Below are 72,089 nucleotides of genomic sequence, written 5' to 3' on the forward strand. Positions count from 1 at the left end.
CTGTTGGTAAAGCACTATATAAATCCGTGTTGTACAGTATTTTGTACAGCCGCCCCCATTACAAGCTCACATAACTCCAGATCCAAATAATTTAGGAATTAACTTTTTTTTTCTGGTGAAAAAAAGAGCGTCCAAGGTTTCTAACGCTGTATTAAATGTTTATGTAATCAGGAAACTCAATATTCTGTGGGCCCTGGAATTCAAGTGACAATGACAAAAACCCTGGCACTGGAGTGGACACATTTGTGTGGCAGTGAATGAGTTAACTTGCAATGGCAGTATTGTTTGAAAATGAGGTTTGTAAACGCGAATAGAAGCCACAACTGCCGTACTTGGCATATGAATACCCGAAAAGGGCAGTAGAGCACTCCTTTCGTCAAAATGAAACGCCTCAACTCACTTCCTCGACACCACAAGCGCTACTTTCGTCAAAACCGAAAGCTACTCAATTCAATTCAACGTAGTTCCAGTCAAGGTGACTGGACGCAAAAACTTTGAACAACCGGTCGTACGTGGCCGGGAAGTCTTCCACTTTGACCTCTCCACTGTGAGTGTTTGTGATAAACCCTTTCGAAGTCAAATGTAAAACGGCATATAGGACAACCTGTGTGTGGAAATCCGTAAGCAACATGTGTTTGCAAGCTATGTGTATATTATGTGTATTTATTGTAATAAAACATTATACTTTGGATATGTCATTTATTTAATCCATAATTGCTTTTGAACCATTACGCCGAGTGCCCGAAGACGACTGGGATAAGGTTCAGAACTCCTCCGCGAGGATACAATGGTCTGGAAAATGGATGGATAAAATTTTAATTGATAATATTTTTTAATAAATATTTTTTTAAATACACATATTTATTATGTTTATTTTTTTTTTTTTACATTTGAATGCATTTGTTCTGACTTCTATAAAACAAAAGCGGTTCTGAATAATAATAATAATAATAATAATAATAATAATAAGAAGAAGAAGAAGAATACATTTTAGTTTTAGTGCCTCGAGCAGTGGTTCTTAATAATAACAATAATAATAATAATAATAATAATAATAATACATTTTATTTCTAAGTGCCTGTATCAGTGATTCTTAATAATAATAATAATAATACATTTTATTTCTAAGTGCCTATATCACGGGTACCTAATAATTATTATAATAGTTATAATAATAATAATAATAATAATAATAATAATAATAATAATAATACATTTTATTTCTAAGTGCCTGTATCAGTGATTCTTAATAATAATAATAATAATAATAATAATAATAATAATAATACATTTTATTTCTAAGTGCCTATATCACGGGTACCTAATAATTATTATGTTATAATAATAATAATAATAATAATAATAATAATACATTTTATTTCTAAGTGCCTAGATCACGGGTACCTAATAATTATTATAATAGTTATAATAATAATAATAATACATTTTATTTCTAAGTGCCTATATCAGTGATTCTTAATAATAATAATAATAATAATAATAAATAAGACATTTTATTTCTAAACGCCTTTCAAAACTCTCATGGATAGTTTACTATTTTATTCATTTGTGAAAAATAATACAGATTTTTTTACAATTACAAGACATAAAAAGCATTTGTCAAAAACAAACATTCAATACAGTGTCGGGAACCTTAGACTTTTTGACTCTTATCAGAAAAAAAATAGTTAATTCCCAAGTTATATGGGTGTGGGGTTATCTGAGCTTGAAATGGGGATGGCTGTAAAAAATGCAATACATGTAGATTTATATAGCACTTTAACAACAGCTAAAGCTGTAACAAAGCGCTAACATGGACGAAAGGCAAATTATGCCCCCTGATGTAAGTGAAAAAAAAAAACATTGCCAGAGGTCTGACCAGCGCTTTATCAGCACCACCAATGGCAGCGAATGAGTCAATCACATGACAGTCACACGTTGACTACCGAGCGAACTAAATTTTCCACGGTCCCGATTGGACAAGCAATATAACACAATCATTATTATCCAGTGAAAGCCAAGTGGGCGTGTCATAACTGACGTGATGATGCTTCGTCGAACCCACTGCTTTTTTAAAGTGCTTTTTTTTAGCTTTTTGCATCAAGTGTACAGATGGCTGGTGCGGGTTATTTGTGGAGCCTGATTGATGGGATATTTTAACCTTGCAGTCTACACTCTGCCTTTGAACAATCAAAGTTGAAACAAGTCCGAATTTCACTGTTTTCTATCCATTTTGTCACCCTCTCTCTGTCGTCTGCCTGTCTCTTTAATGTTTAACCCCCCCCCCCGCCCCACTGCTGCGTTCTTGACCAATCACGTGGCTTTAACCGAAGACTGGGGGCGAAGAATAGAGGACAAAAAAAAATGTTGGCTGCCATTTTCTTTTTTGGAAAATGGCTTCACTCTCTCTGTCTCTGTCTGTAACCCCCACTCCCTCACTGCTGCGTTCTTGACCAATCACGTGGCTTTAACCGACGACTGGGGGCGGGGAATAGAGGACCAAAACAAGCCGGCTGCCATTTTCTTGTTAGAAAAACGGGCACGTTCGCGAACGACACATCAATCATTGTGGCAGCTCCGTGTGTATATCGAAAAATAGTTTGTATGCCAAGGTAACATTTTCATAAATTTAACGTTCGGAAACCGAAAAGTTCGTAAACCAAGGGGTATCACTGTAAACAAGTATTTGTTTTAATGTCTAAGCCTTTTGCATAGCGCCCATGAGAAATTTCAATATACACGGTATAATTCCAAATAATGGAGCTCACAAATGATTGAGTTATAAAAGGCCCCTTTTTAAAAAAACAAAACAAAAAAAAAAGCTTCCCCCCCCCCCCCAATCCTGTCTGCGATTCTGAAAAAGCAAGTTTAATTGCGTTTGGGGGTCCCACGTCGCTTGATTGTATCTTGCCATTTGGGCTAGCGCAACCGAAGGACAGGATATATAGAAGTGGCCAAAGGATTTGACAGGTTAGATTGTCCCGAGGGGGAGACCCCCTGATGCGGGGGGGACTGCGTGCTCACACCGCTTTTGAGGGTGGGAGGGGGGGTTCGGGCGGGGGGGGGTGGGTTGAGGATATCGACAGGGTTCCAACACAGAGACCCACACAAGGCGAGTTTTAGTCACTGTTTCATTAAGGTCCATTTGAACCTTTCAACTTGGGGGTAACGAATGGGAAGAGGATTAGGGGAAGGTGTGGGGCGGAGTGGTGGGGGGGTTGCGGTGGTGGCCTTGAGGGGGTGCTTAAAAATTAGCTGCCGCCTAATTTAACTCGTTTCTCTCAGAGATTGGGATACATTCCTAATGGGGAAGGGGAAGCAGGTGAACTTTTTGGGGTTGCCATTCAGTGAGGGAGTAAATTGCCCCCCCCCCCCCCTCAAATTCCCCCTTTCACATTCTGCATACGGTCATATATTATTATTGGGTGATAAGAGGAGGGGCACCTAATGAATATATACTAAAGTTCCCATTAAGTGAATTAGTGTTGCCTTGCAGGTGCTGGAGCAAGAGTGGGGGGGGGGCTACTTTATGGCTGTACATATGTAGCTAAAACCATCTGATTTTTAACCGCTTTCTCTCCATCTCCAACCAGTTCTACGAACAAACTCACCGCTGTTAGCATGATGTTGTTGGACTAAGGCCTTTTTAATGCAAGGGTGTCAGTCATTTTTTGCCGCGGGCCACATTGTGGTTATGGTTTCCTCTCGAGGGCCGTTATGAATTTGGGGAACCCATTAGAATGTTTAAATCCCTTCAAATATTACATATAGAGCACACAGCAAATTAATGAATAACTCGTTTTCAAATCTCAAGTCAAGAATAATGACTTTTATTGTGGTTGACATCCAAAAATATGAAATTTTGGCTTAGATTTTAGCAATCATCATGGAATTTAACACGTTTGATTTGCTTTCGCGGGCCGAAAAAAAATGGTGTGGCGGGCCGGATTTGGCCCGCGGGCCTTGACTTTGACACCTGTGCTTTAATGGCTTTTTAATGCTTTAATGTTGCTGTCGTGCTACAAAACTAGTTTTGTATCGACCGCTGTAAAATCTATTGGCTAGCTAGCTAGCTAGCTTTCTAGCTATTTGAGTTACTTCCTGGTTGAGTGAACGCTATCCAGTCATCTCGTCGGAAGTCGAATAAATCAGGAGGACGATGGTATGAAATCAGCATTAAGTGTGAATATTTCTTGATTTATTTATTGCGCTATCCAGCTATTAAGCTAGCTATCCAGCTATTTAGCTAGCTATCAAGCTGGCTAGCTATTTGCTATCTAGCTCCCTGGCCGGCTATCTAGCCAGGTATCTATTAGGTATATAGCTTTCTAGCTGAATCTGGCTATCAATTAGCTATCTATTGGCGAGCTAGCTAGCTTTCTATCTATTTGAGTAACTTCCGGGTTGAGTGAACGCTGGCGCGTGTGGCTGCCGCTGCTCACCCACAGAAAAACGTATCATATGACTGTAAAGTGACCTTGAGAGTTTTGAAAGGCGCTGATAAATGAAATGTATATTATTATTATTAGCATTATTATTATTTATTAAAATACATGTGTATTAATTTGTTATTTACTTAGGTATTTATTTATTTATTCATTTATTTTAATGTACTTTAATTTATTTCGTCATGTTATTTTATTTATTTACCTGTGGATGTAAGTATTTATTTATTCATCATGTATTTGTTTATTTTAATGTATTATTATTATTATATTATTATGATTACAGTATTATTATTGCATTATTATTATTATTGCATTATTATTATTATTATTATTATTATTATTATTATTATTATTAACGTACATGTGTATTAATTTGTTGATTCACCTAGGTATTTATTTATTTATTCATTTTATTTTATTTAGTCATCTATTATTTTATTTATTTACCTATTGATGTAAGTATTTATTTATTCATCTATTTATTTGTTTATTTCAATTTATTATTATTATTACATTATCATGATTTACATTATTATTATTATTATTATTTTTATTGTTTATTCACTTAGGTATTTATTTATTTATTTTAATGTACTTTAATTTATTTAGTCATCTATTATTTTATTTATTTACCTATTGATGTATTTATTTATTCATCTATTTATTTGTTTAGTTCAATTTATTATTATTATTATTACATTATCATGATTTACAGTATTATTATTATTATTATTATTATTATTATTATTATTATTATTATTATTAAAACACATATTTTTTTATATTTACTATCTTCATCATCATCAACATGACAAGCATCTTCATTCGAGCATTTATTTCCCCACCCAGGAGAAAATATTTACATATCCAAAAAGAAATCAAATTTGAGGTGCTCTACTGTAGCCCCTCCCCCACCCTTACAACCCCCCACCCCCCACTCCCTGGGCGCCATTGAAAAAGTGGCCAATTAAACATGACAAAAGACAATTAATACGAGGGTCCATTGAATCGTGAGTGCAGCTGCCGTTTGACGAGGACGGAAGGGGTCGGATGGGTGAGGGGGGGGGGACGCAAACGTGCTTCAATTGATCGCCGGGTGACGTTTAATCAGAACGAGTGCTACGCGTGACGAACTCCATTGGGAAATTGGTGCCATTTCAAGTTCTAAGGGGTTATGCAAGGGGAAAAAAAATGTAATTTGGAGCAAATTTGCCATTGGGTGATACAGACGCTCCCCTACTTACGACCGACATATACTCCGAACAGTCGTTCGTAAGCTGAATTTGTTCGTAAATTGTTTCAGTGCTATATTTGGTATGGAATGTATATTTAAAGGGCAACTGACAACATTTTTTTTGTTTCCTAACAGACATCAGAAATACGTTTTATAGCATCTCAAATACCCAAAACATGCAGGCTGATATTTTTAGTCAAATGCAAAACACCAATAAAAATGAGTTAAAGTGTCCCAAAACTACATCAAAATGACCTCGGAGATGCCGAGTTTCAGAAGGTCCCGCCCCCTTGTTCGTGACGTCACGCCAGGACGTCTTGCCTTGCTCTAGAATCAAAACAATGGCTTCATATTCGGAGAAGATGCTTTCTTGTTACTCATCCAGTCATGAATATGATTCAAATAGTTCTGAAGAGGAAAGCATACATGTTTGCAATCGATTAAAGAATTTCTTCCGTATCAATTCTTCCGTATGAATTCGAGCCCTCTAATTTTGACATCAACGGATCAACACGATGTTTTCAGACCAAACAAAGTACCCAAAATGCATTGTATGTCGCTTTCTCGGTCAGGGGCGTTCCTTCAGTGACGTCACGTGGGGATCGTCACCAACTTAAAAACATATATTCAGCGCGAGTCTTAAAACGTAAAATATAGCTATATGCCGTGGAATATTTGTAAAATACGCTCAGTAGAAGTCATTTGAAGTGATTTTACAAATTATTGACACAAGTTGTCCGGAGGCGTCGTTTGTCCTTTAAGGCATATACAGTAAAGTCTCGTTATATCGATATTCAAGGGAGTCCGAAAAAATATCGATATAACCGGGACTATCGATATATCCGACCCTGTTTGCATGTAATTTTCTCCGTGCATGCATAGAAATAGTATCGATATAACCGGGACTATCGATATATCCGATATCGATATAACGAGACTTTACTGTATAAGTATGTTTAATATTTATATAAATATGTTTAAGACTTGTATAAGTAACATATATTGGTTTGAACTGAAAAATAAAGATTTAATAAAATATATGCTCTATAAAGATATATACGTGTACAACTGGAAAGAATATGACATATGTTACTACAAAAATGTTCGTATGTACCGTTGTCCGTAACTTGAATGTTTGTAAGTAGGGGAGTGTCTGTATTCTCTCCAGTTATACATGTACGTATCTTTATAGAGCATATATTTTATTAAATGTTTATTTTTCAGTAGAAACCAATACAGGTTACTGATATAAGCCTTAAACAAAATCGATATAAACCTTAAACATACATTCCATACAAAATATAGCACTGAAGCAACTTACGAACAAATCCACTTTTTGAACGACGGTTCGGAATGTATCTCGTTCGTAAGTTGGGGAGCGTCTGTAGTTTGTTAGTGCTTTCAAGCTATCAGCGTTAATTATTTTCAATCAATATTTGTTTTGTTACGAGGCAGAAAGCTGCTTTTGGTTTTTGATGGAATCTGACGTGGACAAATGTAGCTTCTTATCTCCTATAAGTGGATACTCCTGAGTTTTTCTTGTGGGGGTGCCGATAAAGCATTGGTCAGACCTCTGGCAATGTTTTTCCTTTCCACAAGGGGGCAACATTTGCCTTTTGTCCATGTTAGCGCTTTGTTATAGCTTCAGCTGTTTTTAAAGCACTATATAAATCAATGAGTTGCATTGTATTTTGTTCAGCTGACCCCATTTCAAACTAAGATAACTCCAGACCCATATAATTTAGTAATTAACTCTTTTTTTTCTGATGATTTATAAGATTAAATAAGAGAAGAAATAAGATTTATTACGCGGCATTGAATGTTTATGTAGTCCTAAAACTCAATATTTTGTGGGTCCTATAATTTGACTGAAAATGACAAAAACCCTGGCACTGGAGTGGACACATTTTTGCACAACGTCTGGCAGTGAATGAGTTAAATTGTGCGCAAATGGGCGAGTGGCTGACTCGATGTACCCCGCCTGTGACTCAAAAACATGATACGAAAGGATAATAATAATAATAATAATAATAATAATCCATTTCATTTATAAGCGCCTTTCAAAGTCAGCTTTATTGTCAAATATGCTAATATGCATGACAAGGCACTTTTAAACTCTCAAGGTCACTTTACAGTCATATGATACGTTTTTCTGTGGGTGAGCAGCGGCAGCCACACGCGCCAGCGTTCACTCAACCTAGAATAACTCAAAAAGATAGAGATTTATAAGCGCCTTTCAAAAACTCTCAAGGTCACTTTACAGTCACAGGAAATTTTTTTCTGCGGGTGAGCAGTGGCAGCCACACTGTAGCCTACCGGTGACCCGAAAGAAGACAATGGTTGGCACAGACGGTGCAGGTGTACCTAATAAAGTAACTTTCAACATGTCGTCAATCCTTTTTTTTTCCTGCACTCAAATCTCGGTAAAAAAAAAAAAGGTTCCAAACTGACTTGACAATTTTTATGGAGTTTTTTTTTAAAGTGCAAAAAAAAAAGAAGAAAAAAAAGTTACATAAATACACCACTTGGTGTAAAATTCCCACATTCACTATACGCGACTTTCAACCATTTTTGTGGCGGTGAGCTTTTGTTTAGAGAACAAGGACAGTGTTCTTTTCAGCCCAACATGTGGAAGTCATTGCGTGCAGCCAACGTCTGCAAGTTGAAGAAGGGGGTGTTGGTGAGCCTTCGGGGACCAAAGGGGGCCTGTGCGAGGATGCCTATTTTTTTTTCACCTCGAGGCCCACTACGACAGCCTCAGGTCGGTGGTGGTTGAGGAGATAGCCCCCCCCCCCCCCCCCCCCCCCCACATTTCTAGACGGTAAACAGTTGAAGCGTGTTTGCCACTTGGTTGCACTTTGCCAGGCTGGAGGTTCGGCAGTCCGAATTTGGCTGCGGATTTAGATTGTGTTCGAGCGCCCTCTATAAGGCCGGCGCGTCACTGCACTCTACATTCAAACTGCGAATTACTCGACCTCTCTCACTGTCACGTGACAAAAACAAAATCCAAGTTGATTTCATTCCCCAAAAATACGATAATAATAACACTAATAATAATAACAATTATTACTATTATTATTACTACACTATGACTACTACTAATAATAATAAGAATATTAATAATAATAATTATTATTAGTATTTTTATTATTATTATTATAAGTAGTAGTATGAACAGTCGTTCATAAAGTGAATTTGTTCGTAATAAGTAGTAGTATAAGTATTATTATTATAAGTAGTAGTAGTCATAGTAATAATAATAATAATTATTAATATTAATATTATAATCATTAATAACAATAATATATTATTAGTAGTAGTAATAATAACAACGATAATAAAATACAACTAATAATAATAATTATTGTTATTATATCTAATAATTATTGTTATTATTATTAGTAGTAGTAGTAGTCATATTATTATTATTATTATTATTAATTATTATTATTATAAAATAACACCTCTTATTATTAGTAGTACTAGTAGTTGTTGTAGGATAGTTGTTATTATTATAAAATAACACATTATTATTATTATTATTATTATTAGTAGTAGTAGTAGTAGTAGTAGTAGTAGTAGTAGTAATAATATGGTGGTTATTATTGTTATTATAATGAAATAACACTGATATAATAATCATAATTATGACTATGATGATAAAATAACACTTATTATTAGTAGTAGTAGTATTGATGTTATTATTGTTATTGTTATAAAATAACACATATATAATAATAATAATAATAATAATAACAATAATTACTATTATTATTATAAAATAACACGTATTATTATTAGTAGTAGTAGTGTTATTATTATTAGTGATATTATTTTAAAGGGGTGGGGTGGTGGGTTAGGGAGAGGGGGGGGGTTCGAGGCCATTTGCACGCTTCTGATTGTAAGTCTGATTCAGAAATACATACAATAATAATATTAATTCATGTTATTGCTTCAGATGAAGCTTTTCTGCAAGAGTCTGGAAGGTGCAAAAGTGAGGGAGGGGGCGCAGATCCAGAGTAGGGAGATGTGGAGGGGGCGGGGGGGGGTCATTTCCTGAGTGTGACTTACTTGGAGCCAGATGATGACTTTTCTGAGGGGAGGCAGGGGGGGGGGGGGGGGAGGTCGGAGGCAGGACTGTAACTTTGGATCCACTCACAGGTCGTCCTCGCTCAGTCACTCCGTGGACGTGGACACACACACACACACACACAACACATTAATACACACGCGCATTCTGTGGACTATTCAGCACCTTTTTGAAGTCAACTTGCTTTTTTTTGTCATCGCATGTGGATGTACTCGCTCTGAAGGATTGTAACGAGAGGATTACTCAAGGTAAATTCAAGCCAGGGATGAAAAAATGGAAGTACACGTTAGTCGATGTTTCACTCGTTAAAATAGCCAGTTGAATACAAAATACACATTCGTTGTGTGGTTGGGAGTTTGTGTATTGGCTATGCCCCCGTTGGGCGCCATATGGTTACCCCCGCCCCCCTTTCGCCCCCTACGCACCGCTGGAGGTGAGGCGGACCCGGCTGGAGAGAAGCTCGGCGCAGCTGGAGGTATCACGTCAAAAGTCCTGGAAGTCATCCACCGGTGGGATTCTTGTTTTTTTTTTTTTTTTTTTCTCCCTCCACAACTTTGGAATTTGACTTGGGCTTGTTTTGTTTCCTGTGGAATGCGTGGAATTAATTAAAAGATCGGGAAAAGGGAAGGGGGGGGGGGGTATCATTAAGAGAAGATTGGACTGTGGAGCAACGGGCTGTTCTACGTTGGTATTTTTGTGCATGTATTTTGGCTTTTTTTTTGGTGTGTGTGTGTGTGCGGGGGGGGGGGGGGGGGGGGGGTGTAAATTAATGCAGATGTCCAACTCTCAACATAGAATGGGCGCTGAAATAACAATCGGCATTTACGCATTTATTTTGTTACTGAAAGAAAAATGTGTTTCGGTGGCAACTTAGTCGCAATATGCACAATCTAAAAAAAAAAAAAACATTTTCAATGTACAAATGCAAAACAACGAAAGAAGCAACGAGGGAAAAAACATGCATTATTGCGCATTGAAACTCGTGCAGCGACGAAAAGAGCTTGAAAAAAAAAAACAACAACGCACATTTCAGCCCGAGATGGAAACATCAAATGCAACTTATTTAAGCGTTTAACTAGTGTCGCCTTGCAAACAATTACTTGACCCCGAAGAAGCCATAAAAAAACTTCAGAACACCCTCCCCCTCAAACACACAATTAATACATCGAACACGTCGAAAATAAGCAAGAAAATGAATCAGACCTTGAGAAAGACAAGCAGAAAAATCGGTGTTTTCAATTAGTTGACGTGTGAAAAAACAAAGGCTAAAAAAACAGTTACAATTACATTTTAAGTGGGGGGGAAAAGGGGAAGCAAAGAGTAAAAAAAGGCGAGAAAAGGAGGGAGGATTTCAAGTGGTGGACTGTGTCTCCCTCCAGTGGCAATTTGGTGAACTACAAGCATGGTGGACTTCAAACGGTTTTCAGTGGACGGCGTTAATTTGGTTCGTTAAAATCATTAATCATGACAACAAAAACAAAAAAAGGACTAAATTAAAAATTAAATCCGGCCATGGATGGGTAATATTTTGCGTCTTCAATCTGTTGCACCATTTTGTTCATCTTTTATTTTGTTATACGTACTTTAACTTTAAAAGTGATTTTTTTGCTAAACTATTTTGACACATTGGAAAGTACTGATGTATATTTTTCCCAAATAGTTAAAAATTCTAATGTTGCTCGTAAAATTCTGACTTTTAAGTGTCTTCTGTGTAGCTCTCTCTCTTGTTTCTATTTATAATTGTATTTTATTTATTGCATTGTATTTGTGATTATATTTTATTTATTATAGTACCTATGCGTGTCTGTGACTGTAAAGTGTCCTTGACAGCTTTGAAAGTCACTTAAAATGTATTATTATATAAAGTATACTTCTTCCTATAATAAACTTGTCGCCTCAATAGAGCACAAATAATGTGTTTTTAGGACGAAACAAGGTAGCACAACAAAACAATCATTTAACATCAAGAACATGTACAATATGTAAAATGGCTCTAGTCAAAAAAATTTGATTGCAGTGTCAAATTGGTTTTGAACAGAGTTTAAACGACAAATTGATGATTAGTATGATTGATATGCAAATGAGCCAGGGCGTTTGCTCAATTTTTGCAGTCCCTGTAAATTGAAAGTTGGAAACATATGTGCTGGAGGTGGAAAAGCATTTGAATCCATTTATCTATGTTTTTTTAAACTTTTCTTTTCAGATTGAGATATTCTAAATAATTGACCATTTTAATATCAAATACATTAAAACGTACCAAATTGTAGGATTAGATGCATTTAAAAAACGTTTTCGTCCTTGCTTTGAATGTATAATTTTGGTTGAATGATGACTATTTGTTTCATTCCTAAGTAAAAAAAAAAAACACTTCCTCTTTACCCTCTGCCAAATTTCCACGATCTATTTATATGTTCAATAAACAAAATAAGAATTTATTGCATAGGCTATGCTGCTTGTGGATGTAAAGTGCCCATTGCTGCTCCCCATTTCATGCCAGAGACGCCACTGGTTGTAAATCTTACTTGTGGAGGAGGTTTGGGGAGGACTTCAATTACCTTTTCTTATCTTGTCTTTATAGGCCAAGACGTCCATCAAACATGGATGGTTCAAGAACACTCCACGTGTTCTTTGGGTCCATCATAACCTTGGCAGTCACGGGTATGTTCCCGTTTACTTGTACACTTCAAATATGGAGTGCTTGGTGGTAAGTTCAAAAACTAAAGTAAACAACGTTCGTGTCACAGTCAAGTGCGGGTTGCCGCCTCCCACCATCAACTCCGACCAGACGGAATTCATCTTGAGGCCAGACTCCGTCTTTAACGTCAGCTGCAGCGGTACCGGCAGCGTTATGTGGGCCGAGCCTTTGCCCCGGAACACGTTCGTGTTGCCGGGTTACATGACGGCCACTTTGTTTATCTACAACGCCACCGCAGCCAACACCGGTTACTACGTTTGCTTGGACGAGCTTTTGGCGGCAAACTCCCCAGTAGGAGACCCGGAAGTGGAACATGAAGCCGAGATTTACGTTTTTGTTCCAGGTGTGGTTTAATTATTGGTTATTTATCTTATTAATTCCCATATACAGTATATTATACACTAATTTTATATATAGCTATATCTATATATCTATATATATATCTGTATCTATCCCATCTCAAAACCCACCTCTTTAAAATAGCATTTTCTCTGTAGCTCTTTCACTTGTTTCTATTTATAATTGTCTTTTATTTATTGTATTGTATTTTGTGATTGTATTTATTATAGTACCTATGCTTGTCTGTAACTGTAAAGTGTCCTTGAGAGCTTTGAAAGGTGCTTAAAATATAAGGTATCTATCTATCTATCTATCTATCTATCTATCTATCTATATCAGCTGACTATCTGTTTGCTGCCTATTAGCTATTTAGCTGGTAATCTAGCTGGCTACCCAGCTAGTTAGATATTTGTTATCTATTTGCTGTCTATTAGCTATCTGGCTAGCTAGTTGTCTATTGGCTAGCTATTAGCGAACTAGTTAGCTTTCTATCTATTTGAGTTATTCCGGCCCGGTTTGAGTGAACGCTGGCACATGTGGCAGCCGCTGCTCACCCATAGAAAAACGTACCCCGTGACTGTAAAGTGACCTTGAGAGTTGTGAAAGGCACTTATAAATTACATGTATAATAATAATAATAATATAATAATAATAATTATTATTATTATTATCATCATTTATAACGGCAGCTAGCTATTAGCCAAGGTTGACGGGTATGATGTGGAATTGCTTTTATGAAATGCCATAGTTATATATTACAATGCGTGGTAACATTTGTATAGCACATTTATATATAATATCTCAAAATATATCCCAAAATATGGGAGTATATATAAGTATAGGAAAAAAATGACTTAAAAAAAGTCACAAAATACTTTTAGGAACACATGATTACAATATGGTTTCGAGCATTAACTGATAGGCAGAGTATTGGAACTTATTTGATTGTGCATGTTTAATCAACAAATGAAAATATTAAATTATCCCTGTTTTGCACTGCCAGATGCCAAGGTCCCTTTCGTCCCGGAGAACCCCAGCAATCTGGTTGTCACCATGGATGCCATGGGAGCATCCATCCCCTGTCGTGTGTCCAATCCCAACTCCCACGTCACCCTGAGAAGCGTACCGAGTGGGGGAAAGATGTCCGTCTTCTATGACAACAAGCTAGGATTCTTTGGTAGCCTTTCTCCGGGCCAGTACCAGTGTGAGACCACCATTGAGGGCCGGGTGGTCACCAGTGCTATCTACACTGTCAAAGATAATGGTAGGGGCAATCTTTGAATAGAAAAAGGAGTTCAAAACATTCAGCCTTCAGAGAAAGATACTGCCGTTTGTAAAAAAAAATACTTTTTAAATTCTATGAACTGTTTAATTTATTGCTTGATAGTCAACCAATGTCCAGTTCTGAAACAATATACAGTGATACCTTGGCTTACGAACTGAATTGGTTCCCAGACAGAGTGTGTAAGGCGAAAAGTGTGTAAAAATTAATTTCCCATAGGAAACCATTAAAATGAGAATAATCTGTTGCCAGATCCCCATAAAACATAATTTTCTACTTTCTAAGCCTTAAAACTACACAAAATATACCTTATTTTATGTATAATAAATGTATTATGGTATCATAATTAAAGAAATAAACTGTACTATATAATAAAGTCGTTTTATTTACCTTTGTGATGGTCGTTGATGGCTTGATAGAATGGAGTGGCCGCTTTCATCAGCATTAAACACTTGATGAGGAACGTAACCTTCTTCTTTCACCATCTTGAGGAATGAGCCCTTGTCGGTGCTTTCTCTGCGATAATTTTACCTAGTTCCTCATCAATTGTGTGCTGTTTAGCTGGGTTGATAGCTTTTTTTGTACAGATGACTTGTACGTTGGCTGCCATTTTCTTTTGACCTCACTCTCTCCCTGTCTGTAACCCCCTCCCCCCCCCGCCACTGCTGCGTTCTTGACCAATCACGTGGCTTTAACCGAAGACTGGGGGCAGGGAATAGATGACAAAAACAATCGGTTGCCATTTTCTTGTTAGGAGAACAGACTCGTTGAATGACACATCACTCATTGTGGCGCTCCGTGCGTATCCCGAAAAATAGTTCGTATGCCAAGGTAAAATTTTCATAAATTTAACGTTCATAAACCGAAAAGTTCGTAAGCCAAGTGGTTCGTAAACCGAGGTATCACTGTATTGTAATATATGTGGAATGTGCATCCTGGATCAAATTTGGATTAAATCTAGCAAAAGCCCTGTTTCCACATTTAAACCAAATCAGCAAATTGTATGTGAATAAGCCGTGATATAAGGAAGTTCCTCTATTGACGGTAAATTGTATGCTTCAGCAGATGAATTATTATCATTTAAAACAAATGAACATTCACGTTAGTAGTTAAAAACAGTACACTTACCTCTGAACTGGACATCAAAAAATTTCATAGGCTCTGCTAGCCCACGGGTCGGGAACCTTTTTGACTAAAAGAACCATAAAATTAAAATATTTAGAAATGTTTTTTCACACATGCAAGAACGCAAACACATACACACACGCGCGGCCACTTTTCAATAAAATGTCAGAATGTATTATTTAAAATAACTTTGTGATAGTACTCACCGTTAACATGAATGGTTTTCCGTTCCTCATGATTGTTAAAAATCTAGCCAAACAATCGGAATGAAAGTCAACTTGCTGGGTCCATTGGCAAAGTTACTGCTAGCTAGCCTGCACACGGCTTATTAGCTTCCACACTTGCTTTCTGCTGTCTCTCACAGAAGTATATTGATGCTAACATTAGCATGGGGCTTGTTAAAATGCCACTGGCATTTGACTGTTTCATCGATGGTATTGTTTCATTGCAAATTAGAATCAGAACCTTTTCTCTCCACAAAGGCAAATCCTCCGGTGCATTCAAGCTGAAGTGTACTCGTCATTTCTTGTACTCGTCGGACTTATTTAAAAGGGCCGTTTACCTGTTTCAACATGACGGCCAGTATCATCCAATCAAACATGCGTTTTCCGCCAACTGCAGAGAGATTATGTATTTAGTGTTATCGGCGAGTCAGATGTAGGTTCCCAAACCCTGTGTTGGCCCAACTTTTCTTTAAATTAATTAATTTTATACAAACGTAATGTATAATTTCATTTCAACTGCCGCCGAATGTGTCTGGTTTGGCCAAATATTTGTTTCTTGAAATAAGACATGACTCAGGATAAATGCTAGTTTGAATCATTGATCTTTTTTTGTCATGACATCATCAGCGTACATCGTGTGTTGTGCGTTTGTGTGATCTTGGTCCGATGATGCTTTAACAGCGCTTGTCTTGTAACTCTTCTAGTCGAGGCGGAGACTGAGGACTTTAACGTGGATGTCAAAGTCAACACGGAGGCATTGCGGGTGGGGCAGCCCCTCAACATCACCTGCGTTGCCCCCGCTGGCTCGGCTTTCCGGCAGCAGTGGCTCCACCCGAAAACACAGGCGAGATGCGTCATATTCTTTTCCGTCTTCTTGAGCTTGAAAACCTTCCGGCTTTGCGCCGCGTCCATGTTGTGCTTCATTTCTCTTCAAACCGCCGGTCACGCCTCTGTGTTGTTGTCCTCCCCAGGAGTTCAGAGTCTCAAATTAGCCAAGCGCTGGTTTTGGCCTTGCCTTTAAGCGGCCTCTCAGCAAATGCCTTAAGAAAAACAGAGGCCGGGCCGACGGACGTTTCTTCGCGTGTTTACGATAAAGACGTCAGTCCAAACTGTTCACGCATAACAGTCACGGGAAAGTCCAAATATGGGACAAATGGCCCCGGAGTAGGAAGACTTTCAAAGTGTTGTAAATCCTTTGACCCCCCACCGGCCTTTCGACTTGTAGGGCAGATGTCTTGCACACGACAGCGAGGTACTTGGTGTTATTCTTGTGCAGATCTGATTTAATCTCAACAGCACATTGACGGATCATGAGCTTAGGGCTTCCCCTGAGCTGTTTTCCAGAAAGTTGGACTCTTTTGACTTCGGTTTTTGGACTTCGTCGTGATTCATCTCTTGCACTTTATCCTGTGTTTTAACCATTAAGTGCTACTGTATGTGTCAGCCGTCGGAATAATTCTTACAGATCCCCGGTTCTTCTGTTGCAGGCTGTCAATGCAGTTCAAATGAAGCAGAACTTTCCCGATAGGGTCGTCTACACCCTGGTGATACAACGAGCCGGCACTCAGGATGGCGGTACCTACGAGTGCTCCGTCACCCACCAAGTCAGCGGAAAGGTCCGTGTGAGCACCGTAGCTGTCACAGTCTTCGGTAAGACCCAAGCGTGGTGTGTAGATGTGGTTTTCTTGTGGGGGACTCTGTGGAGGTTTACCTCTGCTTTCAACATCAGTCTCACCGTTTGTGCAATGGCTTCGGCAGATGCCTGCCTGACCCTCTCCTCGGCGACACTTCCTGCCCAGCCACCTCTGAATTCTCCCTTTTTGAAGCATTTTTTCCCCTCCCCGCCGTTCTCTGCAGAGGAGAGTTCCTTCGTGGCCCTGGACCACAGCGGGATCCTCGCAACTGAGTTTGTCAGCCTTCTGGAGGAAACTGAGTTCACCATCCTCATCCATGCGTCTCCATCACCCAAAGTGACCTGGCAGCGAGATGGCAAGGACATACGGGACAGTTACTACATTCTCACCAAAACGATCCACCTTCATGGCAATAGGTAAGAAACGACTCAGAAAGAGAAACTAAGGCTACCCTGGCCAAAAGTTCTGTGTCGGACAATGTTAGCTTGCTATGCTATGATCCTGGAGGCTTTGGGCTTCTTTGGCTCCAGCCAAGCACTTAACCACCCGCAGAGCTACATTTTACGTTTTTTTTTCATGCAGATCAAATAAACCACCTGAGCGCAAAGAGCTCTGGCTGGTGCGTGATGTTATGTTTGGATGAAGCCAAGTTTTCTTTTATTTTATTAAAGGCACATCTGTTTTTAGGCTTTGTGTTGTGCTAAAATGACTACCACCTGGATCCACTATAACTATAAAGAGCTCAATATTTAAATGTAATTACACAAATACAGAAAGACGAGCATTCACTTCCTGAAAATGTTTTCCATTTCTTTGTAATATTCTCAATATACACAGGTGAAAAACACAAAGGCACAAAGTATATTTGTTTGTTGTCTGGGGATCGTGATGACATCGCTGACAAAGCCATGTGTCCGTTCTTGTGTCAGGTACCAGAGCATTCTGATATTTCGGCAACCTCTGGAAAGAGACAGTGGAATGTACACCATCACGGCCGTGAGTGGCTTTCGAACGGCCCAGTTCTCCTTCACCCTCAAAGTCAGATGTAAGAACTTTCAGGAAAACCATCAACTAAAAGTTACAACAATGACTTCAAAACATGGCATTGGGTTTGGATTTGGATCTCTATGTCAAGTGAGCCATATGGTGAGCTTGTGGTTAGAACATCTGGCTCATGGGGCTCAAAGGCAGGTCTTCCGGCGACCTCCCACATTCCCAACATTAGGTTTATCGAAGACTGTAAATTATCCATAGGTACAGTATGGTTGGAGTTTTGGGGTGGTTGCCAGCAGTCCTGCCAGGCTCTTTCCAAAAGTCAGCCATGATAGGTTCCAGTTTACTTGCTCTTGGGACAATGGAGAGAGAAAATGCATGAAAGTACAGAGCAAGGCGGGATAGGACAGGATAGGACAGGACAGGACATCACATGGTATGAGCCAGGCCTACCTGAGTGTGGGGAGAATGGCTGTGCATTGCTAAAAATACATTTAACCAATTAATGCACCAATAATTATAACCTGTAACCTAATCACATGATAATCTGTCCACTGTAGCAACTACTACAGGACAAAAGAATTTGACACTCCATGATGATTATTTTGCTTCCCGTTTTTTGCCCCTTCAGCTTCCACAGTTTTGACCTTCCCACCATCCTCGGGTCCAGTGCTGTTGCCACAGACAGAGGAAATGGTGGTGGCCCTCCACGCTCCCTTCACGTTGACCTGCCGAGGCGAAGCGAGACTGGCTTGGGACATGCCGGTTGACGCGCCTGAGCAGACGCAGGAGGACGATAGTGGTCTATTTGTCACAACCCTGACGGTGGACCAAGCCACGGCTATACACACTGGCTTCTACACTTGCTTCTACAGCCACAACAACACAGAGGAGGCGGAGGAGAGCAGTATCTACGTCTATGTGCCAGGTCCGCTGAACACGATATCATGTTAGCATTTTGGTCATTCCCGTTCCTTATCTGTGCTGAGAGACTTCATTTTTTTTGCTCAGATCCTGATGTTCCATTTGTGCCGTCACCGGTGCCCTTCGGGAATCATGTCCTGTCTGGTCACGAGGAGATGGAGATTCAGTGTCGGGTATCAGACCCCAGCGCTAACGTGACTTTACTTAACATGGACACCCAGCAGCCTGTGCCAAGTGTCTATGACAGCAAGCGAGGCGCCCTGGGAGTGTTCACCGCCGGAACTTACATCTGTAAGGCTGTCATAAACGGAGAAGTGCACTACAGCGAAGAGTACATCGTCCATGGCTGGATGGGTGTGTATTTACAAGACCCTCGGAGAAAATAAGTCCTTCAGCTTTGGCCTTTGACCTTCTGAAATGTTGCATGTCAGGCGGCGGTGCTCTTCACGTCGAACTGGCTGCCAAACGAACTGCTCTGTTGGTCGGAGACCCCATAACGGTCACCTGTTTGGCTCGCGGCTCGGAAATCCTGGAGGACCACTGGAAATACCCCGGAAAAATGGTGAGAGGTTGTGGTCATGTCATCAATTGGAACGGTAAATGTGAAATGCGTAATTTGTACCCGGCAGTCAAACCGTGGGAATAAGACCGTGCACGAGAATAAGCGGGATCAGGAGATTCTTTATACCCTGACCATCCAACATGCCTCGGCCAAAGACAGCGGCCTCTACGCCTGCTCCATCACTGATATCATGAGTAATGAGAGCCAGACCAAACAACTAGCTATCACAGTTTATGGTATAAAAACACTCAATGTTGAAATATGCCCAAGGCATTGTTAAACACTCATAAAAATGTCTCATAAACCATCTCTACTGTCGAACAGAACGCGAGTTTCTGTTCTTGCGGCCGGAGTTTGGCAGCCAGGAATCGGCAGAGCTGGATGAAGTTCATGAGTTCCGGGTCGAAATCGATTCGTTCCCCGGCGCTCGCGTCACCTGGCTCAAAGATGGACTTCTACTGAGCGACGTCACTGCCGAAATCTCCACCAGTCTCCGTCAGGTCAGCGAGACCAGGTGAGACTCTCAGTCCGACTCTACCGATTAGCATGGCGGCAGTTCTGAGTCACATTCCAGGTCAACCTCAAAGTACAATGTTGTTTTTCGGTGTAGGTATTCAGGCGTCCTCACCCTGATCCGCGCAAAAGAGGAAGACAATGGAAACTACACTATGAGGGTGGAGAATGGAAACCAAACCCACAGCGTCAGCTTTAACCTCAAAGTCAAAGGTCGGTGCATGGAATGCCCAAACCCCTTTCAGTGTGATTTTAATGTTATCACCTTCCTGCACTAGCAGCCTTTTAGCGACATTATCTCACATAGTTTTGCGACTGTGTGACTCTTCCAGTCCCTGCGGTCATTGTGGACCTGATGGACATCCACCACGGGTCAGCTTCGGGCCAATCCGTGGTGTGCATCGCGGGGGGGCAGCCCACTCCGGAGGTGGAATGGTTCATCTGTAAAAACATTAAACAGTAAGCCCCCGGTCGCTTTGGAAATCAACGTGGGAGAATTTTCGGATCCTTTCAGTATGTTGTCTCTTGTTTAGCTGTGCCAATGACTCAACATACTGGGTGGCACTCCCTGCCAACTCCACGGACGTCCAGGTGGAGTCGCATGTGGACGAGGACAACAACCTGGAGAGCCAGGTTTTATTTGGCCATCTGGAGAACACGTTAGCGGTGCGCTGCTTAGCCCGCAACGAAATGGCCGCTGACAGTCGGGAAGTGAAGCTGGTGTCCAGCGGTAAGAGGAAACACCATTCCCGCACACTCTGACTTCTGATGTTCTCAAGTCTCTTCCTGAGGTGGTGTGACCGGGATGGTCAAGTCAGTGTCAAAGCAGTTGTCTAGATGCTAGCTCTCTTTTGACAGCTAACACAGTTGTTAAACTATTTGGTCCTTCCGGAGCTTTACAACCTATCGTCACCTGTAATCTGCAAACTTCTCACGCCCCCCCCTCTTTGCTCCCAGAATCCCTCTGGCCTCTGTAATCGAAACAGCATTTAAGTGCCTTTTGCGTCGCGTGTCATCAAAGAAATCATACGTGCCACCCGGAAACACATTTTACCACCAATTGTCCTCCCGAACAGGCCCCCATCGCGAGCTGACCGTAGCTGCCGCTGTGCTGGTGCTGCTGGTCATTGTCATCATCTCACTCATTGTCTTGGTTGTTATCTGGAAACAGGTACTACGTTCATTCATCCATTCATACTCATGTGTTCACTCCAGCTCTCGCCATCAAATTCCATCTGTGGCGATAGTCTAACAAGCGGCGATGTGTTTTTAGAAACCCCGCTATGAGATCCGGTGGAGGGTGATCGAGTCCGTAAGCCCCGACGGCCACGAGTACATCTATGTGGATCCTATGCAGCTGCCGTATGATTCCAGATGGGAGTTCCCGCGCGACAGGCTGGTGCTGGGTGAGCCATGAGGCCAGAATAAGCAGATTGACATTATTTGAACAAACTAGTAGGACACTTTGCCAATACCAGTTACTCTGACGTACCGATGTAAAGGAAACATCTAGTCAATCTATCTTCTAAAAAGACTTTTAAGAGGTCTAAGGGTATCTGAATCTATTTTAGTCCATTCCTTCAGATGATTACAGATAAAGTGCTTTTGCAACCATTTACGCTAGAACAGAAAAGGTCCTTTCAACAAAGTCGGAAAGGTACTATAGCATATGGTGCAACTGGAAGCTTTGTGCCCAGTGATAAAGGACCATTGATAATAAAAAAGAGACATACAAAATGTGTGTGTATGAATGTTCCAGATTGATAGTTCCCCATGTAAATTTGCCCCCAGGTCGCATCTTGGGTTCCGGTGCCTTCGGAAAGGTTGTAGAGGGCACCGCCTATGGACTGAGTCGCTCCCAACCTGTCATGAAGGTGGCAGTGAAGATGCTAAAACGTGCGTCAACTTGGTTTCCTATTTCATTTCTTCATTACAATTGAAGAAATTGAAAAATATGAGTCGCCAATGTTATTTTTAGTAATAGCCAAATTTCCCTCTTGTAGCCACGGCCAGATCCAGTGAGAAACAAGCTCTGATGTCAGAACTGAAGATCATGACTCACCTTGGACCTCACCTCAACATTGTTAACCTCCTGGGAGCCTGCACCAAGTCAGGTAGAGATCTAAAGATGACCATTTCAATCAAACACTTTCAAAACAGAGAAATTTGAAGTTGGCTATCTTGACCATGCCTGTTTTTTTTAAATGACCCTCTGATAAGATTAGTCCACAGGCTGACTTTTTATCTGTCATTTCCTTCCCAGGCCCCATCTACATTATCACCGAATACTGCTTCTATGGTGATCTGGTCAATTATCTGCACAAGAACAGAGAGAACTTCCTGAGTCTTAACCCGGAGAAACAGAAGAAAGACTTGGACATTTTTGGAATCAACCCAGTGGACGAGAGCAGCAGAAGGTAGCGCATGTTCGGATTACTTGACTTGATTTCATTGAGTCAGAGGCTTGCAAAAAACCACGTCACATCGATTCGTACCATATTCTTACACACGTGCGAACACATTCCCCCAAAGCCGAGATCAGTAACTCGATCTTCATTGTCTCTCGTGGACTGAGAGGATTGTCTGGCGTCTTCGGCAAATCAAATCGCAGACCTGAAATGGTTTCGGCTTTCACGCTAACTTCATTGCGATTGAGGTACGGTATAACTGTCAATTGTAACACGGTCAATCGGCAACTATCCCTCCTATCTGATGGTCATCCGTGTTGACCGATGACTCACATCGACAGCTTCTCGCAGTGACCGCAGCACATTTTAAACGCGGCACCCGCGTTAGCCTCGACCGCAACATTTGCTACTCGCAGCCGCAGTCACATTCCGAGATCAAGGAATGGTTTTCCGCACAGGAAATGTCAAAAAAGTGCTCAATAATAGGGAAAATTGTTGAATACATTTTGAAGCGATTCAAAAATTACAACCTACAACTAGGAACCTTGTTAGCACCAATGCTAGCTTTAATGTAGCACAATTCTGAATGCTTAGCACGGACGCACGGAAATTGTACGGATTGCTTGTGCGGGTTATTTGCGGAGCCTGATTGAGGGGATATTTTAACCTTGTAGTCTACACTCTGCCTTTGAACTATCAAAGTTGAAACAAGTCCAAATTTCACTGTGTTTTCTATCCATTTTTTTCACTTTAGTTTTTTTGTTTCAAGCTCTGTCGTCTCCCTTTCGTGTGAGTGTGTGTGTTTCTGTTTCGGTAACCCCTCTCCCCGCTCACTGCTGCGTGTGTGCCCTCCCTCCTCTATGACGGATCTTGACCAATAGAGGAAAAGAAAGCCGGCTGCCATTTTTTTCAGCTCGGCTCTCTTTGTTCACTTCAGAGAACAGACTCGTACGCGAACGACACATCACGCATTGTGGCGCTCCGTGTGTTTCCCGAAAAATTGTTCATATGCCAAGATTATATTCTCACGAATTTAACGTTCGTAAGGCAAAAAGTTCGTTAGCTAAAGCGTTCGTAAGACGAGGTATTACTGTATTATAAATCAAATTATGGACACTATTCTACCTATTACACTCTTTGACTGTTCCAATCCGTGGAGTCGCCTATCTTTGCATTCAAAGTCAGCTAGGCTAGCAACCTCATACACAGATTTGCGTTAAATCTCCATCGTCTGAAATTCCCACCCCATTTTCTGGAATGCGGGAACTGCAGTAAATTCAGTCCGATCTTGGCTTTGACAATTTGGTCGCTGGCCTTTTCCCGCAGCTATGTGATCTTGTCCTTTGAGAGCAAAGGCGACTACATGGACATGAAGCAGGCGGACACCACTCAGCAATACGTCCCCATGCTAGAAATGCCCAACACCTCCAAATATTGTGACATCCAGCGCTCGGAATATGACCACCCACCTTCCCCAAAAGGTTCGAACGGTGAGTAAAAACTTTTTGTGTGGCTAATTCTGTTGTCGGTCTATGTTTGCTTGGTTTGTTGGTCCAGGGGTACACCCTTGTCGGAATTTAGGATGGGTACAGCCCTGTAATTACACGGAGGAAAGAGGATAATTGCAGCACTTGCATATTATTGCCCAGTTTCTCCCTGCCATTAACCAAAGTCAGGTCGAAACAGCCAACGCTATATTTAACAACAAGCTCGTTTTTGTTTTTGTGTTTGTTTATTATTTTTTTTTTCTATGTTTCTGTCTCAACCAGAAACGGAAGAGGACAACCTGCTGTCAGACAACATGGATGAGGGTCTCAGCACTACAGACCTTCTCAGTTTCACCTACCAGGTGGCCAAGGGAATGGAGTTCCTGGCTTCTAAAAACGTAAGCGTGAACTCTGGTTCACAGCAAAAAATAATATACAGTGATACCTCGGCTTACGAACACTTTAGCTAACAATTTTTTTACCTTACGAACGATAAATTCGCGAGAATATAATCTTGGCATACAAATTATTTTTCGGGAAACACACGGTTGAGTGAACGCTGGCTTGTGTTGCTGTCTATTAGCTATCTACCTAACTAGCTAGGTATTTGCTATCTATTAGCTATCTAGCTAGCTATCTATTAGTTATCTATCTAGTTATCTAGCTAGCTAACTTTCTATCTATTTGAGTTATTCCAGGTTGAGTCAACGCTGACTTGTGTTGCTATCTATTAGCTATCTATTAGTTATCTATTAGCCAGCTAACTTTCGATCTATTTGAGTTATTCCGGGGTGAGTCAACAATGGCTCATGTTTCTATCTATTAGCTAGCTATTTTCTATCTACCTAGCTATCTGTTTTCTATCTAGCTATTAGCTAGCAAGATAGCTTTCTATCTGAGTTACTTCCGGGTTGAGTGAACGCTGGCGCGTGTGGCTGCCACTGCTCACCCACAGGAAAACTGATCATGTGACTGTAAAGTGACCTTGAGAGTTTTGAAAGGCGCTTAGAAATGAAATTTATTATTATTATTATTATTATTATTATTATTATTAATGGCAGCCGCCTTTCTTCTGTATATTTTTCAGTTTTTCTTTTTTATTATACATAAAATAAAGTATATTGTGTGTAGTTTCAAGTTTTATTTAGGTGAAAATTATGTTTTATGGGGACCTGGGAACAGATTATTCTCATTTGTATGGTTTCCTATGGGAAATTAATGTTTGGAATACACACTTTTCGCCTTACACACTTTCTGGGAACCAATTAAGTTCGTAAGCCAAGGTATCACTGTAATAATAAATTCCAAAACAGCCATTATTTCACGGTGTATTGTCATCCCCCATTACTGCTACGGTTGCTGCGCGAACGACATCCAAAGCCATTCGATAAGCAGTCACAAGCAAACTGAGGCCAAGTCATCCAAATATAGCAGCAACACGGACAAGTCTAGAATTACCAAGTCAGCCTCCAAGCTTCATAGTTATTATCCCTAAATAAAATAAGTGGTCACGCATCCATTCATCCAATCCCGCTGGCATGTTTATACAAGTTTTCAAGCCTCGTGAAGTAATATGTATTATCATTAAAACACCAGCTAGGTTTTTTATGCTAAAATAGAAATCCTGGGAAGCCAAGGAAAACGAAGTGAATTGAAAAAAAATGTCTAATTTCATTGTTCGTTTTGACAGTGCGTGCACCGTGACCTCGCCGCCAGGAACGTTCTCCTCTCTCAGGGAAAGATTGTGAAGATCTGCGACTTTGGGCTAGCTAGAGATATCATGCACGATAACAACTATGTGTCCAAAGGCAGTGTAAGTCTGGGAGATGTATTTTTATTTTATGCTTGTTTTCTCGTAAGACCTTCCCTCGTGAGGCAGTTTTATTTATTCATTTATTTATTTATGTTGTTTTTTGGGGTGCAGACCTTCCTGCCCGTCAAGTGGATGGCACCAGAGAGCATTTTCGACAACATGTACACCACCCTGAGCGATGTCTGGTCTTACGGAATCCTCCTTTGGGAGATATTCTCTTTAGGTGGGTCACACCGTCGATGCTAAAGCTAAATATGCTATCAAACAAAAAATGGCTGTGCTTCGTCAAAATTAATGTGTTGACCCGAGCGAGCTGTGGTATTGAACCGGAATAGATAACATTTACTATCCGTAAGGACCAAAAGTTCTGAGAATTTTGTGGAATCGTAACTAAAGTACAGTGATACCTCGGTTTACGAACCCCTTGGCTTACAAACTTCGGTTTACGAATGTTAAATTTATGAAAATTTACTTTGGCATAAAAACTATTTTTCGGGATACACACGGAGCTGCCACAATGAGTGATGTGTCGTTCGCGAACGAGCCCGTTCTTCTAACAACAAAATGGCAGCCGACTGTTTATGTCCTCCCTCTATTCCCCGCCCCCAGTCTTCGGTTAAAGCCACGTGATTGGTCAAGAACGCAGCAGTGAGGGGCGGGTGGTTTAAACATTAAAGAGACAGGCAGACAACAGTGAGAGAGTTTCAACTTTGATAGTTCAAAGGCAGAGTGCAGACTGCAAGGTTAAAATTACCATCAATCAGGCTCCACAAATAACCCGCACAAAACATCTGTACACTTGATGCAAAAAGCTATAAACCCAGCTAAACAGAATACAATTGATGAGGAACTAGATAAAATTATCACAGAGAAAGCACCTACAAGGGATCATTCCTCAAAATGGTGAAAGAAGAAGGTTACGTTCCTAATGCTGATGAAACCGGCCACTCCATTCCATCAAGCCATCAACGACCATCACAAAGGTAAATAAAACGACTTTATTATATAGTACATTTATTTTCTTTAATTATAATACCATAGCACATTTATTATACATAAAATAAGGTATATCTTGTGTAGTTTTAAGGCTTAGAAAAGTAGAAATTTATGTTTTATGGGGACCTGGGAACGGATTATTCTCATTTTTATGGTTTCCTATGGGAAATTAAGTTTTGAGATACACACTTTTCGCCTTACACACTGTGTCTGGGAACCAATTAAGTTCGTAAGCCAAGGTATCACTGTATAATGAAAATAAAATAAAAAATCTCTAGAAATAGAACGGAACACCCGCAAGTGCACCAACAGGAATCAGATCATCTGATCTTGTTTTGTGTTTTTGCCAAAGGCAAAGATGGAAGTTTTCGCTTTGATATGGATCAACGAAGTGGCGCGCACCAAAAAAAATTGTGTCTGGGTCGAGTCTCACCTTTCACCACAGATTCTCTCGCTCCAAATCGGTTCAACGGTCTTTCGAACCGGCATCATTCTTACTTACTAAAAAATGCGCAAAAGTATGCAGTTGAACTCTCAAAACGGGGAGCATTCAAAAATCCATCCGGTTCCTGATTGGATGTGACCAAATTCGATAACTGATATCAAGTTGGAGCCAACCAGGAAGCAAACGAACACTCCAGCATGGGCGACAATCTTGATTTGCGTTGTCATGTGAAGGTGGAACACCCTATCCCGGGATGGTGGTGGACTCCAGTTTCTACAACAAAATCAAGAGTGGATACAGGATGGCCAAACCGGAACATGCGCCTCTCGATGTGTACGTATCTCAGGGCGGGGTCTTACTTTACCTTTTGACTATCAAGCTTTTCTAGCTATCTATCTCGCTAGCTTTTCTATCTATTGAGTTAGCTTTTCTATCTATCTATCTATCTATCTATCTATCTATCTATCTATCTATCTATCTATCTATCTAGCTTTTCTATTTGTCTAGATATCTTTTCTATCTATCTATCTATCTATCTAGCTTTTCTATTTGTCTAGATATCTTTTCTATCTATCTATCTATCTTTTCTATCTATCTATCTATCTATCTATCTAGATAGCTAGCTTTTCTATTTGTCTAGATATCTTTTCTATCTATCTATCTATCTATCTATCTATCTAGCTAGCTTTTCTATTTGTCTAGATATCTTTTCTATCTTTCTATCTATCTATCCTATTTGTCTAGATATCTTTTCTATCTATCTATCTATCTTTTCTATTTGTCTAGATATCTTTTCTATCTATCTATCTATCTATCTATCTATCTTTCTATCTATCTATTTATCTATCCACCTATCTAGCTTTTCTATCCACCTATCTATCTATCGATCTATCTATCTATCTATCTAGCTTTTCTATCCTTCTAGCTATCTTTTCTATCCACCTAGCTAGCTTTTCTATCTATCTATCTATCTATCTATCTATCTATCTATCTATCTATCTATCTATCTATCTATCTTTTCTATTTGTCTAGATATTTTTTCTAGCTAGCTAGCTATCTTTTCTATCTATCTATCTATCTATCTATCTATCTATCTATCTATCTATCTATCTATCTATCTATCTATCTATCTATCTATCTATCTATCTATCTATCTATCTATCTATCTATCTATCTAAGCTAGATGCTTTCCCTTTTAAATACGAAGACGGCAATTTAACAATCACACGCCACTTAACCTACTTAACCTGGTTTTTTTTGGGCTTTGCAGCTACGACCTCATGATGAAATGCTGGAACAGCGAGCCGGAAAAGAGGCCTTCCTTTTTGGGTCTGAGTGAAAGAGTTTCATCTCTGCTACCCCCCAGCTACAAAAGAGTGAGTACCCCCCCAGACGACCACTCGTAACCTTTCATGTCCCCGATTGACGTTTGTTGTGCCATCTGAGTTTGGTTTTGACCTGCACATTCTCCCCGTGACCCCGCCATCCCGTGTTTTCGAATGTTTGTTGCTAAGGTACATGGAAACAACAACCACCTCGGAAAAAAATTGAGCTAGCGGTTCATGTAAAGAGTGACATAATCCCTGAAAAATACAGGCTTGACTGCGCAGCTATTTTAATTTTTTTTGGTCTGCAATGTTCGATGTGGTATAAAGGCATGCGTAATTCACTCGCGGGGGGGTTATATTAGGCAAGTGAAGGAAAGTAAAATGACAGGACAAATTTGATATTGAACTAACTGAAAATGAAGTCCTGATGCCGCACTTTTCAAAAAAAGATTATTGCTTCTTGTTGACGTATTGATGTTACTTTTTCTGAAAAACAGAGACGGACAATCGATGTCACACTTTTATCATTACACAAACTTCTGATGTTCTACTTTCCTAAAATGAAAAAAAAAGTTTTGATGTCAAAATTTCATAAAAACAATATTTATCGATGAAAAAAATGTACAAATGACTGACGTTACACTTAAAAAATAAAAAATAGACTGTTGATGCTTCCGAAAAACACAAACAAGCCCCGCCCCCCCCCCCCCCATGTAAATACAGTAAAGTCTCGTTATATCGATATCGGATATATCGATAGTCCCGGTTATATCGATACTATTTCTATGCACGCACGGAGAAAATTACATGCAAACAGGGTCGGATATATCGATAGTCCCGGTTATATCGATATTTTTTCGGACTCCCTTGAATATCGATATAACGAGACTTTACTGTACCACCTAAATTTTAGTACCCTATTTTCTGCACTTTAAGGCGCAACTAAAAGAAAATATTTTTTCAAAAACTGCTCATGCGCCTCATAATCCGGTGCGCCTTATGTATGGAAAACCTTTTAAAATATGTCATTAATTGAAGGTGGCCATTATAATGCGGTGCACCTTACGCATGGAAAACCTTTTATAATATGTCATTCGTCTAAGGTGCCTCTTATAATGCGGTGCACCTTATGCATGGAAAACGTTTGAAAATACAGTAAAGTCTCGTTATATCGATATTCAAGGGAGTCCGAAAAAATATCGATATAACCGGGACTATCGATATATCCGACCCTGTTTGCATGTAATTTTCTCCGTGCGTGCATAGAAATAGTATCGATATAACCGGGACTATCGATATATCAGATATCGATGTAACGAGACTTTACTGTATGTCATTCATTGAATGTGCCAAATTATAATGCGGTGCACCTTATGTATGGAAAAAGTTTTGAAATACTGTATGTCGTTTGTCTAAGGTGCCCCTTATAATGCGGTGCACCTTATGCATGGAAAACGTCTTAAAATATGTCATTCGTTGAAGGTGCCAAATTATAATGCGGTGCACCTTATGCATGGAGAATGTTTTCAAATATATCATGTGTTGATGGTGCACTTTATATTCCAGAAAATACGGTACTTTGACGACGTAATAATCCTTTTGGCTGCCTCTACTACATGTGATTAGAGTGGAAGAGCACCAGTTAGTGGGCCTCACCCCACCAAGCCCTCGCACCCCCCAAATCCCACGTCTTCACCGCAACCACTCATGCCCTTAATTATCCCGTTAAAGTCCACACCACACAAGTGACATCAAAACGATCTTCCCTTCTAAAGACTTTTAACAGTTGGAGGAGGGGGGGGTCGTTTTTTTCCCCCCTCACCACAATGTAAAGGACCCAAACCCGAATTACAGTTTGCATCGCACCATCTGTCGATACAAAAGGTCAATCTATTATGTACATTTCCCGTCCCGCCGCAGCATTACGAGAGGGTCAATCGCGACTTCCTGAAGAGCGACCACCCTGCCGTGACGCGAGTCTGCGTGGAGAGCGACGACGCCTACATCGGTATTGCCTACAAGAACCAAGGAAAATTGAAGGACAGGGAAAGCGGTTTCGACGAGCAGCGACTCAGTTCCGATAGCGGTTACATCATCCCCTTGCCCGATTTGGACCCCATGTCCGACGATGAATGCGGAAAGAGGAACCGACACAGGTACTGCAGTGAACGATTCAAAAGGGAATGTGTTGGGTGGTTATTTAACTCTATACACAATAATAATACAGTGATACCTCGGTTTACGAACACCTTGGCTTACGAACTTTTCGGTTTACGAACGTTAAATTTATGAAAATTGTACCTTGGGATACGAACTATTTTTCGGGATACACACGAAGCTGCCGCAATGAGTGATGTGTCGTTTGCGAACGAGCCCGTTCTCCTAACGAGGAAATGGCAGCCGACTATTTTTTGTCCACTATTCCCCGCCCCCAGTCTTTGGTTAAAGCCGCATGTGATTGGTCAAGAATGCAGCAGTAAGGCGGATGGGGTTACAGAAACACAGAGCTGCAAATAAAAATAGATAGGCAGATGATAGAGAGACAGTGAGAAAATGGATAGAAAACAGTGAAATTTGGACTTGTTTCAACTTCATTGATAGTTCAAAGGCAGAGTGTGGACTGCAAGGTTAAAATATCCCATCAATCAAGCTCCACAAATGACCCGCACAAGCCAGCTGTACATTTGATGCAAAAAGCTATCAACCCAGCTAAACAGAACACAATTGATGAGGAACTAGGTAAAATAATCGCAGAGAAAGCACCTACAAGGGATCATTCCTCAAGATGGTGAAAGAAGAATCACTTTATTATACAGTACAGTTTATTTCTTAAATTATAATTCCATAGCACATTTATTATACACAAAATAAGGGATATTTTGTGTAGTTTTAAAGCTTAGAAAATTAGAAAGTAAAAAATTATGTTTTATGGGGACCTGGGAACGGATTATTCTCATTTTGATGGGTTTATATGGGAAATTAATTTTTGGGATACACACTTTTCATCTTACACACTCTTTCTGGGAAGCAATTAAATTTGTAAGTCAAGGTATCACTGTAATAATAATCCATTTCATTTCCAAGCGCCTTTCAAAACTCTCAAGGTCACAGAATAAGTTTTTCTGTGGGTGAGCAGCGGCGGCCACACGCACCACCGTTCACTCAACCCGGAACAACTCAAATAGATAGAAAGCCAGCTAGCTAACCATCTACTAGCCATCTGGCCAGCCAGTCGGCCGGCCATTAACTATCCATTAGCTAGCCAGTTAGCTCTCTACTTATCCGAGTAGCAATTAGCAAAAAAAAAGTTTTTTAATTACAAAATTCTAACGCTATTCTCGTTTCCTCCTTTGCAGCTCGCAAACATCTGAGGAGAGCGCTATCGAGACAGGCTCCAGCACTTCCACGTTCGCCAAGCGCGAGGGCGAAACCCTAGAGGACATCACGCTTCTGGACGAAATGTGTTTGGACTGTAGCGACCTGGGGGAGGACAGCTTCCTGTGACGTCGCCAATCGAGGGGATGGGATGGAGGAACGGTGCCGTGGTGGGGGCGGGACTAAGAACCCAGCGTTCAATACCAAAAACGTCAACTATCTCGACCCCCCTCCCCACTCCTGGACCCCTCCCAGGTGGAGGGAAAAACCACTTAGACTTGACCTCTCTTGGGACATCGCCCCCTGTTGGGCTGGAAGAGCGAGTGCTGTCGAGCTTTATTCATCGGGCATTCCTTTCAATTACAAGAAGCGAAGGATGATGAGCAGCTTTAATCCAACGTCCCTCAGAACATGTTTAACCACTACGACTTCCGGTCCAGTCCAAGTTTGGCATGTGGATAACCATCCCCCCGCCCCTACCGCGACCCCCCCACTTCCACCCCCATCTACATACAGTGATACCTCGGTTCACGAATCCCAAAGGTAAATAAAGTGACTTTATTATACAGTACTGTTCTTTTATTTAATTATAATACCATAGCACATTTATTATACATAAAATGAGATCGTTTTAAGGCTTAGAAAATTAGAAAGTAGAAAATTATGTTTTATGGAGATATGGGAACGGATTATTCTCATTTTAATGGTTTCCTATGGGAAATTATTTTTTGGGATACACACTTTTCGCCTTACACACTCTGTCTGGGAACCAATTAAGTTCGTAATCCAATGTATCACTGTACTGTACAAAGCACCTGATGCTGGCACAATCAGTAGCAATACTAAAAAAAAGCACAAAAAAAATGAGTGCGCAGGCATTATGATAATGATATGATATGACCATGAGGGCGGTATAAACGTTTTATTTTTTTACCTCATCATTATGTACACATGTATTATTTGTGAATATCGTGTGAATGGATTGGAACTTTGAAGGGGAAAATGGAGCTTTTGAAGGAGCGTGATTGTATTGTAAATAGCACCAGAGTTGTTTTTATCAAGAAAGAATGAATGGGAAATCATATTTTTTAACGTGAGTGGAGAGCGCAACATAAGCACATATTAAGCTTCCCGGACAGTATGTAACAATTGAAATAAGGTCAATCCACATAACTTTTGATTTTTTGGGGGCTATCTGGTTGCATATTGGTGCAAAAGAACTGTTGACATGAGTTGAGGAACTTTGTTTCGAGAAAAGTCGTCATTTTGCTGACATCTTGTGGAAGCAATAGACAATTACAATCAAAGTTTAAAGGACAACCGACACCATTTTTTCTTGTTTCCTAACTGACATTAGAAAACCGTTTTATAGCATCTAAAATACCCAAAACACGCAGGCTGATATTTTCAGTCACATGCAAAACACCAATAACAATGACTTAAAGTGTCCCAAAACTGCCACAAAATGAGGCCGGAACTGGGCAGATTCACAAAGTCCCGCCCCCTTGTTCGTGACGTCACGCCAGGATACTCCTTCACAAACTGCCCTGCTCCAGAATCAAAACAACGGCTTCAGAGAGTTCAGATGCGCAGAAGATGGTTTCTTGTTACTCATCCAGTTATGAATATGAATCAAATAGTTATAAGAGGAAAGCATAAATGTTTGCAATCGATTAAAGAAGTCCTCCCGTATCAATTTCAGCCGTCTGGACTCCAATGTAGCGCCCAGAAAATGCACAAGATGGCACACAAGCTCCGTTGGAAATGGGCTGATTTGTCCGCTGGGAATTTGTGTAAATTTACACCTTCTTTATGCGTGTTACCGCAATTGGCTGCAACACACCATCACGTTATTTATGTAGTTTTCCTTGTAATTTCGCCATCAACACAGTGTTTTCAGACGAAAAAAAGTACCCAAAATGCATTGTGTGTCGCTTTCTCAGTCAGGGGCGTTCCCTCTGTGACGTCACTACTCGTCATCTACTCAAAAACAAGACTTCCTGAATATTAAGCGCGAGTCTAAGAAACTAAACACGGTCAATGTTGTTGCGTGTTGTCCCCCATCACCCCCGCAACCCAAGCTGTACCACTGCCTGTCCTTTGTCAACCGTGACAACACCCACAATCAAATGTTGCACTTTGAATTGTTTTTGTTGTATTTTTTATTTTTTTGGTTGGTTTTGTGTCACCCAGGATGACGGTACGCTTTCTGCGTCATACTCATAACAGCTAATCACCCAAATATTGATGCTTTACTACTCATGTGGTTGTACATTCAGATGATTTACAATCGATATCTTGCAATAAATGATTTATAATGCGGAAAAAAAGTGGCTTTTGAACTGGGGAGACGGGATGGGTGTATGGATGGATAGACGAATGAATAGATAAATACATCCATAAATAGCTAAATAAATAAATATCCAGCCAGCTAGAAAAGCTAGCTATCTAGCTAGAAAGCTAAAAAAGCGAGACCGATAACTAGAAAAGTTAGAAAAGCTAGCTATAAACGCTACAAAAGTTAGAAAAGCTAGCTAGAAAAGGTAGCTCGCTAGTTAGATAGATAGATAGATAGATAGATAGATAGATAGATAGATAGATAGATAGATAGATAGATAGATAGATAGATAGATAGATAGATAGATAGATAGATAGATAGATAGATAGATAGATAGATAGATAGATAGATAGATAGATAGATAGATAGATAGAAAAGCTAGCACACACAGATTGTTAAATTATAAAATACTACCAGTTAACATTTAGCAATTTACTTGAGTGGGAGATGGCAGTAAGATGTTTTTTCTGCTCTATTCCCCGCCCCAGTCTTCGGTTAAAGCCACGTGATTGGTCAAGAACACAGCAGTGAGGGGAGCTGGTTTAAACATTTCAGAGACAGGCACAGGACAGAGAGAGAGAAAGAGTGACAAAATGGATAGAAAAAAGTGACATTTGGACTCGTTTCAACTTTGATAGTTCAAAGGCAGAGTGTAGACTGCAAGGTTAAATTTCCCATCAATCAGGCTCCACAAATAACCCGCACAAGCCATCTGTACACTTGATGCAAAAATCCCATCAACCCAGCTAAACGAAACACAATTGATGAGGAACTAGATAAGATTATAACAGAGAATGCACCTACAAAAGATCATTCCTCAAGATGGTGAAAGAAGGCTACGTTCCTCATCAAGTGTTTAATGCGGATGAAACAGGTTGGTTTCCTATGGGAAAATTATTTTTGGGTATACACACTTTTCGCCTTACACACTCTGTCTGGGAACCAATTAAATTCGTAAGCCAATTTATCACTGTACTTCAGTTCTCGAGCATCTGTTCATCGCAATGCCACAAATGAGCATTCTAGGAAACATCATGAGAAACCTAATACTACTCAAAATTGCACTTTGGAAAAAAAAAACATAAACATGGAGATAAGAGTGGCCAAGAGCTGTAACCATTTTTGGGACACATTTCTTGCCTGCCGTTTAATGGACAATGCTGTAATTCGTTCTGGGGTGCGTATCTCAGGGCGTGATAATACAGACTCCGCGTTACACAAAGAGATAAAATAGTTTCTCTTTTACTCGAGCAAAGTGCCTCCAAGTGCTTTGGTTTCGCGAGTGGAGCTGTTGTTCACTATTAGACCACTAGGAGGAGGTATTGCTCAAAAAATACAACTACCCTCGAGGCGATGGAGCAACTGCTGCAGTTCACGAAGCCAACCTGAGCAAGGAAAGATTTGAAAGACAATTGGTGTAGCCGATATTTTCCTTGGATTCCTCATGTTTATTTTAAAAGCTCAACTTTTGGCAGCAAGTTTGACTTCTATCAAATTGGCATCTTTTATTGCTTGTATTGAGGCTATTTTAGCATTCAGGTTCATTCCAATTCAAGCACTCTAAGTGCTGCTGATACATTTGTTTATAACTACTATCCCATAGTTGACCAGCATCTAAAATACCCAAAACACGCAGGCTGATATTTTTAGTCAAATGCAAAATACCAATAAAAATGACTTCAAGTGTCCCAAAACTACTTCAAAATGACATCAGAAAGTTTCATTTTCAGAAGATCCCGCCCCCTTTGTTCGTGACGTCACGCAAGGACGTCCTGCCTTGCTCGAGAATCAAAACAATGGCTTCAGATTCGGAGAAGATGCTTTCTTTTTACTCATCCAGTTATGAATATGATTCAAATAGTTCTGAAGAGGAAAGCATACACGTTTGCAATCGATTAAAGAAGTCCTTCCGGATCAATTCGAGCCGTCAAAGACATCATGGAGTGTCCCAGAAAATGCAAAAGATGGCGCCCAACCTCCATTGGAAATGGGTCATCTAGTATCAAATAGTAGTGTTGGTGCAACACACGATTCACCATTGTGTTATTTATGTTTTTTCCTTCTAATTTTGCCATCAACACGGATCAACATGAAGACCAAACAAAGTACCCAAAATGCATTGTGAAGGAGATGATATGGGTTACAGCGTTTGTTCAAAACGTCAGAGCTGAAGGCAAGAAGGGAAACAAAAGGAGATGCAGAAGGCTCAAAGCAACAATTGTACAGGAGACTCGGGACAAGGGACAACTTTGTCGGATGTCTCGTCTTATGACAAACACCACGGTGGGAGTTTTTCTGGAAGTGCGCATCGATGTGAACAGTAGAGCAAGAATGAGGAATAATAGTTTTGCTGAGTCAAATATAGAAAAGGGGCTGGGGTCAAAATGGTGTCTAGTGTAAAAAAAATAATAATAAAATACATTTTTGCGTGAAATGAAATAATTGCAGATATATATATATATAATTTTTTTTTTACACTAGACAGACAATACACAAAAATGTATTTTATTATTATTTTTTGTATATATATATATATAAGATTTCGCTTCACACAAAAATGTGTATATATATATATATATATATATATATATATATATATATACAACAATTAGAAAAAAAGTTTAAAAAGACAATTTTAAATAAAAAAGATATGTATTTATTTATTTATCAATTTGTATAAATATATATATGTATATTTATCCATGTATTTATTTATCCATTTATATATTTATCAATTTAAATATTTAGCCATTTATATATGTATCCATTTGTTTGTGTATTTATTTATTGTGTATTTATGTATTTATGCATTTATGTATTTCAGTATTTCAGTATTTATTCATTCATTCATTCAAATGCCCATTCAAACTAGGGCTCGGAAAAATTCACAATACAATACAATACAACACAACACAAGATAATACAATACAACACAATACAATACAATACAGTACAATCCAATACAATACAATACAATACAATACATACATATTGGTTTATATAGCACTTGAACTACAGCTGAAGCTGGAACAAAGCGCTCACATGGAAACAAGGGAAATGCTGCCCCCTTGTGCAAACGAAAAAACATTGCCAGATGCCATGGCCAATGCTTTATTGGCACCCAAGCACGAAAAAATAAAACCCAAACAATTTTGGGACCAGCGCTTTATGTATTATTTTTTATTCCCAAATAAATTTGTGAATGGCAGTGAATGAGTTAATGGTTGGGGATAATTGTATATCGTGTAGATTTGTTGCAAAAAAAAAAAACATTTTTTTTTTGCCTCATCCACCCCATAAAAGTAAAAATAAAAGTAAAATTGATATCATAATAATCAACAAAAAAAACAGTAAGTTGTAATTTTGAATGCGGAAAACTAAAGACGTTTAAATAAGTACATAAATAATAAAAATAATAATAATAAAAAAATAAATTATAAACAAATACAGTAAAGTCTCGTTATATCGATATTCAAGGGAGTCCGAAAAAATATCGATATAACCGGGACTATCGATATATCCGACCCTGTTTGCATGTAATTTTCTCCGTGCGTGCATAGAAATAGTATCGATATAACCGGGACTATCGATATATCCGATATCGATATAACGAGACTTTACTGTAAATAGATTGATAAATAAATACATTGAGATGGAGATGTATTTATTTAACATGTTACAAAAAAATATTGTGGTGTTTTTCCAGGGGGGGAGGGTAAAACTGGGTTATAAGCTTAATCACAGAACAAGCTAGCTTTTCAAGATATCACCGACTTGTAATTTAATGAACCCGCAAGAAAAATACAACTTTTGGAGTAAAGGAGTGTGAATGAAAAAAAACCCTGAATATGGAATCATGTAGATTCATATTATGCAATGATATGGAAATAAACGGAATGATGTGGAACGATACAGAATAATACGGAAAAATGACACTTGATTGAAATGAAATGAAAAATGATACGGGATGAGCTAGACAGTTATGGAAAGATCGGTTCCCAGACAGAGTGTGTAAGGCGAAAAGTGTGTATCTCAAAAAATAAATTCCCATAGGAAACCATTAAAATGGGAATAATCCGTTCCCGGGTTTCCATAAAATATACTTTTCAACTAAATAAGCCTTAAAACTACACACAACATACCTTATTCTATGTACAATAAATGTGCTACTGCATTGTAATGAAAGAAATACACTGCATTGTATCATAAAGCAGCAACTTAGTTCAATATGACGAATAAAGACCACTCGACAATACAGACGTACAAGGCCGAGCGGTTGTGAAAGCGATTGAAGGGGAATTTAATTGCGCGTTGTTTTATCCCCGCCAGAGTGAGGCGAAATCGGATTTTGATTTTGATTTGGCCGAGTAAGTGAGAGAAAATTGGATTTGCCATCTCCGCGGGAGTGTTTGATATGTAACATCACTCCCAGCGTGAAACGTGACGCTTTATTGCCTCCACTGAAGTCCTGACTGTCTGATCGTCGGGAAGACCGCGGTGTCCTTGTGCCTTTGACTCTGTGGGAATCTCCTTTGTTTCGTTTTCATCAGTTGTACCAACTTCATTTGCCTGTATTTGATATGCATCCATTGTACACGGCAACAGGACTATCTTAGCAATGACAAAGTAGGACACCAAATCGCTAGCCGGAATGCAGAGCGTCGAATTGCAAACAAGAACGTAAAGCTAATAACCGTCGACGCTAAGAGTTTACCGTACAGTGATACCTCGGTTTACGAACTTTTCGGTTTACGAACGTTAAATTTATGAAAATTTTACCTTGGCATACAAACTATTTTTCGGGATACAATGGAGCTGCCACAATGAGTGATGTGTCGTTCGCGAACGAGCCCCTTCTCCTGACAAGAAAATGGCAGCCGGCTTGTTTTGGTCCTCTATTCCCCGCCCCCAGTCTTCGGTTAAAGCCACGTGATTGGTCAAGAACGCAACAGTGAGGGGAGGTGGTTTAAACGTTAAAGAGACAGGCAGACGACAGTGAGAGAGTTTCAACTTTGATAGTTCAAAGGCAGAGTGTAGACTGCAAGGTTAAAATATCACATCAATCAGGCTCCACAAACAACCTGTACAAGCAATAATAATAATAATAATAATAACATTACATTTAAGAGCGCTTTTCAAATCTCTCAAGGTCACTTTAGTGTCACAGGATGTCTTTCTCTGGGTGAGCAGCGGCAGCCACACGCGCCAGTGTTCACTCAACCCGGAAGTAACTCAGATACATAGAACGCTCAGTAGAAGTCATTTGAAGTGATTTTACAAATTATGTACACAACTTGTCCGGAGGCGTCGGTTGTCCTTTAAAGGACAACCGACGTCACTTTTTTTTTTTTAACTGACATCAGAAAAACGTTTTATAGCATCTAAAATACCCAAAACACGCAGTATGATATTTTTATTCAAATGCAAAACACCAATGAAAATGACTTAAAGTTTCCAAAATCTGCAAACAATTGAGGTGCGAATTGGGCATTTTCAGAAAGTCCCGCCCCCAGTTTGTGACGTCACGCCAAGACGTCTTGCATTGCTAGTGAAGCAAAACAATGGCTTCAGATTCGGAAAATATGTTTTCTTATTACACATCCAGTTATGAATATAGCTAAATAGTTCTGAAGAGGTAAGCATACATGTTTGCAATCAATTAAAGATTTTATTCCGTGCCATTTTGAGGCAACATTGGGGGGAAATGTATCACCAAAAAAGAGGCAGAAAATGGCCACCGAGCTCCTGTGAGGAATGAATCAGCCCGTTTCCACAGGCTGATAAATTCCTTACATGGAGCTTGGACGCCCTCTTCTGGCTCTTTCTGGTGCAACACGAGGTTTTCAGACCAAACAAGCATTGACGTGATGGAAAGACTACTACAATCTTTTTTTCGGTCAGGGGCGTTCCTTCAGTGACGTCACGTACGGACTCGTCACCAACTCAAAAACAAGACTTCCGGAATATTCAGCACGAGTCTTAAAAGGTAAAATATAGCTATATGCCGTGGAATCTTATTAAAATACGCTCAGTAGAAGTCAGTTTGAAGCCAATTTACAAATTATGGACACAACTTGTCCGGGGCGTCGGTTGTCCTTTAAAGTTTGAGGAACTCTGACCTTGATGATCTTTGTCCTCTTTTTCCAAAGGAACCTAAATCAAAATAGCGATTTTTGGAATCGCATGGCCCTTATCCACATGGCACCTTTCGCTCCTTATATGTTGACCGTCGAATGGACCAATTGGAAACGTTAACTTGGTACCTAGCCTGAAGGCCAGGAAAAACATGCAAACTCATGACTGTGAAGACTTGGAATCATATGAGAGTGCTCCGGGCTGGGAGAGTGCTGCAAACAACACTTGACTCACCCCCTTTTCTACTTTTAGTGAAAATATTTATTGACTCGTTCATTGGGGGAGTGGGAGTGGGGGTATATTGAAACACAAAGTTTCTGATTGTCCGATGGCATATGTTGTTATTATGCTTCTGTAAAATTGATCATATCCTCTGAAATTCACCGTGGATAATTTATTCTGCAGGGCGAGTTTGAATCCAATTTTTTTACTGCCTAAATATAATTTGTATGTCTGTACAAATATGGCGTTTAACGTTGTTTTGACGTCACATCACAAAGGTACAGTGATACCTCGGTGTACGAACCCCTTGGCTTATGAACTTTTCGGTTTACGAACGTTACATTTATGAAAATTTTACCTTGGCATACGAACTTTTTTCCGTACACGGAGCTGCCTCAATGAGTGATGTATCGTTCGAGAACGAGCTGGTTCTTCTAACAACAAAATGGCAGCCGACTGTTTTTGTCCTCAATTCCCCTCCCACGGTCTTCGGTTAAAGCCACGTGATTGGTCAAGAAAGCGGCAGTGAAGGAGGGTGGTTTAAACATTAAAGAGACAGGCAGACGACAATGAAAGAGTTTCAACTTTGATAGTTCAAAGGCAGAGTATAGACTGCAAGGTTAATATATCCCATCAATCAGGCTCCACAAACAACCCGCACAAGCCATCTGTACACTTGGTGCAAAAAGCTATCAACCCAGCTAAACAGAATACAATTGATGTGGAACTAGATAAAATTACTGCAGAGAAAGCACCTACAGTACAAGCGATCATTTCTCAAAATGGTGAAAGAAGAAGGTTACGTTCCTCATCATGTGTTTAATGCTAATGAAAGTGGCCACTCCATTCCATCAAGCCATCAACGACATTATTATATAGTACAGTTTATTTCTTTAATTATAATACCATAGCACATTTATTATATGTATGTAAAATAAGGTACAGTAAAGTCTCGTTATATCGATATTCAAGGGAGTCCGAAAAAATATCGATATAACCGGGACTATCGATATATCCGACCCTGTTTGCATGTAATTTTCTCCGTGCGTGCATAGAAATAGTATCGATATAACCGGGACTATCGATATATCCGATATCGATATAACGAGACTTTACTGTATATTTTGTGTCGTTTTAAGGCTTAGAAAATTAGAAAGTAGAAAATTACGTTTTATGGGGACCTGGGAAAGGATTATTCTCATTTTAATGGTTTCCTATGGCAAATTAATTTTTGGGATACACACTTTTCGCCTTCCACAGTTTGTCTGGGAACCAATTAAGTTTGTAAGCCAAGGTACTTGATCAATGTGCTTCCGGCTTCCATCAAGACGGTATCGTGAAATGATTCTGATGCAGGATAAAAAAAAAAACACAAAACGTTTTTTTTTCAATCATAAAATAGCCTTTCGTCTAGGTCTTCGCTGTGTTGTTTTCATAATGTGTGCCGTACATTAAAGCGATTTATATCCGTCGCTGTTACCGCGCCGAAACGATTTTTTCGCCTCAACTCTGCGTGTCAGTGTCAAAAGGGCCTAGATGATGATACAACACACCATCACTCAGCAATTTCAAATTCATCAGACTGTTGTATTGGAAGGGGATTGGGGTAGTAAATAAACAATAAATAAATGAATAACTAAATACGTAAATAAATAAACACATAAATAGTTGACAGGAAGTCTGTGCTCCAGAGTAGCTCCAAAAAAATTGGTTCTTCCGCAGTGTATCTTAGCGAAGGCCCTATTTATTTACTAATTTATTTACTAATGTATTTACTAGTTTATTTACTAATTTATTTACTACTTTATTTATTTATTTACTCATTTGCTTAGTTATTTATTTATTCATTTATGTATTTATCTGTTGTTTATGTACGTACATGTATGCTTGTATGTATGCATGGATGTATGTATTTATATTTATCCAGCTATTTATTTATTCATATTGTTATTTATTTGCATGTGTTTATTAATTTATTTGTTGTTTATTTATCTATGTATTTATTTTTTTACTTACTTGTTTGCTTCCTTATTTATTTATCTATTATTTTGTTTATTTATCTGCTTATTTATTTATTTATTCATTTGCTAATGCTTGTATTTATTTTTTTATTTATTTTCCTAGTTATTTATGTGGTCGCTTATTTACGCATTTATTTGTTATTTGTTTATTTATTATTTATCTATTTACCTATGCATGTATTTATTGTTTATTTATATGTGTTTGTGTATTAATGTATTTACTTATTTACATACCTAATTATCTATTTACTATTTTATTATATTACTAATTATCTATTTACACCGTATCTATTTCTATAATACATAGAAAAATGATGCGCAGTTGTGTCAATCATTCGTCTGGGAACTCGACAAATATTTTATTCTGCGCATGCTCTTAAAAAGGCTTCACAATTTCCGGGTATCACATGATCAGCTCGCTTCGCAGGTGATATCAATCATGAAATAGTATCCCCAATCGTGTCTTTGCCTCACACACACATTTACACGCGCACACTCAACATGGGCGCTTCATCGCATACAAAGATATTTAGTCAACAAGTGCACATATGCATGTCTTGTTTGTCTCTTTGTCATGCGTGTGCTATTGGCCTGCTCGGATATGTCATGTGCTTTTTTTTTAATTTCCGAATGTGGCTGCGAGCGCAACACTCTGCCATTCATGTGATCTCCAGCTGTGGGTGTCACAGGCACTCCGAGCCCTCAGGGCCTTACCGGGGAGATAAACGGCTTTCATAAGATGGACTGATACAAAGAAAGTCTCAAAAAAAAATACAACATAAAACGCGAAGATCGTGAGAATGAGTCTTTTTCCAGGTGGCTCGACTATCATTAGGGAATCAATCAGATAACGGGATGAAAAGGAAAAAAAATGATTTATTTATTCATTTTTATAATGTTCGGAAATAGACGCATTGAGTCGAGGTAACTTTAGACCAGGACAAAGCAAAGACAGAGGGCAGTGAATCCGACAGAGTGATATCTATCTAGCTAGCTATTTATTAGCTGTCTAGCTATCTATTAGCTAGCTAGCTAGCTTTCAATCTTTTGTGGCATATGAGTGGGTTAACTAAATCTAGCCAAATCTCACAGAAAGTGCAGTCGAACTGTACTGCCATTTTCTTTCTTTGGGTATTTATTAAGCGATTTCTCTCATTCTGTGAATTCAGAGCAGTTGAGTCGCAGAAATTCCTGGAAAAAAATTGTGGGGAGAAAGCTATCATCCCAATCATACTACAGTGATACCTTGGCTTACGAACTTAATTGGTTCCCAGAAAGAGTGTGTAAGGTGAAAAGTGTGTATCCCAAAAAATACTTTCCAATAGGAAACCATTAAAATGAGAATAATCCGTTCCCAGGTCCCCATAAAACATAATTTTCTAATTTTCTAAGTCGTAAAACTACACAAAATATACCTTATTTTATGTATAATAAATGTGCTATGGTATTATAATTAAATAAATAAACTGTACGGTATAATAAAGTCATTTTATTTACCTTTGTGATTGGTCGTTGATGGCTTGATGGAATGGAGTGGAACAGTCGGCTGCCATTTTGTTGTTAGAAGAACGGGACTCGTTCGCGAAAGACACCTCACTCAATGAGGCAGCTCTTGTACGAAAAAAGTTCATATGCCAAAGCAAAGTTCGTATACCAAGGTAAAATTCCTAGAAATTTAACATTCGTAAACCGAAACCTTCGTAAACCAAGATATCAGTGTATCTGGTTTCCATTTGAGTACTTCGGCAATATTTTTCTGGAGATTTCAGGTTGTTCGACCATTTCAGCAAATTCTTCTTGTAAGTACAAGGTCATGGATTTTCTCAGTTAAAAGCGTGGCTAAACATTTGATTGTTATTATGCAAAGATCTCGTCTTGAAAATGTCTGACCGTTGGCGGAAATAGATGGGTCAAGATCTTAAAACCCTTCCGAAAAACAACTTATGGAATTTAGCGCTCAAGCAATCCTGCATCAAACAATGCGTATTGCCCCAAGAAAAATGAAAATACATAATATTGTCGTCGTCCCCCCCTCTAAAAAAGTTCAACGGGTTTTCATGCATTTGTCATTTAAATCTAAAATAAACACAGTTGTAACTCCAAAGTATATTTACCATGCATTACCTGATGTCAAACAGACCCTCAGACTTATCCTTGAGATGTTTACAAATTGCTTTCAGGGTCAAACTTGAATGCTTTGTTACGACGAATGTACACATTATTAACAATATTTTTTTTTGCCCCAAAAAGGTTATATATTGTTTCACCGTAATGGGGGGGCAAGGTGATGGATAGCTTTAAACGTATAAAGAAAGTTGATTCTATATTTGACTGCAGAAAGGGTCCACAGATAGCAAGGAGCTAACTGTGCAAGCCTAAGGAAGACACTTGGAGGACTAGGGTGAAGGATTAGGTTCAGGTTAAGGTTAAAAGGAGAGTCAGGCTCAAGGCCAGGATTGGATTCGGGTAGGAATCAGGCAGTGCGTGTGTGTGAGGTTCAAGGCCGGTGAGGCAAACTGAGTGACCATTAGCCTTTACATGCATCCCGGAATTTGGTAGTGACTATCCACTGCAGTAACCACAGTCCCTGAAATGATTAAATTAGTAGTCAGAAGGATAGAATCAAATAGTATTTTGCGTTTGAAGGTAACCGTTGAAATAATCAAGATGGATTAAGAATTTTGAGGTTTTATGAAACTACAGTAAAGTCTCGTTATATCGATATTCAAGGGAGTCCGAAAAAATATCGATATAACCGGGACTATCGATATATCCGACCCTGTTTGCATGTAATTTTCTCCGTGCGTGCATAGAAATAGTATCGATATTATTCAAATTTCCCCATTGCGGGACGAATAAAGGTATTCTGATTCTGATTCTGATTCTGATTCTGATATAACCGGGACTATCGATATATCCGATATCGATATAACGAGACTTTACTGTAGTCATAACAAGGTGGGCAACCCGGTGATAAGTGTTTCGCGTATCAAAACTCACAGATCCGATATCCCTGTGTGGAGTTAGTATGTTCTCCATGGGGCTGAGTGGGTTTTCTTAGGGTACTCCGGGTACTTCCATCCATTCATCCATTATCCATACCGCTGATTTCTCACTAGGGTCGGAGGGGATGCTGGAGCCTATCGTAACCGTCTTTGGGCACTAGGCGTAGGACACCTTGAATTGGTTGCCAGCCAATCGTAGGGCACAGAGACAAACGGTTTTGGACACTCATACCTGTGAACAATTTTAGAGTGTTCAATCACCCTGCCATGCATGTTTTTGGAACGTGGGAGGAAACCGGAGGACCTGGAGAAAACCAACCATAGCCCGGGTTGACACACTATCTTTCCACTCCCATATAAATAACTTAAATCGGTCTGCGTACTTCCACCTACGCAATATCAATCGTCTTCGCCCGTCTCTCACTCCTCACACCACTGCCATCCTCGTTCATAGTCTTGTCACCTCCCGGATTGACGATTGCATTTCACTTCTCTTTGGTGTCCCTCAGAAACTTCTCCACAAACTTCAACTCGTCCAGAATTCTTCAGCTTGTATAATCACCAGAACCTCATCCTTTCACCACATCACCCCCGTCCTCCAAGAGCTCCACTGGCTACCGGTCAAATATAGAATCAACTTTAAAATGTGTCTTTATACATTTAAAGCTATCCATAACTTTGCCCCCGCATACCTATCTGACCTTCTTCAAATTTCTATTCCCTGTCGTTCCCTCAGATCCTCTTCCGCCCTCCGCCTCTGTGTGCCCCCCCCCCCCCTGCCCGTCTCAGCACGATGGGGGACAGAGCTTTCAGATGCTCTACCCCCAAACTTTGGAACTCACTTCCTCCCAACATTCGTAACATCCCACCTTCAAGTCCCATCTCAAAACCCAACTATTTAAAATTGCATTTTCTGTGTAGCTCTCTCTCTTGTTTCTATTTATAATTGTATTTTATTTATTGCATTCTATTTGTGATTATATTTTATTTATTATAGTACCTATGCTTGTCTGTGACTGTAAAGTGTCATTGAGAGCTTTGAAACTTGCTTAAAATGTAATGTACTATTATTATTATTATTATTATTATTATTATTATTATTATTATTATTATTATTATTATTATTATTATTATTATTATTATTAAAGGGGTGAGAGGGGCATTAGGGATAAGGTTCGTTTGGATTCCGGTTCAATACGGATAAATTGTGGAGTAATGTTAAAGTTACGATCACGGTTATGGTTCAAGGGTAGTTTAGACCGGTTTGAGGGTCGGCTTGAGTTTCAGGTTTGATTGAATTCCATTTCGCACTTGTTTGGTGCGCTAAAATGCGCTGCAATTCAAACACAGCAAAGTTAGGAGTCCAACAAATCACTTCTAAACGCCGCGATTTAGAAATGGGATATAAAGTATATAATAACATAAACATCCAAAAAAAAGCAAATTCCTCAAAACTACCCAGAACATTCACATTAATCACAAAGTGCTTTAAGCAGAAATAGAAAAACATCACATTGATGTAATCCAGTCCAACCTCGCCCGTCCGTGTTTTCCCTCCAAAGTTTAAACCGAGAGTACAGCGAAGGTGGCATGGAGTTACCCCTAAACTCCAAACATCGGGAAACCTGGTCAAGAACAGATGTTTCGCATTTCGGAACGTTTGCTATCGTCCCGTGAGATCCGCACTAAGCTAAGACTGTAAACTGGAACAGATGCTTGAAAATATCCGGGAGTCTTCAGGCGAAATGACAACGGTCTCTTCGTCACGAAAAGTATTTGAGCATTTATTGGATATTCTAGACATCCGATATAAAGGACAACCGACACCATTTTTTTCTTTACTAACTGCCATCAGAAAAACGTTTGATAGCATCTAAAACAGTGATCCCCAACCATTTTTGCGCCACGGACCGGTTTAATGTCACACAACATTTTCACGAACCTGCGGATAAATACAACAAAATAAGACGTTTGTTTTTTACTCATTTTGCTACCTTACGGTGGGCTAAAAGAGTGGCGGTATGTATCACGTGACCTAGACAAGCGTTTTGACATGCATCAAGAGTAAGTCATAGACGGATGTAATCTGGTAATTTTTCAATTTTCATTTTATGTAAATTACTCTTTCTGCGCGGCCCGGTACCAAATGACCCATGGACCAGTACCGGTCCGCGGCCCTGGGGCTGGGGACCTCTGATCTAAAACACCCAAAACATGCAGGCTGATATTTTTAGTGAAATGCAAAACACCAATAAAAATGAGTTAAAGTGTCCCAAAACTACTTCAAAATGACCCCGCGAGTTTCAGAAGGTCCCGCCCCCTTGTTCGTGATGTCACACCAGGACATTTTGTCTTGCTCTAGAATCAAGACAATGGCTTCAGATTCGTAGAAGATGCTTTCTTGTTACTCATCCAGTTATATATATATACATATCATATATATATATATATACATATATATCTATATATAAGAGGATATATATATATATATATATAACTGGATATATTCAAATAGTTCTGAAGAGGAAAGCATACATGTTTGCAATCGATTAATGAAGTCCTTCCGTATCAATTCGAGCCGTCTGGACTCCAATGTAGCGTCCCAGAAAATGCACAAGATGGGTCTGAAGCTCCGTTGGAAATGGGGTGATTTATCTGCTGGGAAATTGTGTCAACTAGTATCAAATAGTAGTTTCATGCACTGTGTGTCGCTTTCTCGGTCGGGGGCGTTCCTTCAGTGACGTCACGTGGGGATCGTCATCAACTCGAAAACAAGACTTCCTGAATATTCAGTGCGAGTCTTAAAACGTAAAATATAGCTATATGCGGTGGAATCTTTGTAAAATACGCTCAGTAGAAGTCATTTGAAGTGATTTTACAAATTATGGACAACTTCGTCGGCGTCGGTTGTCCTTTAAAATGAGTTGGATTTGGATTGGATTGGATTTGCCTTTATTAGTCTCGCAGTGGAGAAATTTACATTTTACAGTAGCAAATCGAATGAATATCGAGAATATTGAATTAACATCCACAGTTTCCTCTATGCACGGGTTATTTGAGGTCATACGAACGCGTTCACCTCGTGGTTTACTAGAATGCTAATATGCACCATTTACTGGCAGTTATACTTTGAAACTGGATGTTGTTGAAACAAGAGCGCCACTCTGTATTGTTACCATTTTTTTTTAGGTAACACAGTGCAGTCGTTGACTATGACAATATTTGAATAGACGGAGAGGGCCTAGGGGAGGGGATAGTTTCATGATAATCCTCACGAGCTGTTACTCACCTGCCTGGAGAAAAGTCACCAAAAAAATTACCAAAAATAAAAAATAAAAAAACTGACCCGTGAGGAAATAACAGAAATGACTAACTTAAGACATCCAGAATGAAAAAATACATACAGTTAGAAATAAAAGTCATCTGTCATTTTTCTGGACCCTGACATGTGAGATTTCCATAATTTCAAAAAAACAATTAAAAAAAATAATAAAATCATCACCACTCTCAGGCAACATGAGATGTGCTCTATAAGTCACATGATTTTGTATCCCCCCTCCCCTCCCCTCTACTCACAACCAGAAGGACACAATGATGCCTTCATTGATCACGAAAATAACAGTTGGATTTATAGGGTGAGATGGAACAACTATCCCATGTGAAAATTACTCCAACCGCAAATAACAAATTGATCCGAGTTTAAATAAAATAAAATAAAATAAACACTTTTCGACAATTTTAACTTTTAGGTATGAGTTGATTACACTTTTTTTGTTGTTGTTGTTTTTTAGGTGGCGGGGTTGTACACCAAATCACACAGACGTTATTAGTGTCGTTACCATGGTTGATTTCCTTTTTTTGTGTGTATGACAATTTGGTAAAAATGACTGAAAAGGGGCCAACGAAGTCAAACTGAGAGGAGAAAAGCAAGTTGCGATGACAAGAGAAATAATTTTGTGGATTGTTACTATTATTATTATTATTAGGATTTTTAATCTTATAATAACTATTATTGTTGTTGTTGGCAGTATTATTATTATTATTATCATTATCATATTCACTATTATTATTATTATGATTCATATTACTACTATTGATATTATTATTATCATTATATTAATAATAATGATTGTTATTATTATTGTTGGTATTATTATCATTATTATAATTGTTGATATTATTATTAATGTTACCATAATCACTATTATTATTATTGGCATAATTGTCATGATTATTATTATCATTATCACTATTATTATTCTCACTATTATTATCTGTATGATGATCATTATCATTATCATTATCATTGTCATTATTATCACTCTTATCACTCCATCACTCCTGTCACACTTATCATTTTTATTCTTATTCTTATTATAATTATCATTATCATTATTTTTATTATTATTATTGTATTATTATTATTATTATTATTAATATCATTATATCATTATTATTATTATTATTATTGGCATAATTATCATTATTATTATTATCATTATCACTATTATTATTCTCACTATTATTATCTGTATGATGATCATTATCATGATCATTATCATCACTCCATCACTCCTATCACTCTTATCATTTTTATTGTTATTCTTATTATAATTATCATTATCATTATTTTTATTATTATTATTGTTGTATTATTATTATTATTATTATTAATAATAATAATAATAATAATAATAATAATATCATTATTATTTATTATTATTATTGGCATAATTATCATTATTATTATTATCATTATCACTATTATTATTCTCACTATTATTATCTGTATGATGATCATTATCATTATCATCACTCCATCACTCCTTTCATTTTTATTGTTATTCTTATTATAATTATCATTATCATTATTGTTATTATTATTATTGTTGTATTATTATTATTATTATTATTATTATTATTAATAATATCATTATTATCATTATTATTATTATTATTATTATTATTGGCATAATTATTATTATTATTATTATCATTATCACTGTTATTATTCTCACTATTATTATCTGTATGATGATCATTATCATTATCATCACTCCATCACTCCTATCACTCTTATCATTTTTATTGTTATTCTTATTATAATTATCATTATTATCATTATCATTATCATTATCATTATCATTATCATTATTTTTATTATTGTTATTGTTAAGGATGCATTAGTAACTCACATTATGTCTTCATCATTTTGTGATGTTGCCATGTGTTTTTTTAATCCATTGGGGTATTTTTGAAAGCGAATGTGGTAAGTCGGTAGGCCATGTTATTTTTTTATTTTTATTTTATTTTTAACCCCCCCCCCCCCTCCCCCCGCCCTAAAATCAGACACACCACTGAAAAGTAGGCCAAGGACGGAAAACAAAAAAATGGGAAAATAAATAAATACAATGGAACTCGTTTACAGTGAGTCAAAAATGAGTCAACAGGCCCGAAGACGAACGCCGCGTCCAAGTGTTTTCTGGATTGTATAACAAATGTTTTGGGATTTTGGAACAAGGCTAGCTTGTTTCCAAAATCCAGCTGTCCGAATACATTCGAAAAACTCTGATTTTGATGTGAGTTACCCTTTCAGGGAAAGTGGTTAATTACAACAGTGGACAGCTAATCATGTTGAGGTTAAATTGTTTTCTTTTATGGTTCCCAGCGCCGATGCGTATGAGGAACTGTCGCGGCTTGGAATTGAAGCGGATTTACGTGGGACAGGAGATGGGTGACAATCTCTTCTCGTCAATGGTCACATCCATTGACGAAAAGAGATTGTCTCTGTCTTTGCTTTCAACATGGAGCTTCTAGCAGATGTGCACATTTCACAATGATATCCCTGATCCACTGGTGAAAATGAGGCTTTGATAATTTCCTCTTCCATCTAAAAAATGCTTCAATAATAATAATAATAATAATAATAATAATAATAATAATAAATTTCATTTATAAGCGCCTTTCAAAACTCTCAAGGTCACTTTACAGTCACAGGATAAGTTTTTCTGTGGGTGAGCAGCGGCAGCCACACGCGCCAGCATTCACTCAACGCGGAGGATTTAGCTTATGTCGTGCCTTGCAATATATCGGACTTGTTTTGCCAAAGTGGTTCTTAAATGGCCTTATCGCACCACATATCGCGTTGACTGACGTTCGACAAGCTCCGCCCCCCGCCCCCATTTTTGATCAAAATGGAAAAACAATAAACACCAACAGGGCCAGCGACTTTTCGACCACACGCATTGTCCTACTCGACTGAAAATGAAAAATGGCGTCGCATCAAGACACCGAGAGCCAGCAAGACTATGACTATGACTAGAGCTGTGGGCCTATGATATGATCTATGGGGGATCAAACTGGAGATATGTCTGATTCTTCAAAAACAAGGCAGGCGGGAGGGACTACATGTAAAAACTTGCTCTCAATGGTTGGCAGGGAACGGACTTTGAAGAACAAGTATGATTCTTTTAGTTCTGAGACCCAAACCCCCTGGAGTATTTTCTGTTTTAAATTCAATTCAAAGCAACACGATACGGTAACGGATGACTCAACGCATTCAAGTCATCAAAGGTGGACGGAATAAGATAATTCGTCCGGCACGGCGGGAACCAAATGTGCAAAACAAGCTGGCGGCAGACGGATGTTGAGGTTGATTTGTTGAACAAGAGCCCAGCCCTCAATCCTCAGCGCCCTAACGTAACCCTCTGATTCCACATGATTTCATTCTCCTTATTTCCTGCGGGACATATCCTGCTCCGATGATTCTAATTATTAGAATAATAAAAATCTGTATCAGAATCAGAATCATCTTTATTGCCAAGTATGTAGAACACACAAGGAATTTGTTTCCGGTAGAACACGCTGCACTAGTATCATCATCAAAAAATTGCTAAGTGGCGCTATACAGTTGCATTTGGGCTACTGTTGAAAGAGTTCAAAGAGTTCAAAGAGTTAATGGCTTGGGGGAAGAAGCTGTTTAAATTTTAATAATAATGATAACAATAATAATAATAATAATACATTTCATTTATCAGCGCCTTTCAAAACTCTCAAGGTCACTTTACAGTCACAGGACATGTTTTTCTGTGGGTAAACAGTGGCAGCCACACGCGCCAGCGTTTACTCAACCCGGAAGTAACTCAAACAGATAGTAAGCTAGCTAGCTACCTACCAGAATCAGAATCAGAATCATCTTTATTGCCAAGTATGTAGAACACACAAGGAATTTGTTTCCGGTAGAACACGCTGCACTAGTATCGTTGTCAAAAAAAAAAAAACTGCTAAGTGGCACTATACAGTTCCATTTTGGCTACTGTTGAAAGATAGCCAATAGATAGCTAATAGCCAGCCAAATAGCTCACCTTCGAGATACTACATAGCGAATAAATAGCTAACAGCCAGCGAACAGATAGCTAATAGCCGGCGAACAGATAGCTAATAGCGAGCGAATAGATAGCCAATACCTAGCGAATAGATAGCCAATATCTAGCCAGCAATATAGCGAATAGATACAGAAGCTAGCTATTTGCTATCTATTGGCTATCTATTAATCTAGCTACCTATCCTGTGACTGTGAAGTGTCCTTGAGAGTTTTGAAAGGTGCTTAGAAATGAAATGTATTATTATTATTATTATTATTATTATCTAGATAGCCAGCTAGATAACAAGATAGCCAGCTAACAGATTCTCAAGACGTCTTAAAAATCTGTCATCTTGTCAGTCAACCTGTTACAGAGTATCCAGAATCCAATTCATTGCAATTATTTTTTGGATTATCAGCATCATAGATGCCAATAACCGCAATCAAGGCGAGACTGTGGCTCTTCCAAACAAACTGGTTGTTGTTGTTTGCTCTTGCGTACTGGAACAAACCCGAACATCAAACGCAAAAACTACAGGTTTGGTATGAGGTACAGGTCAGGTATTGGCATCATAGATCCTGTCAAGTGACGGTATGATCATTTCGCCATTTTTTTTCTTCGTTCATTTTGAACCGGGAAATAAAAAAAATCTCAACACACAGAGTCCAAACAGAAGCCTTCGCTGTGGATAATCTTATGAAAGCATATCTAACACTTACAACACCTTTTTTGTTCCAAGCCGCCACCCCCTCCTCCCTTCTCTCAATCGTTTCACATGCTAGCATGATGATAATCTTTTTACCCGCTACGAACGAACACATGATCCCGTGCCTGCCAACTACTCGATAGTCGAGGCGTTAATGCGAATTAAAGACAAGGAGAAGAACTACAACAACAACGAAAAAAATCAATGGGTGATGTGTCGAGGAAGTTCAATTACAGCTACAGTTTCAGTGGCTGAGCCACCCGAGACTTTGATGGTGCTTTAAGGGCAATCGACACCTCCGGACAAGTTGTGTCCATAATTTGAAAAAATCACTTCTACTGAGCGCATTTTACAAAGATTCCACTGCATATAGATATATCTTACGTTTTAAGACTCTCGCTGAATATTCAGGAAGTCTTGTTTTCCAGTTGGTGACGAGTCCGTACGTGACGTCACGGAGGGAACGCCCCTGACCAAGAAAGCGACACACAATGCATTTTGGGTCCTTTGTTTGGTCTGAAAACATCGTGTTGATCCATGTTGATGGCGAAATTAGAGGGAAAACACAAACACCCGTGACCGAGAAAACGACACACAATGCATTTTGGGTACTTTTTTTCATCTGAAGACACTGCGTTGACCGTGAAATTAGAAGGAAAACTACATCAATAACGCGATGGTGAATCGTTGTGTGTCGCAGCCAATTGCGATAACACGCATAAAGAAGGTGTAAGTTTACACAAATTCCCAGCGGACAAATTGCCCATTTCCAACGGAGCTTGTGTGCCATCTTGTGCAATTTCCGGGCGCTACATTGGAGTCCAGACGGCTCGAATTGATACGGAAGGACTTCTTTAATCGATTGCAAACATTTATGCTTTCCTCTTCAGAACTACAGTATAGTCTCGTTATATCGATATTCAAGGGAGTCCGAAAAAATATCGATATAACCGGGACTATCGATATATCCGACCCTGTTTGCATGTAATTTTCTCCGTGCGTGCATAGAAATAGTATCGATATAACCGGGACTATCGATATATCCGATATCGATATAACGAGACTTTACTGTATTTGAATCATATTCATAACTGGATGAGTAACAAGAAAGCATATTCTCCAAATCTGAACTCTCTGAAGCCATTGTTTTGATTCTGGAGCAGGGTAGTTTGTATCCTGGCGTGACGTCACGAACAAGGGGGCGGCACTTTCTGAATATCTTCAGTTCCGAGCTCATTTTGTGGCAGTTTTGGGACACTTTAAAGGACAACTGTGTGGTAAAGTATTGGGAATAAATTGTTAAAATGAAAAATAAGAAGCAGTGATTGTATAATTTGGGACAGTGCTTTGAATGGTATTGACATCAACAGAAAATGCCTTGCTGGCCCCAGAGCTTCACCACTGGATTCCAATGTAAGTCAATTATCATTTGTGGTTGTCACACATCAAGTTAAGAATCCGATCACTGGGACTCGTTGTCGCCTGATCTGGGAGGTGCAGTCCCCTACGACCATTTTCAAATCCAGACACACTTATTAATATCGTACTCTGTTGTACAGTGATACCTTGGCTTACAAACTTAATTTGTACCCAGAGTGTGTAAGGCAAAAAGTGTGTATCCCAAAAATTAATTTCCTTTAGGAAACAATTAAAATGAGAATAATCCGTTCCTAGGTCCCCATAAAACATCATTTTCTACTTTCTAATTTTCTAAGCCTTAAAACTGGACGAAGACTTTATTGTCCCTAATGGCAAATTGGTCTTGGGCTCACCACTAGCAGCTAAACGCACATAAAACATACACACAGATGCAATTTCAATAAAAATACACAAGTCATGTCCAAAACGCATTCCACTGCCATCAAAAGCAACAATGACAAAATGCTTAAATGATTGCGCTTCAATCAATGTCATCACGATAAATAAAACAAAACATCAAAAACAAGTGAGACACGAGTCAAGCATTAAAATGACTCTGGTTCACTGATGAATATTATGCCAATTTGTAAAGATAACAACACACGCTAGGGCTGAAACAAAGCTTGTATCTGTTGATGTTCTAATTGGCGACTCGGCAGCGTCTGGTTAATTGCCTCTGATTTACCATGCGACAAATGGAAACGGTCACTGATTCGTCCTTGAGTTTGTGTCAGGCCCAAATTTTGATACATATCTTGCATGGAATGGATTTTTTTTTCCTTTCCATAGCTCTCATTGTAGTTACAGTACAAGTTTTGCTGTTGTATTTTCAAAATGTAATAATAAACATGAATCATAACACATGTAACGTCCGATTTGTCCGCAAACCTACCTGACAGTTGTACACACAGGGGCGCTCCCTCCGTGACGTCACTTAGGGCATCGCCATCAACTCGAAAACAAGATTTCATGAATATTCAGCGCGAGTCTTAAAACGTAAAATATAGCTTTATGCGGTAGAATCTTTGTCTCTCAGTAGAAGTGATTTTAAAAATTATGGACACAACTTGTCCGGAGGTGTCGGTTGGCCTTTAACTGTAACTATACAGAACAATAACAAAAAAAAAACATTTTGTTCAGCTTTATTGGCACAAAGTGACCCAAACAGAACAGATGTTAAAAAGAATGAACAACGTCAGATATACACCAAAATATTTAACTTGTTGCGAGATAAAAATCATAACAACACATTTGTTCACGTGTAACTTGCAGTCACACCACAGAATCGCGACATTTTGAATTGAAATACGACTGTTCTTGTTAGCAAGCGATGTAGCCAGTGGCTAATATAAACTCGCGAACGCAAAAAAAATGTTCAATCGACGCTGGCTCGGCTTGATATTATACTTTACGACAACAATTAACATTCGTTTAAATGTATCCCACCGTAATGCAATAGAAACAGCAAAATTGACATTAAAATGGCAAGACTTTGCGTGTCGCTAGCGTGCTGTTAGCTATTAGCAATCGTGACTCGTACTTTTTCTTAAATTCCCCTACGAAACGGTACACGACTCTGACGCGACGACCAAACACAACGATGACAATTTAAACAGATTCCTCACCTCATTAAATTATTACACTGGAAACGGATCATTACCAAATACACAGTACGAATATTACTTAGAAATCATTCATTGACTCACATTTCCACGAGACGTCGTAGTTGCTTGGACTCGGGTAGCACAAAGAAAAAGATCTTTCTTATCAGAATTACCCATAAAATATATAAATAATCCCTGGTTCGCAGGATCATATTAGAAGGTACTAACTAACAATATTAGGTACGCTGCAGTGACCTATATTCCACAGCGATTGTCTCTGTCCAGTTGACCGAGCGCCCACTGTACTCGCAGTCATATATCATTGAATTTTTGTGAAGTATGTAATCGTTTTTTTTTTTCGTGGGAGAGCTATGCAGCATATGATGACTTTTTACACGTTTCCCTCCGTGCTGTTTCTTGAAATTTCCGAATACGACAATGAGAAACGGGGAAAAAAATTATGGAAGTTTACGCTCTTTTTGCTAACACTACAATTTATAAAGGTGAGTAAGTTGTATTTTTATAACTCATAGAAATTGTATAATATATATTTTTCTCCATGACTGCCAAGTTTCAAGCAAAAAGAAGCATGAGCATATATATTTCTAGAGCTCGCGATTTTCTTTCCTAGTATTTAGTGACAGCCATTTTTTTTATTTCTGACGAAAAGCTGCCTCCATTCGATCGCTGCTAATTTCCCACTGTACAGTGGGACTCCAGTTCTTTTCCCCCACTGTACAGTGATTCCTCGCTACTTTGATCTGTTCTCTATTCTCTAACAAAAAGAAAGAGAAAGAGTGCCAACAACTACCGATAACAATTTTATTCTCTCGGAGAAAGACTCCTTCAGTAAAAAAAGACGCTACAACACAGCGGAGTCGGGACGAATAGGCACAGAAGCAAAATATTGTTTCACATCACCGTTCTTTAAACTATTAAAAAAGAGGTTTTATTTTTTGTTTCATTCTGCAGTATGTACAGTTTTGCATTGTAAAATAAAAAATAAAAATAAAAAAACTGTACTTCACGGATTGTACCTATCGCGGGCTATTTTTGGAACGCATCTCCCGCGATAAACGAGGGTTCACTGTAATTTAGGAATTACCTCTTTTTTTCTGATGCAAAAGAGTAATGTTTTTTACGCTGAATTGAATGTGGTCCAAAAACTCAATATTCTGTGGGTCCTGGAATTTGAGTGAAAATGACAAAAACCCTGGCACTGGACACATTTTTGTCTGGCAGTGAATGGGTTAATTACCAGGAAATTTAGAGGGTCCTTTTTGGTTTCAGAACAGAATGTCACAGGATATCCAAAATAGCAAACAAAGTGTCAGAATGTTTTTGTTTGTTTGTTTGTTTTTAAACACCCACAACAGTCGGGCCTCTTCCTAATGATTCCACCCGTATTCCTGTCAACAATTGAAGATGCGGCCTGCGGGCCTTTTGCGAGTGTATGCCGGGCATTCAAATGGTGCAACATGTGATTTCAGGAGGGAAGAAAACACAGAGGGCCATTGTATATTTATGGTTGATTTACGCCGGGTTCAATAAGTCCGTATTGTGGGGAAACATGAGTCGAAAATCCGGAGTTCATAGAAACCCATAAAGTCGGTGGAAATTGAATTAATAATACAGTGATAGCTCGGTTTACAAACCCCTTGGCTTACGAACTTTTCGGTTTACGAACGTTGAATTTATGAAAATTTTACCTTGGCATACAAACTTTTTTCATACACGGAGCTGCCTCAATGAGTGATGTGTCGTTCGCGAACCAGCGCGTTCTTATAACAAAATATGGCTGACTGTTTTTGTCCGCTATTCCCCGCCCCCAGTCTTTGGTTAAAGCCACGTGATTGGTCAAGAACGCAGCAGTGAGGGGGTCTGGTTTAAACATTAAAGAGACAGGCAGATGACAGTGAGAGAGTTTCAACTTTGATAGTTCAAAGGCAGAGTGTAGACTGCAAGGTTAAAATATCCCATCAATCAGGCTCAACAAACCACCCGCACAAGCCATCTGTACACTTGATGCAAAAAGCTATCAACCCAGCTAAACAGAACACAATTGATGAGGAACAAGGTAAAATTATCACAGAGAAAGCACATACAAGAGATAATTCCTCAAGATGGTGAAAGAAGAAGGCTATGTTCCTCATCAAGTGTTTAATGCTGATGAAACTGGCCACTCCATTCCATCAAGCCATCAACGACCATCACAAAGGTAAATGAAACGACTTTATTATACAGTACAGTTTATTTCTTTAATTATAATACCATAGCACATTTATTATACATAAAATAAGGTATATTTTGTGTAGTTTTAAGGCTTAGAAAATTAGGAAGTAGAAAATTATGTTTTATGGGGACCTGGGAACGGATTATTCTCATTTTAATTATTTCCTATGGGCAATATTTTTTTGGGATACACACTTTTCGCCTTACACACTCTGTCTGGGAACCAATTAAGTTCGTAAGCCAAGGTATCACTGTATTTCGAATGCAAATGAAAAAAACATTAGCAATGAATGAAACGCAATTCCAACACATTTTCCACTAGATGGCGCCAAAGTAGTAGTAGTCTTGTTTTTTGCCCAGGGGGACAAAAAAAAATCAGCAAATTGTCCACATTTTGGATAGATAACAGTAGATGCTGTTTAAAAAAAACGTCAAATATTTCTACAAGCCAAACTAGAAATATGAAGGATTTAAGTGAAAATGAGGGGAAAAAAAACATTTTTTTTTTTTGAGCGGGGGGGAGCACCGCTCACTTTCTTTGGTTTTTAACACTTTTACTTAATTAGGTTAGGGATGTCCAAAATTAAATTCCAATTAAAATTTATGGTTTCAGTTTTTCAACGTGAAATTCTAATTTGACATTGGAGGTTTTAAATGTAATTTTCCTTGGCAAAGACTGAAAATTAATTATTTAAAGTTCTCTGAAGTGGCATTCTAAAGAAGCTTGTCTCATGAGTCATCCGAAATCCTTGACCTTTAAAATGCAAAGGTTAATACAATGGGACCTCGGTTTACGAACACCTTGCCTTACGAACTTTTCGGTTTACGAACGTTAAATTTATGAAAATTAAACCTTTGCATGCGCACTACTTTTCGGGATACACACGGAGCGCCACCCCACCACGGCTGGCGGAGTAATTTTCGTCGGAAGAACACCAAACCACACGACTGAATAGCGTCACAGCCGGCCTACTTTTCCACACCCCCTTTCTCTGAGTGCACACGTTGTTCGTCTTCAAGGATTTATCACGGATACTTTTGCTGTTATGGGACCAAAAAAGACCCCGCCATAGGCTCGTGTTCAGCCAAAGAAGACACAAAACAAAATTACAGTCGAGGAGAAGAAGAAGATTATTGAGAAACACGAACGAGGTGCGGGCTTGTCTGACTTCACGACCCAGTAGCAATATGCTAAGTCCACCATTGCTACCATCCTTCGCAACAAAGAAGCTATTAAAGGTGCGTGTGTTGCTAAAGTTCTTTCCGTGCTCTCAAAGCAACGGTTTCGGGCAATAGAAGAGGTTGAAAAACCTCTGTTCATTTGGATTAACGAAAAGCAGCTCGCCGGCGACAGCGTGAATAAAGCAATTACAGTAAAGTCTCGTTATATCGATATCGGATATATCGATAGTCCCGGTTATATCGATACTATTTCTATGCACGCGCAGAGAAAATTACATGCAAAAAGGGTCGGATATATCGATAGTCCCGGTTATATCGATATTTTTTCGGACTCCCTTGAATATCGATATAACGAGACTTTACTGTATATCTGAGAAAGCACAGCAAATTCACTCTGATATCGTCATGCGGAAACCTGGAAGTTCGCCGTTTATTGATGATTTTAAAGCGAGCAACGGATGGTTCGAGAACTTTAAGCGCCATACAGGGATTCACTGCGTTACTTGTCATGGTGAAGCAGCCAGTTCTGACAGTAAAGCTGCCGAAGCCTACAAGGGATCATTCCTGGTAAATGGTAAAAGAAGAAGTCTATGTTCCTCAGCAAGTGTTTAATGCAGATGAGACCGGCCTTTTTGGGAAAAAAACATGCCTAACCGGACTTTCATAACACAGGAAGAGAAGTCTGAACCCCATCCCTTCAAGCCATCAACGACCATCACAAAGGTAAATAAAACGACTTTATTATACAGTGCAGTGTATTTCTTTCATTACAATAAAATAGCACATTTATTATCCATAAATATATTGTTTGTAGTTTTAAAGGACAACCGACATCATTTTTTTGTTTCCTAACTGACATCAGAAAAACGTTTTATAGCATCTAAAATACCCAAAACACGCAGGCTGATATTTTTAGTCAAATGCAAAACACCAATAAAAATCACTTAAAGGACAACCGACGTCTCCGGACAAGTTGTGTCCATAATTTGTAAAATGGCTTCAAATGACTTCAACTGAGCGTAAGTTTCCACCACATATAGCTATATTTACATATTAAGATTCACGCTGAATATTCAGGAAGTCTTGTTTTTGAGTTGGTGACGAGTCCGTACGTGACGTCACTAAAGGACCGCCCTTAACCGTAAAAATGACGCATTGTAGTGGTCCGTCCAAGCGCCATATAAGGAATTTATCAGCCTGTGGAAACAGAGGTGGCCACAGGAGGTCGCCATTTTGTGCCTCTTTTTTTGGGTGAGAGATTTTCCCCCAATGTTGCCTCAAAATGGCACAAATAAATTCTTTAATGGATTGCAAACATGCATGCTTTCTTCTTCAGAACTATTTGAATCATATTCATAACTGGATGTGTTACAAAAAAGCATCTTCTCCGAATCTGAAGCCATTGTTTTGCTTCACTAGCAATGCAAGACGTCTTGGCGTGATGTCACAAACTGGGGGCGGGACTTTCTGAAAATTCCCAATTCGCAGCTCAATTTTTTGCAGCTTTTGGACACTTTAAGTCATTTTTATTGGTGTTTTGCATTTGACTAAAAATATCATACTGCGTGTTTTGGATATTTTAGATGCTATAAAACGTTTTTCTGATGTCAGTTAAGAAACAAAAAAGTGACATCGGTTGTCCTTTAAAGTGTCCAAAATCTGCAAAAAAAAATTGAGCTGCGAATTGGGCATTTTCAGAAAGTCTGAAAATGCCCCTCTCTCTCTCAATCCATCTGTCTCTCTCTCTCTCCATCTGTCTGTCTCCATCTGTCTCTATCTATCTGTCTGTCTCTCTCTCTGTCTCTCTCTCTCGAACTTTCTCTCTTTCTATCTCTCTCTGTCTTTGTCTCTATTTCCCTGTCTCTGTCTGTCTGTCTCTCTCTCTGTCTGTCATTCTCTCTCTCTGTCTTTCTCTATTTCTCTGTCTCTGTCTGTCTTTCTCTCTGTCTGTCTTTCTCTCTCTCTCTGTCTTTGTCTCTATTTCTCTGTCTCTGTCTGTCTGTCTCTCTCTCTGTCTGTCATTCTCTCTCTCTGTCTTTCTCTATTTCTCTGTCTCTGTCTGTCTCTCTCTATGTCTGTCTTTCTCTCTCTCTCTTTCTCTCTCTGTGTCTGTCTCTATTTCTCTGTCTCTGTCTCTGTCTGTCTGTCTCTCTCTCTGTCATTCTCTCTCTCTGTCTTTCTCTATTTCTCTGTCTCTGGCTGTCTTTCTCTATGTCTGTCTTTCTCTCTCTCTGTCTTTCTCTATTTCTCTGTCTCTGGCTGTCTTTCTCTTCTCTCTCTCTCTCTCTCTCTCTCTCTCTCTCTCTCTCTCTCTCTCTCTCTCTCTCTCTCTCTCTCTCTCTCTCTCTCTCTCTCTCTCTCTCTCTCTCTCTCTCTCTCTCTCTCTCTCTCTCTCTCTCTCTCTCTCTCTCTCTCTCTCTCTCTCTCTCTCTCTCTCTCTCTCTCTCTCTCTCTCTCTCTCTCTCTCTCTCTCTCTCTCTCTCTCTCTCTCTCTCTCTCTCTCTCCCCCCTCCCGCCTTCTCTTATTAGCCGTGCGCATCAGCGTGGTGGCTACACGCACACATATCGTCACACACAGCCAGACACACTTTACAAGAGCAAGTCCTCGGCGCGGTCTCAGTCAGTCAGTCAGTCAGGCACACCTGCTCAACGTGCACTGCACGTTGCCGGGCCCGGCAATGTCCACTGACTCCCCTCTACGCTTTGGAAGACTTTTAAGAGCACCTCTCGTTTGTCGTCACCCCTTTCTTCTTCTTTTACCGCGCTGAGTGGAGTATTGCGGCGTCGCGGAGAGCCTCCGCCACTGCCCCAAAACGCCTGCTCGTCTTCCCACACCTTCAACCGACCGGCTCTCGTGCGCGCAGTACCACCCATGGAAGTCTAACTATGGATTATCGCTTGATAGCGTTGCTGTCGGTCGCGTTGCAGTTCACCTTCCACCCAGGTAAGATTTACACGCCGTTGCCATGACGAGAGTTTATGAACTTGTTGCTGGAATTGCGTTTGGCTCGCGGTGTGCGTAAATACGCACGTTGTTTATTTGTTGTTTATTTTTTTTTCTTTCAATGTGGGTATGGGAAGTTTTATTTTATTATTTTTTTGGTCGCAGTGTTAACTTGACACGGGAGGCAAATGGACACCCACCCCGGATACCGAACGTGAATTATTTAAACGAGGCCAGCAAGGGCACCGTGAAGGACAACAAAAAACAGAAAACAAAACAAAATAGGGCTAAAGTCACACGCAAGCGCACAAAAAAAGAAACGAAAGTGTCCTTTTTTGATTTCATGCAAACGGGCAGCTGCGGGGCCATTCATATTTTTTATTAAATTTTCAAGTTAATCTTTTCAGCAACGCAAAGTATTGTAAAAATCGTAAACGATTTCGCTACGATTTCTTTAGACGCTTTATTTCCATCAATTTTGTAACGTTTATTCACGCCAAGTTACTTACTATTAAGTGGGCAGACGGAGCTGAAACGTAATTGGCACACGTTTCAATCGGCATACAAACGAATACGGAATCAATATGGAATCAATTCATATCTGGAACGATTTACATTGTTACACTGACAAAACCAAAACTTGTATTTTGATGGAGTAAAACTGCCATTAACTTATTCACTGCCAGACGATGTGCAAAAATGTGTCCACTGTAGTGCCAGGGTTTTTGTCATTGTCACTTGAATTCCAGGACCTACGTGCGCTAGAAACCTTAGACTGTCTTAAGTAATTAAAAAAAAGTTAATTCCTAAATTATATGGGTCTGGAGTTATATGAGCTTCAAATGGGGGCGGCTATCCAAAATACAATGCAATACATACATATTGGTTTATATTGCACTTTAACAACAGCTGAAGCGGGAACAAGGTGCTAAGAGGGCTACATAAACATTCAATGTAGCTGAAGAAATCTTGGACTCTCTTCTTCCATCAGAAAAAAAGAGTTAATTCCTAAATTGTATATGTCTGGGGTTATCTGAGCTTGAAATGGGGGCAGCTGTCCAAAATACAATGTAATATTGGTTTATATAGCGCTTTAACAACAGCTGAAGCTGGAACAAAGTGCTAACACGGAAAAAAGGGAAATGCTTCCCCCTTGTGGGAGGGAATAATACATTGCCAAAAGGTCTGGCCAGTGCTTTATCGGCACCCAAGCAAAAACAAAACAACACAGGAATGGTGTGAATAAATACGTGAATGCCAGTAAATGAGTTAAATTGACTTGGAACACCTTGAAACTCACAAATCATCAACATTGATAGCAATGTTAGCTTAACAAAGCTATCATTTTTTTACTTTGTTACTTTTTACTTTCACATCTTGACGTTGGAAGCGGATTTCTGGCATTGAGAAATGTGCTGGGGCGAAGAATAACTACTAGCTGATTTGAATGCTTAGGCTTACCTGTCATGTGACACAACAGGGTAAGTTTGCCTTAAGCCAGTCTCCGCACGCAGGGTTGCACACGTGTGTAACACCAAAACGAGGCTTCATTCGATATGAGTAAGTCACAAATATTTGCATATGGCTTAAATTAGCCTGCGGGGGTTTTTTTATGCGTGTCGCCATTTTTTTTTTTGCCACAAAAAGTTGCATTTTTGCCACCTCAGGGTAAATATCTAGACGGGCAAGGAACAGGCACCTGCCATGTTTTGCCCCTGTGATTATGGAGAACATGCCGAGAGGCTTGAGAATGAATTGCAACTTTTTAGGGATGTGGAAAGGTTCTGCTTTTTTTTTTTTTTTTTCTCCAACTCGTGACAGTTTTACTGCTTGGGAAATGTGCTTTGTTTGCTTATCAGGTGTGGTAAAAGACAAGTGATTTGGACTGTGAGTGGAGATATGAAGATGAAACGGTGTGAAAATGTCCATCAAAACAAATTGCATGCATTTGTTTACATTACCATATTTTCTGCACTATAAGGTGCACCGAAAAGAATTTTTTTTTTTTCAAAAGCTGACTGCAAAATTAAAAAAATATATACACCTTATGTATGGAAAATGTTTTAAAATATGTCATTCATTGAAGGTGCCCCTTATAATGCGGTGCACCTTATGTATGAAAAATGTTTTAAAATGTCATTCATTGAAGGTGCTCCTTATAATGCGGTGCACCTTATGCATGAAAAATGTTTTAAAATATGTCATTCATTGAAGGTGCCCCTTATAATGCGGTGCACCTTATGTATGAAAAACTTAAAAAAATATGTCATTCATTGAAGGTGCCACTCATAATGCGGTGCACCTTATGGATGAAAAATGTTTTAAAATATGTCATTCATTGAAGGTGCCACTCATAATGCGGTGCACCTTATGTATGAAAAATGTTTTAAAATATGTCATTCATTGAAGGTGGCCCTTATAATGTGGTGCACCTTATGTATGAAAAATGTTTTAAAATATGTCATTCATTGAAGGTGCTCCTTATAATGCGGTGCACCTTATGTATGAAAAATGTTTTAAAATATGTCATTCATTGAAGGTGCCACTCATAATGCGGTGCACCTTATGTATGAAAAATGTTTTAAAATATGTCCTTCATTGAAGGTGCCCCTTATAATGCGGTGCACCTTATGTATGAAAAATGTTTTAAAATATGTCATTCATTGAAGGTGGCCCTTATAATGTGGTGCGCCTTATGTCTGGAAAAGATTTTTAAATATGTCATTTATTGAAGGTGGCCCTTATAATATGGTGCACCTCATGTATGGAAAACGTTTGAAAATATGTCATTCATTGAAGGTGCCACTTATAATGCGGTGCACCTTATGCATGGAAAATGTTTTAAAATACAGTGAGACCTCAACTTACGAACTTAATTGGTTCCCAGACAGAGTGTGTAAGGCGAAAAGTGTGTATCGCCCAAGATCACGCCGCCAGCCGTGGTGGGTGTGTATTATAAAAATAGTGCTTATTATAAGGTTTAATTTTCATAAATTTGACGTTTGTAAGACAAAAAGTTTGTAAGTTGAGGTGTTTGTAAGTTGAGGTCTCACTGTATATCATTCATTGAAGGTGCTCCTTATAATGCGGTGCACCTTATGCATTTAAAACATTTTTAAATGTCATTCGTTGAAGGTGCCCCTTATAATGCGGTGCACCTTATGCATGGAAAATATTTTTATTTATAGTAAAAAAAGTAGTTATTTTTTTTCTGAAACTGGCATGGCCGCTGACCTATGAAAAAAAACGCATTTTAAGCCATTGACGTAAAAAAGCATTTTAAGCAATTGACTGGTGAGCACGATACAAGGTTTGATTCCGGTTTCGGTCTTCCTGTGTGTCGTTCTAAACGGATTAGAAAAGGTAACGATGTACGTTTTTGGTGGTTAAAAATAGACAAAATGAGTTATTTTATTGGTGTTTTCGTGTTTATTATGTTTGTTAAAGTCATTATAAGTGCCGTGCACGCTGGGTCCGAGAGGACGGTAATTTAATCTGTGCTGTCTGTCATGCATATTAGCATATTTAACAATAAAACTGACTTTGACTTTATTGCACTAAATATTAGTTTCTAATTCCCGAAAAAATATAATTTTATTATTATTATTTTATTATTATTATTTTTTAGTGTGCTTCAAATGCCTTTTTAAAGGGATGAGATAATATGTCTATTATACATGTAGTTAAAAACGGATTTTAAAAAGTAGCATTTTATTCTCCGTACATCTAGTTTGGAAGTGCTTTGTGCCTGAATTGGTTGCAATGTAACTCAATGGTACATATTGACAAATTCACAACGTACATTTTGAAGTGAGCGGGATTACAAAAAATAAAAATAAAAATAAAAATAAAAATAAAAATAAAAATAAAAATAAAAATAAAAATAAAAATAAAACGATAAATAAAATAAAAATAAAAATAAAAATAAAAATAAAAATTAATAATATAAATAAAATAAATAAAAATAAATAAATAAATAAAAAATAAAAAATAAAAAATAAATAAATAAAAATAAAATAAAATAAAAAAAAATATAAAAAATAAATAAAATAAATAAAATAAAAATAAAAAAAAAAAAAATAAAATAAAAATAAAAATAAAAATAAAAATAAAAATAAAAATAAAAATAAAGATAAAAATAAAAATAAAAATAAAAATAAAAATAAAAAAATAAAATTAAAAAAATAAAATACAAATACAAATGAAATAAAAATAAAAAAATATATAATAATAATAATAATAATAATAATAATAATAATAATAATAATAATAATAATACACACTGTGGTTAGCCACAGTCATTTGTTCAAATAGTGAATGCTCTGTTGGTAAAAGCAGTTTTTCAGTCTTGTTTCTCTCTGGATGTCATGCTCGTGTTACGCTTTAAAAGTGGATGTGGTGGATCCTCTCTGTCTCTGATAATGTTCTGTTGCCTGTGTGTGGTTGTCCTTTAAGTCACGCTATGGCGTTAGATAATAACAAACACACCAGGACATTCTGGAGCTTTATGTCAACTCGTTTCAATAGCGTAACAAATAGACAAAAGACACAAATGAAAAATGTAATTGTGTGGGCCCGGTTGACATGAAAACATTGCGTGAAGTCAACATTGAGGGCTTGGTTATATCCCGGGTGGTTTTAATCTGTTTGGAAAAAAAATCATCGGCGTGGCGGTGTTGCGTCCACATAGCATAGCGCGTGTTATCGGCTTTGATGCGGGTAAAATGTTTTATTTTGCTTTCATGATTGTATCTTTGGGATTGCGTCATGCGTGGGGATAAGGTTGAGCAATGGCGGAAAGTGAATAAGAGCTAAAGTCATCAAATTACTCATCTAACTTTTCATCTGTATTTTACGCTAGCATATTTTTTTTCTCACACTTGTTAAAATCTTTTGTTACTGTTTAGAAAAAAGATCTATACGCTCAACTGCTTTTGTCAAAATTGGCGAGTTCATCTTTCATGATTAAAAAAGACAGAGCGGTAAAGTCTGTCTTGATGGATTGCGGCCTTGGGGAATTTTAATGCGGTAAAAGCAGCGACATGCAAGCAAATCAAAGAAGCTGAATCACCCACGTCGTCATTTAATGGAACTTATTGTGTCTCGCTCGCCTCAAAAATGATCCGTTTGAGAAAAAAAAATACTACATTGGGTACATGAAAGGTGTGGTTTTGTTACGTTTTTTTTAAACATGGTTTTATTTATTTACTTATTTATTGTGTATTATTTATTTATTTATTAGCTTATGATTTGTTTCTTTATTGTGATTTATTATTTATGTATTTATTATTTGTGTTTTACTATTTATTTAATATTTGTGTTTTATTATTTATCATGTATTTATTTATTGTATATTATTTGTTTCTGTACTTATTTGTGCTTTATTATTTATTATTTGTGGTTTTTTATTTATTTATTTATTTATTTATGTGTTTATCATTTATTTCTTGTGTATTATTTGTTTATTTATTTATCTGCGTATGATTTGTTTATTTATTTGTTATTTATTATGTACGTTTTTATTTGTGTTTTGTTATTTAGTTATTTTTTGTGTTTTATTATGTATTTATTATTTGTGTTTTATTATTTATTTATTCATCATTTATCTGTGTATTATTTATTTATTTATTTATTCTTTATTTATAATTATTTTCTTCCTTTATTTGTGTATTATTTTTTAATTTATGTATTTATTTGCTTATTATTTGTTTATTGATTTATTTGTGTATTATTTATTTGTGTACTATTTATTTATTAATTATTTGTGCATTATTTATTAATTATGTATTTATTATTTATTATTTGTGTATTATTATTTTATTTGTGTATTATCTTTTTATATATTATGTTTTATTTCAGTTTTTTAGAATGTATTTATTGATGTGTTTCTTGTGTATTATTTATTTATTTGCTTTTTATTTGTTTCTTTATTTATCTGTTTATTATTTATTCTTTCAATTATTTATTTATGTATTTATGTGTTTATGCGTTTATGTATTTATGTATTTATGTATATAGGTATTTATTTATGTATTATGTAGGCTTTTTTTGTCATCTTTAGTTATTTCACCATTTTTTTTTTGTTAGCCAGATGAGAGCAAAGCTACGCAATCGCATTTAAATTTGAGCCCGTGCAAGCTAGCTGTTAAACCACATATGACATTATGTTAAAATGAAAAACTATTGTGTATACTTTTTCTTTATTTCCCGCGGGGTTGACTGAAATGAAAGAGTTGAGTTTGTTTTACCTTTCTCACTCTAATTTTACACATGTTTCGACAAAACCAGCGCTACTACATTCACCAAGTGAGCCAAAATAATACGGCATGACTGTGCGAGTCAAACAGGTGTGTTCATGATGCAATCATTATTTGAATCCATCGTGGTAAGGGCTCCTTGGTATCAGAGGAGTATGCCGTACGCAATTTAGCATAGATCTTGGATTTTACCGGATTCCCAAATCGTCCCCAGATAAAACGACACACAGTGAGTGCTCATAAATCATACACATTTCAAATTGCCACCATTTGCCATTTCACAGTATACAAGCAAGTCCAAAAATCGGCTAGCGTGCTGTCTGTATGCGCTAATTGAAACGTTAGCCGTGATTACAAGCAAGTCATTTCCGTTTCTGATGTTTTTCATTTTTAGCTAGTAGACTTGGATGAAATGATTTAAATCCGGTGAATATTTTTATTTTCTACGTGGCAATTTGACGTGCGTTATATTTGAATGACAAGTAAAACGCTCGATGAACCTGTTCTACTTTATTAGCATGAGCCGCTAATGCCGTGCGAACGTCAATGATGCTAAGTCACGCGCCCATTAACATTGCGGGTATCATAAACATTTTCACTTTGGCTTCTCCGTGTTAGCATTCCCATATTTTTTTTAGTAAGGCATGTAAATAACGGTTCTTCAATCAGGGCCAAACTTTGCCTGGAGGCAATATTATGTGTTAGCCAAATGCTCAAGTTGCGTTCCTAGCTTTAAAGGACAACCGACGCTACCGGACAAGTTGTGTGTATAATTTGTAAAATTTTGTTTTTAATGGTGTTTTGCATTTGACTAAAACTTTTGACTATTTTGACTAAAACTATTGACTAAAACTACTGCGTGTTTTGGGTATTTTAGATGCTATAAAACGTTTTTCTGATGTCAGTTAGGAAACCAAAAAATGGTGTCGGTTGTCCTTTAAGCTAAATAGACACTTTAGCTAAATTTCAAGGTTGGATTTTTCGACCATTTGAAACAAAACCAACACCAACTCATCAACAAACGAACATCCTACCTATAATGAAGCAGCATCCTGGTCTGTTTTTCTTCATTTGGAAATGGGGCTCGAGTCAACTTGTCGGGTTTTATGAGCCGGTACAACCTTTGGATTTCTGTAAGAAAGAATATCAATGTCAGGAAAAGTCTACTAGAATATATGAGACTACTTTAGACATTATTTTATACATTTTTATACATTTTTAACATCTTGGGAGTAAAAAGTGGAGAAAATGGAAATTTAAAGAAATAAATTCAGTTTTGCAAGAATACAATCTGAAAATTATATAGGTAGAATGTAAAGTTGACTGTGAATATTACAAAAAATTACATGAACATGAATTATATGAAAATTAATTTCAGAATACCCTTTGCATTATAAGAAGGTAACCTAAGAAGAATTTTATGTTACCTTGATTTAATTTTAAAAGAATCGGTCAGTCTTTCAATGGTAAAATCTGAAAATTACAGTATAGGTCGAATATAAAGTCTGAATATGACAAAAATTACATAAAAAAATGTAATTTCACTCGAATAAAGTCATAATAGCCTTGGCATAGCTATTACGAAATTTAACCTAATATTTTTTACCGTTACCTTGTTTTTAATATTTCATCAAAATGAAGCCAAAATTTTGATGATATGCATTATAGTAGATGAAAAATAAGAAAAATTAAATTCAAATTTTAAAGTAAACCTTAAGTCAAAGTCAGCTTTATTGTTTAAAGGACAACCGACACAATGTTTCTGTTTTCAGAAAAACGTTTTATAGCATCTAAAATACCCAAAACACGCAGGCTGATATTTTTAGTCACATGCAAAACACCAATAAAAATGACTTCAAGTGTCCCAAAACTACTTTAAAATGACCTCAGAAAGTTTCAGTTTCAGAAGGCCCCGCCCCCTTGTTCGTGACGTCACGCCAAGACGTCTTGCCTTGCTCCAGAATCAAAACAATGCCTTCAGATTTGGAGAAGATGCTTTCTTGTTACTCATCCAGTTATGAATATGATACAAATAGTTCTGAAGAGGAAAGCATAAATATTTGCAATCGATTAAAGAAGTCCTTCCGTATCAATTCGAGCCATGAGGACTCCAATGTAGCGTCCCAGAAAATGCACAAGATGGTGCCCAAGCGCCGTTGGAAATGGGCTGATTCGTCTGCTGGGAATTTGTGTCAACTAGTATCAAATAGTAGTCTTGGTGCAACACACAACGATTCACCATTGCATTATTTATGTGTTTTCCTTCTAATTTCGCCATCAACATGGATCAACACGATGTTTTCAGACCAAACAAAGGACCCAAAATGCATTGTGTGTCGCTTTCTTGGTCAGGGGCATTCCCTCCGTGACGTCACGTACGGAAGTCATTTGAAGCCATTTTACAAATTATGGACACAACTTGTCCAGAGTTGGTTGTCCTTTAAATCTTAGGAGTATAACATCAGAGTAATATGCAAAAATAATAATTAATAAAAAATGTTTTATGATGACAAAATATTCCAAATAATTTCATAGCCATTAATTTATGAATGGAAAAGTTACTACAAATAAATTCTGTGAGAAAATATCAAATGTAAAGAAAACAAAATAAAAAAGATAAGTCTTACAAAAATGCACTGCCGGATAAACGTTAACATAATACAGTAAAGTCTCGTTATATCGATATCGGATATATCGATAGTTCTGGTTATATCGATATTTTTTCGGACTCCCTTGAATATCGAT

The 72,089-nt window shown here is 38.3% G+C and overlaps 3 protein-coding genes across 9 annotated transcripts in view; all 3 read left to right on the forward strand.

Moving 5' to 3' along the window:
* The window catches only part of gsx2 (GS homeobox 2), a 6,539-nt gene extending 5,758 nt beyond the window's left edge, over positions 1–781 (forward strand). Inside the window, exon 2 of the mRNA XM_089001161.1 lies at positions 1–781. This exon is cut by the window's left edge and continues 1,611 nt beyond it. The gene's annotated coding sequence lies outside the window, so the exon portion shown is untranslated.
* A 9,114-nt stretch (positions 782–9,895) lies between these two features.
* On the forward strand, positions 9,896–35,339 carry pdgfra (platelet-derived growth factor receptor, alpha polypeptide). 2 transcript variants are annotated; one of them, XM_089001149.1, is made up of 29 exons: positions 9,896–10,020; positions 12,351–12,430; positions 12,517–12,810; positions 13,810–14,070; positions 16,142–16,281; positions 16,925–17,087; positions 17,295–17,487; positions 18,001–18,116; positions 18,696–18,992; positions 19,076–19,342; positions 19,420–19,550; positions 19,618–19,786; positions 19,875–20,064; positions 20,161–20,276; positions 20,396–20,522; positions 20,597–20,793; positions 21,140–21,234; positions 21,337–21,469; positions 21,855–21,959; positions 22,067–22,177; positions 22,327–22,480; positions 23,798–23,961; positions 24,241–24,356; positions 25,649–25,771; positions 25,883–25,994; positions 27,446–27,545; positions 28,483–28,588; positions 30,461–30,696; positions 31,897–35,339. In XM_089001149.1, exons 2-29 carry the CDS (start codon positions 12,370–12,372, stop codon positions 32,042–32,044), a joined length of 4,425 nt encoding a protein of 1,474 aa, XP_088857275.1. In that variant the 5' UTR covers positions 9,896–10,020; positions 12,351–12,369; the 3' UTR covers positions 32,045–35,339. The 2 variants fall into 2 exon arrangements, with proteins under 2 accessions (XP_088857275.1, XP_088857274.1); XM_089001148.1 differs by lacking the exon at positions 9,896–10,020 and adding an exon at positions 10,032–10,281.
* Positions 35,340–62,716: 27,377 nt separating this feature from the next.
* The window catches only part of kita (KIT proto-oncogene, receptor tyrosine kinase a), a 43,201-nt gene continuing 33,828 nt past the window's right edge, over positions 62,717–72,089 (forward strand). For all 6 annotated transcript variants that reach the window (XM_089001150.1, XM_089001152.1, XM_089001151.1 and 3 more), the window contains exon 1: positions 62,717–63,087. In XM_089001150.1, coding sequence (XP_088857276.1) covers positions 63,030–63,087 — 58 coding nt within the window. In that variant the 5' untranslated portion in view covers positions 62,717–63,029. The remainder of the gene's footprint in view (positions 63,088–72,089) is intronic.

The sequence above is a fragment of the Hippocampus bargibanti genome, linkage group LG07 (genome assembly GCF_051943395.1).
Source record: "Hippocampus bargibanti isolate YZ-2025 linkage group LG07, ASM5194339v1, whole genome shotgun sequence".
Lineage (NCBI taxonomy): Eukaryota > Metazoa > Chordata > Actinopteri > Syngnathiformes > Syngnathidae > Hippocampus > Hippocampus bargibanti.

What these genes read in the sequence shown, in the direction of transcription:
- pdgfra (XM_089001148.1), top strand. Translation starts at nt 10,142, where the DNA reads ATGCCCCCGTTGGGCGCCATATGGTTACCCCCGCCCCCCTTTCGCCCC. An exon ending in CGTAGCTGTCACAGTCTTCG is followed by an intron (nt 17,088 to 17,294) that starts GTAAGACCCAAG and finishes CGTTCTCTGCAG; the next exon opens with AGGAGAGTTCCTTCGTGGCC. An exon ending in ACTATGTGTCCAAAGGCAGT is followed by an intron (nt 25,772 to 25,882) that starts GTAAGTCTGGGA and finishes TTTGGGGTGCAG; the next exon opens with ACCTTCCTGCCCGTCAAGTG.